Consider the following 71,504-nt stretch of genomic DNA (forward strand, 5'->3'; position numbering starts at 1 on the left):
AAAAGCAATCTGATTATTGATGCATATAGACCTTGACATTTTTGCACATGTAAACACAGGCACAGGGTTCTCTGTGGGGGTGCTGGTGGTGGGGATGATTTTCAGACATTTTTTATTAATGTTGTACAGACAGGTGACGTGTTGTTCTGTGCAGGGGAATTGTACTGGCATGATTTCCCCTTAGAACAGGGGTTCTTGGTGACCCCATTTTAAAGGCCCCAAATTCTTATAGGTTGAGAACCTATTCCTTAGTGAGAAGAGACACTGCAAATGAATACAAAGCTCCTCTGACTAATCATCTTTATCCTATGATGAGGCATTTCTATTCTTGTGGGAATGCTCTCTTCCTGTGTGAATTGTTGAAACAACAAAGAAATAGTGTGTGTGCAGAATAAGAGCTCCAACTTAAGAGGATACCTTTTTGTGTTATAAAGGTTGTATGCTAGAAATGTTTTTATAAATTATTTATGGCATGAACAAAGTTACGTGCAAAATAGCTAAAAAGGCTTATTACTGAAGATGTTTGTCGAATTCCGCCCTCCCCCTACCCCCACTCCATTTACCTACCTTACGACAGCTACCCTCAGGGGAGGGTGAAGGCTAACGTACGTCCTGTGAAACACATGAAGCCAGCCAGCTGCGTCTTCTTGAAATGCTGCTCATACTGGGCTTCACAGAACATCGTAACACACTCTGAGGAAAGTGCTGTCTGTCCTCTTCCACATACATTTTGCTTACAGGTGCCCACGATGGCTTCAGTTTGATTTGTTTTGTTAAGGTATCCCATTTTCTGAATGCAGTTCATTTTGCCTGACTCAACAAGATCATGCATGCAAACAAAAGAAAATTTTTCTTCAAAATGTCACCATTAAGCTTGCAAGATGCTTGCTGTGAGGATGAGGGTAATGGATCAGCATTGGGTTTTGGCTAGTATTCTGAACGTTCATAAAGTAATCCACCCGACTCACTCATCATCATAATAGTCATTATTATCAGTCCTTTATTGGTCAGTCACTGTACTTCTCTTTGCAGAGTGGTCAAGGAAGAGATTTCTGATGACAACGCTAAGCTGCCCTGCTTTAATGGACGAGTGGTTTCCTGGGTATGTACCTGACTCTTCCTTGGCATTAGTGTTTCTATTGCATTTGGGCTTTTCCATTAAACCCTTTCTACATTTACTGTTAATAGAGAGTTTACCGTCTTCATGTGATAAGACACCAGCGGAATAATTTCATTATGCAGCACGTCCTAGTTTTTCCTGAGCATTTCATAGTAAATGAGTTGAGATGGAAGATGTTACATAAAATCTATAGTAAATTTGAACCATTTAAGTGAAAACCTGCAGCATTCCTAATAGATCCACCATTTCACCCACATTTGTTTAGCGTCTTAGTCTAACCTTAAAGAGCTCCAAGTGTCTATCTCTGCCTTTCACACGGAGACTGAAACCCAGCCTGCATTAGAAGCTTCCAGTGAAAAGCGTGTTCTCAAAATCAAAAGACTTGGATGAAACCAATCCCAGTGAGACAGAAACGCTATACCAGTATCAGGATATTTCATTTTCATTGGCAAGAGAGTGCACAATAGCACTGAATCCATTAACCCTATTAAAAGAGTTGGTGAGTGCATGTGCCCCCCCCCCCCCCCCCCCCCCCCCGACTTTAAAGGTCTTTAACTCTTTTTAAAGTGATTTATCTTATGCATTTGATCCAGTCTTTTGTAAATAGTAGGGGGTGTGGGTGATTAACATATAGGTAAATTATAACGTTTCCATCATTTTAATTGCAAGTCTAGTTAGTAAAGCGAAGTAGTTTTAAACAGAGCTAACAGCCTCAGGCAAAACTAAGTCATTTCTTGCATGCTGACAGCTATTGAAAGGCTGATTTATTTGTTGTTGTTTTTTTTTATTTTGGTTTTATAGATTCTGAGACATTGGATATTTGTGACCTACAGCCCTGTCTGTTCTATTTCTCACGTTCACACTTGGGCTTTAGTTAGAGGGCCAAATGAAATATCTTTCCATGTGCCCAATCTTTTCATTTAATTACATATAGTTCATATGCTTCATGCCAAGAGTGCACAAATCTGTGTGACCAGGAGAAAGAAAATTTGTTATACCTTTTCTCTTTGTTATACCCATTACTTTACTAAGTCATGGGTATAATGTGTAATCCACAATTTCCTTTTATTGGCTAAGATACAGTGCTCATTTGTATTTAGAACTTAACTAGATAGATAGATAGATAGATAGTTTATTTGTCCTCAAAGAGCAAATTTGTTTCCACTGTGGGTACGCAGAAAAAAACCCCATAACCACAGTAACACCATACATATTAATATCAAAAACAATCACAGACATACAGGAGAGAAGGGGACAAAAAGAAAACGTCAGGATCGTACAACAAATGCCAGTGCATAAGATGGCATCACAATGGCTGATTACCTGTGTGTTTAACGCTCATATAGCCATAGGAACACGGCTCCTACCATAGCTGGCCTTTCTGCACATGGGCAGTCTATACCTGCGGCCAGAAGGAAGGGGGCTGAAACATTGATAAACTGGGTGGTCTGGATCATTTAAAATTTGATGTGTTGTCCGGCATGTATGTGAAATAACACAGTCCTGATGTTTGATTTCTGGTTGGCCCAGGGTAACATGGACACAAAACACTCGTGCACATTTTAAATAGCTTCAGTTTTCATATTTCATTCTACAGCAACTGAAAGGAATACTGCAGCGTTTCCAGCCTAATATCTATCCATCTATACTAAATGGTCTGCACTTATACAGCGCTTTTATCCAAAGCACTTTACACTGTGTCTCATTCACCCATTTGCACACACATTGGCACACCAATGGTAGCAGAGCTGCCATGCAAGGTGCTCACTTGCCACTAGGAGCAACTTGGGGTTCAGTGTCTTGCCCAAGGACACTTCGGCATGTAGAGTCATGTGGGCCGGGAATCGAACTGCCAACCCTACGATTAGTGGACAACCCGCTCTACCACCTGAGCCACAGCCGCCCAAACAGTAATGACTGTACTTGGGGCAAGGAAAAAACATTGCAAAAAACAAACAAAACAAAAACACCCAGAATTACTTGAAACAACTAGTTTAAGGGCAGTTGTTGAATCTATCAACACATTTTTAAAACATATGACTATGATTTCAGAAGTGTACCCACTCCACTTTAAATGTCTTGTGGCAATATGTCAGTGTTCACAAAGTGAAAGTAAATGCATGTTTAAAAAAAAAAAAAATGGTTTCCTGTTTGACATTTTTCCTGTAATCACACCCCCGTATTGTAATGCCACTGGGCACTGACCGACCTGAACTAATCACTGGTGAGAGAAAGTCACACGCAGAAAGGCATGCTATTTTATTTCTTTTCATTAAAAACTATTTACAGGTATGTGAGATTAATTCCCAGGAGCTGATCATGACATTGAAAAATCTGTTGTGTTTGTGCCTTCGACAAAACTTGGAGGCAGAAAGTCTTTAGCTGTTCTATAACACAAGCTGTGTTGTTTCTCTCGCATCTTTTTCACTCTGCATGTGTTTAAATGTGAGATGATTGAGCGCTGGACTTTATGACTGGCTCCACTTTAATAAATGCTCATTTGAAACCAGTCATGTGGAAAGTGGCTTCACACGCACCAACCTTATTTCACAGGGTTAAGAAATGTTATTTGATTGTATCCAGTACAATTTATCAGATATATTTACTTACTCATTGTGAGAAAGCACCTAAACTGAGCCTCAGGCTTCAATGCATGAATGACGTCCCAGCCAGTATGAACTGCAAAAGCTTGACCTGCTCAATAATTACAGATTACACCTCCATTACTTCCTTCATTTCACTTGTTTATCGCTGAACTTTGGTTGATGTTAAATGCATTCGAAGGCGTCTGTATACTGCTTTCTGGATTCTAAGTGGCGTGTTCAGGAAAACAAAATAAACCTGTAGAAAACTATGAAATAAAAAAAACTTTAAAAAAATAAATAAATAAGGCCACACATGCAACAGATAGGAAATGTGTTGTGTATTAAGATAAATAAATAAATTTCCTTTGTGTGTTTTCACTGCTATGGTATGTTTTTTAAAATCTCTCTTCTAGCCTACTGGCCAACATCCCACCTCTACCTGAACTTTAAAATGATACGTTTATGAGGGGCGATTCTCACTGATCTCCATATTGTGGAGTAGATTGCAGTGTTTCTGTCTAATAATCTAGCACAAATGTGTTTTGGCAGGTTGGGAATGAAATAAGCTGCCAACCCCCAGGATTTTTGAAAATATGCTAGTATTTGAACATGAAATTAGCTTAGGTTAAGAAATAATAAAAATATAATATGATTGTTTAAATTTTTTTTTTTAATTGCTCATGTATATTTAGTCTGTCTAAATAATCTTTTTATTTTTTCAGCTTGTCTCCTCAGATGTTCCTGTAGCAGAACCTGCACCACCTCCAGTGGAAGTCCGAGCTCAGCCGTCACCTCCTCCTCCCCTTCCCCCTCCTCCAGCTGAGAGGACCGGAGGCATCGGAGACTCAAGACCTCCCTCATTCCAGTAGGCATCTTCTCAACCTCTCTTAGACCCTTTTACTTGAACAGTGTTGACCCAGGGATTTGTACCTGGCACAGCATCATGATCTCAGTCAACAGTGTTATTTAAAGTTGGTGCAATGAAAGTACAATATTTACATGTATTTATTCTAACTATGCACCACTGTATGGGCCCACACAACTTGCTGGCACAACTTTGCCAAAGTTGGAACAAATACCTATAAATGCTTAATATCTAGGTATAGATGTGTGGTGATGTATGTATTTCTGTTTTTATAGCAAGCTTCACAATGAACATATAAAGTATTCATGGTAGTAAAATACCCAAGTAATAGATATGCACATACTCGCTTATGGGAATAAGACTGGCTTGGGCTGTGCCTTGGACACAACAGCAGCAGATTAGCCAAATCATGAGCAATGTAATCATGCGAATTGGTTTAAAGAAATAGTTCAACATATATCTTATTGGTGTTTTCTTCTTTAGTTTTGATTACAGCTACGATGTTACTAAATCATATGTCTCTCATTTACTTTACAGTCTGTACAGGATTTCGCAGAGTTTTTTTGTGTGACTGGTGTGGCCAAAAAAGTATGATTTTGCTGTGACTTTTTTTTTTTTTTTTTTGCGGAAAACTACTTGAATTGCAGAAACTGCAATTGCACAAAATTGTTTTGCATGCTTTGTCCGCAGTGATGTTTGTTATTAAATTAGACCTTTTAGCTGTATGTGTTCGACGCACATGAATCAAAGAGGGCTTTGACTGAAAGTGTGTCGTGATGACGTCACATGACGTGACTTGGCCAAAATCTACAGTAATTTTTAAAAATTGCAAGCTCCTAAGAATATTTTGGAGTTTGCTTGATTTTCCATTAATTTCTGCGATTGCAAAATCCTGGTAGAACTGGCTTTAAAAAAACACTTAAATTATGCAAATTTGTCTAAAAATCATTGCAGGAAAAATTTGGGAGATTTACTCAGTCTGTATTTGCTGTTTTATATTCATTCGCAAAACTTCCCGCTTTCAAACTCTGGAAGTATCCGCATTCAAAAACTTTGACGATACAAAATTGTTCAAGACATTACAGCATTCAGTGACAAGGTCAAGCTTTCTGTATTTTTCTAGATTGCAGTATGTTATATTGTCCACTAAACCACATTTGCTAATGTCTGTCACTTTACTAAATAAGTGGATTCCGTTTAAGTTGTATAGTTATGGAAAAGGTTTTGGGTGAGACAGACTTTTTAGCTATATTGGCTTCAAATGTCCAGTACAAAACTAAAGAAGAAAATGTCAAGCACAAAACATGGTCTTGGCTGAGTGTCTACATTTGGGGTAAATTAAATGTATTTATTCATTTATTTGCCAGACTATTCCTTTTAATCACCAGGTATCGCTGTTTGATCCGTGAACTTTAACTACTTGGATCTGCAAAGCACACACTAACAAGTTTGGCTAATAATTTGCAGCCTTAGGACCATCTTTGATCATTGTACAATTTCTACATGTTATTTAAACTTGCAAACTCCATGGCATGAAATGAATGCATGCGTGTGTTTACTTGGTGTTGCAGTCCGAACGCTGCAGGCAGTGTGGAGACGCTGGATGAACAGACAGAGACCGAGTCTGTCGTGTCCTTCAGGAGAGAGAGGCCTCGCCACAGAGAGAGCATGGAGCACGGTGAGAAGTCCAGTGTCTTGTCAGATATAAACTGTAGATCTGAATATGACTCAAAAACAGCTATCTCAGTCTTGTATACGTCTTACTCCTTTTTTTTTTTTTCTTTCCCCTTTCCTTTTTCCCCCTTGTCTCGTTTTTTAAATTTATTTTAAATTGGCTTTAGGGTCACGTATGAATGGCCAGTCCCGTATGGAGAGGCACTTGGCAGGTTATGAAAGTGCCACCACAGTGATGAGCAGTGAACTGGAAACTACTAGCTTCTGTGATTCAGATGATGATGACACCATGAGCAGGTTAGAAGTGTGGGGGGAACGACGATGAGCCACGCCCTGTTTTGTTTTTTTGTTTTTTTTTTAAAAGTGACACTAATGAGTCAGGGAACTGTAAAACTTTTAAATGCTGTGGTGTTTCTGATTTCTGTTCTATGTATGCCTGATGCTGAGGTTAATGTTGTGTGCAGGTTTAGTAGTTCAACAGAACAGAGCACTGCCTCGAGGCTGCTAAAGCGCCATCGCAGACGCAGGAAACAGCGTCCTCCAAGGCTGGAGAGGGTACTGCTTGCTTTTATCATCTGACACATGGATCCGAGTTTTTGCATTTCTGTTTTCTTGTTATATTTATTACTTTCTTTCAGGCATCATCTTTCAGTAGTGTGACAGACTCAACTATGTCTCTGAATATCATCACAGTCACTCTCAACATGGGTTAGTATGTTTCAGTGCATTCAGGTTCATGAGATTTCCTCTTGGCACAAATTATTATTGTAGTTATTATTCTAGTTTTACTTATACCACAGGCTGTTGTATTCTCAAATTTGATTGGTCAGAAAGTGTTGATTACATTACTATAACAGCTACTTTTTTTTCTATAACTTCAGATCTGGCTGTAGTTAAAATTGGTTATGGATTATATTATATCCATTATGGTGAATATACAGTCATGTGGAAAACAATAGGTACACCTCATGGAAATTGTTGGCTATTTTGACATGATTGGACAAGCAAACATTGTGATCCTCTTTGAAACAAACTCTACTACAAAACTTCAACTTTGTGTCATTTGATAATTTTCACAATTTAATGTAACAAATAAACAGATCAGTCACATGGAAAAAGTAAGTACACCCCTACATTCACACCTTCAATTCTATAAAATTAGAATCAGGTGTTGAACCTGTCCTATTTATACCCCTCTCATATCTAGTGTCTGGTGTTCCCTTTGCTATTGAGGTGTGGGGTGTCATCATGCCAAGATCTAAAGAGTTCTTTAAGGCCTTCAGAAAAATGGCTGTGGATGCCTATGAGTCTGGCAAGGGATTTGAAAAGATCTCCAGATTATTTGATTCATCTTCAAATGGCTGCCGATTTGTCCAGGACTGGCCGTCCCAGCAAATAAGCCCAAGAGCAGACCATCTGATGCAAAAAGAACTATCCAAGAACTCCAACATTTCATCACAGGATCTACTAGTAGGCCTTGCAGCTGGTGGTGTCAAAGTGCATGCTTCTACAATCAGAAAGAGATTGCACAAATTTGACCTGCATAGGAGGAGTGCTAGGAAAAAGCCTTTGCAAGACTGCCTATATGCTCCTTGGCAAACTGTAACGTCCAGGCCTTTGGGGGTAATGTGCTCTGGACAGATGAATTAAAGATAGTACATGCAAGAAAACTGCTAAACATCTTACACCTGAAAGAATATTGCATGGAAGAGTGGTCAAAAATGCCAGAAAGCCTGGTGGACCGTTATGCAAAATGCCTACAAGAAGTTATTTCTGTTAAATGGGGCAATACTAGCTTCTGAGACCAAGGGTGTACTCACTTTTTCCACAGAAGTATATCATGTCTGTTGATCTGTCTGAATAAATGATTGAAAAAGTTCATTTTCCTTGTAAGTTTGTTCAAGTATATCGACTTTATTAATAGGCACTGTTTCAAAGATGATCAAATGTTTGCTTGTCCAAACACGTAAAAAAAAAAAAAAAAAAAAAAAAAAAATCCAACAATTTCCATGGGGTGTACTTATTTTTTCACATGACTGTATTTTATAAAACGGTGTATATTAATGCGCTTTGACTCAGGCTGCATCACACCACCTTCCCATAGATTTCTTTTCTATAACAGCACACCCTGTTGCATTTTATTCCTTACTTATTGTTATTGTGAACATTAAAGATCTGAATGCTGATGTTCCTTAAATGTCTTGACTGTTTTTCCCAACTGCTCTGTGTTTATTTGCATGCATGTGGTTAACAGAGAAGTATAATTTCCTGGGCATCAGTATTGTGGGACAGAGTAACGAGCGAGGCGATGGAGGCATCTATATTGGCTCCATAATGAAGGGAGGAGCAGTGGCTGCTGATGGGCGAATTGAACCTGGGGACATGCTGCTTCAGGTGAGCGAGAAATTGCATGTGGGTGTGTGCAGGCAAGAAGGGGTAGGAGGGGCAGGAAATATTGGAAAAACCGGTGTAGGTGTGACTAAAAGTCTAAATTACTTAAAATTACCGACTGTTAACTAATCCATCATCAATTAATTGTTTTAAAAAATCATGGGATTGTGCAACAATGTGTGGTTTGAATTTCAGGTATACACACATAGAAAAGGGATGGGTTTCAGTATATGATGTAAAAATATGGCCTTTTTATACACTCACTGAGCACTTTATTAGGAAATCCCTGTACACCAACACATTCATGCAATTATCTAATCAGGAAATCATGTTGCAGAAGTGCAATGCATTAAAGGGTTGTAGAGGTTCATGGAGGTGGTGGTATAATGGTGTGGGGAATGTTTTCTTGGCACACTTTGACAATGCACCATGTGTCAAAGCAAAAGTCGTCTCAAATTGGTTTCATGAGCATGACAATGAGTTCAATGTTCTTCAGTGGATTTCCCAGTCACCAGATCTGACTCCAACAGAACACCTTTGGGATGTGCTAGAATGGTTTCCAACATCTTGCTATGGAGAAATGAGGCTGTTTTGAAAGCAAACAGAGGCCCTTCTTAGTATTAGTATAGTGTTCCTAATAAAGTACTTGGTGAGTGTATATTAGAAACAGGATTTACTACCCTGTAAAATATAGCTATAGATGAACAGTGGGCCTGACCATAAATTGCCTTAAATGCCTGTATTTAATGTAATTGATGATCTTATTGAGTTTAAATGTTATTATTGGTCAGCTTAGAAAGTGTTGTGTGTTAATGTTATGTGATATTATTATTATTATTATTATTATTATTATTATTAGTAGTAGTAGTAGTAGTGTAAAATTGACTCTTTCTTCACAGGTGAATGATATTAATTTTGAGAACATGAGCAATGATGATGCAGTCAGGGTACTACGGGAGATTGTGCACAAGCCAGGGTAAGGCACCTACTTTTTGTGAGTGTGTGTGAAGACAAATGAATACATGTAGCGTTACATGGCTTATGTGTTCCTAAATGTATTTCAGACCTATCACTCTGACAGTGGCTAAATGCTGGGACCCCTCACCTCAAGGCTACTTTACACTTCCACGTAGTGAGTCAATTCAAATTCAATTTCAAATGGCATTGTATTATATTAAGTGATTTTATGAGGGTCAGATTACCTTATATTGCATGTTGATTGCATTTGTTACTTAGAACATCATCTTGACAGGAAGTACATAAAGAAAGAAGAAATAATACATGATGTGAGAGGTTTCTTGTTTCCCCTCTTTTTGCCAGATGAGCCTATCCGACCTATAGACCCTGCAGCCTGGGTCAGTCATTCAGTAGCCATGACGGGAGCATACCCGCCTTACCCAGGCAGTACAATCACATCCAGCTCATCCGTCACTGAGACTGAACGTATGTTCCTTCTCATTCTCTGATATTCTAAACAATTTTTTTAATTCTAAGTTATTCTCTATGTACAGTGGTGTTTGAAAGTTTGTGAAACCTTTAGAAATTTCTATTTATCTGCATAAATATGACCTAAAACATAATCAGATATTCACACAAGTCCTAAGACCAGGAGAGCCCAATTAAACAAATGAGAGAAAAGTATTTTACTCGGTCATTTATTTATTGAGAAAAATTATCCAATATTACATATCTGTGAGTGGCAAAAGTATGTGAACCTCTAGGATTAACATTTTAATTTGTAGGTGAAATTAGTCAGGTATTTTCAGTCAGTGGGATGACAATCAAGTGTGAGTTTTATATAAAGAACAGGGATCAGTTGGAGTCTGATCTTCACAATACGTTTATGGAGGTGTATCATGGTATGAACAAAGGAGATTTTTGTGGACCTCAGAAAGAGTTGTTGAAGCTCATGAGGCTGGAAAAGGTTACAAAACCATCTGTTGAGTTTGGAATCGACCCATTGTGTACAAATGGAGGAAATTTAAGACCATTGTTACCCTCCCCAGGAGTGGTCAACCAACAAAAATCACTTCAAGTGCAAGTCGTGTAATAGTCCTCGAGGACACAGTGGAGCCAAGCAACTAAAGGCCTCTCTCACATGTTCAATGTTCATGAGTCCACCATCAGGACACTGAACAATAATGGTGTACATGGCAGGGTTGCAAAAAGAACATTGCTGCCCATCTGCAGTTTGTTAAAGACCACTGGACAAGCCAGAAGACTGTTGAAAAAATGTTTTGTGGATGGATGAAACCAAAATAAAGTAGAATTTTTGGTTTAAATGAGAAGCGGTATGTTGGGAGAAAGTAAAACACTGCATTCCAGCATATGAACCATATCCCATCTGTGAAACATGGTGGTGGTAGTGTCATGGTTTAGGGCTGTTTTGCTCTATCTGGGCCAGGACAACTTGAAATCATTGATGGAAAAATGACTTCTGAAAAATACCAGCGAATTCTAAAGAAAAATGTCAGGACATCTGTGCGTGAACTGAATCTCAAGAGAAAGTGGATGACGCAGCAAGAAAACAACCCTAACAATAACGACTGAGTCGTTCTACCAAAGAATGGTTAAAGAAGAATAAAGTTAATATTTGGAACAGCCAAGTCAAAGTCCTGATCATAATCCAATAGAAATGTTGTGGAAGGACCTGAAGCAAGCAGTTCATGTGAGGAAACTCACCAACATCCCAGAGTTTAAGTTGTTCTGTACCGAGAAATGGGTTAAAATTCCTCAAAACTGTAGGCAGGACTGATCAACAGTTACCAGAAACGTTTAGTTACACTTTTTGCTGCACAAAGGGGTCACACCAGATACTGAAAGCAAAGGTTCACATACTTTTGCCTCGCACAGATATGTAATATTGTATAATTTTCCTCAATATATAGATGACCAAGTATAATATTTTTTTCTCCTTTATTTAATTGGGTTCTTTTTTATCTACTTTTAGGTCTTCTAGGAAAATGTGATGTTGTGTTAGGTCATATTTATGCAGAAACGTTCAAGCACTGCCTTATCTCCAATACCCCCCCCCCCCCCCCCCCCCCCAAAGGGTAATTGCTTTCACACATGTGTCTCATGTTACTCTTGTTGTAATTTGTCTATAGGTTTTGATGAGTTTAACCTGTCTCTTCACTCTGATATGGCAAGTGTGGCAAAGGCTATGGCCTCTCCTGAGTCAGGACTAGAAGTGAGAGACAGAATGTGGCTAAAGATCACTATCCCTAATGCCTTCCTGGGTAAGGAATAGGTTTTGAACGAGACTTTTTAAAAAAAAAAATTAGCTAGGAATGACTGTTTTCTGTATTGGAAAACAAATACATTATTGGTTTACATATTAATAAAAATAGAGATTATTACTAGTTTACATTGGATTAGATTACTACTACTTTAGCAAATCTATTAGCTTAGTTTGGATAAGCCAGGTCAATCTAACAGGCTCAATAGATAATAATGATATGGTATGTGCAGGCTCAGATGTGGTGGAGTGGCTCTACCATCACATAGAGGGATTTCAGGACCGCAGAGAGGCTCGTAAATATGCCAGTAACCTCCTGAAAGCTGGTTTCATTAGGCATACTGTCAATAAGATCACTTTCTCGGAGCAGTGCTACTACATCTTTGGAGACTTCAGTGACTGTGAGAACTGTGAGTGTTACAATTTGGTTTCTTAAATCAGTCCTTTTATATAATATGTTTATTGTGAAATACAACACTGTTGTATTAAATCTATCATCAATATATAATTTCTCTTTCTCACTCCTCTCAGACATGGCCAACCTGTCTCTCAATGATAACGATGGTTCCAGTGGAGCTTCGGACCAAGACACACTAGCCCCTCTCCCATTACCAGGGGCAACACCATGGCCCCTGCTCCACTCTTTCCCATACCAGTACCCACACCCCTACTCAAGCCAGCCACCGCCGTACCATGAGCTTTCCAGCTACAGTTATGCCCCTGGCAGCACGGGAAGCCAGCACAGCGAGGGTGAGAAACCACTTCCTCCCTGGATCTGTATTTTCTACTCTAATGTGTGACTGTATATATGTGAGAACATTGTAACGGGCGTTCAGAAGTAAAGCCAAAATGTTTCTGAGACCCTCTAGTGGCTGGCTGCAGTACAATTGTTAACCCCTCCCATTCCCAAGTTAGGGAATTGGAAAGGACCTGAACTTATAAGTTACATAACCACACATTATTTTAGGGAATAGTGTTCTGTCATTTTTCCAAGTTCACTTAACCCTCAGTATTGCTCCTTACAATAAGTACATTCCACAACAGTTATTTGATGATAAAAGCATATGGGTGAGGTGTTTGACAGTTGAGCCTCAGGAACGAGCACGCACTTTCCAATACTCGCCTAAATCTCATGACGGTTCTGTAGCAAAGCCTTGTCTTGTTCCGAGGTAAATTGTTGTAACAGACCCTTAGCCCAGAGTTCATTGCAGTTTTTCTGTCTAAGCTAGATCGCTGTACTGATGATATAACTAGCAAACCAACATGAGTGAAAGAAGTGATTGCATAAAGAAAGACAGCTAACGCGAGCTTAATTTCATAATAAAGTTCATACAGCCAATAAATTAACACTTGAAGTAGCTTGTTATGCCAGTTATTCCTTTTTAAGTGGACTCCCCTGGCGCAGTGGGCGGTGCATAAGAGTACACTTCTCCATTCATAGTAACTTACTGCAGGGGTCAAAGTTGCATGTAAATCATGGAGACCAGGGATCCCCCCCCGTCAAAAAATAAGTTGTGTGAAGTGTAAGTGTTAACTGCTGTTTACCAGTATCTTTTCAGGTGGTACCTTACATTAGCTACTTATACTTTAATTGCTTTAAAATGATTAAACTGATCGATGTATCCAACTAGCTAGAGAATGGTAGGTCAGTCAGTCATGATTCAAAGCTTTTTTTCTTGATAATGGTCAAAACAATATCTTGGAGAAAATTATCCAATTATAATTGAATGCTTGCATATTAATTAATAAGACTGTAATCGCCATTCTGAGTTAGTCAATGTGCCATCTTAAGTTGCACATCAGGTATGCTAGAGGTGGACCCACTGTGCAAATAGTCGTATCTACTGCAGAGACTCTGTCTCTAGTTTTCACAAGGTGTCTCCTATTTCAGCCAAAAAAGGCTTCAAATTCGTACAATATACTCCCTTCAGCCAGTCAGAAGCAGATTACTGGCCACCTGTTTTAGAGAAAGGAAGATGAGATAAATTGTGCTGTGACCTTTTTTGAATTGGAGCCATAGAAAATTATTTATTAATTCACAGATTTTTGAGTGTATTTCAGCATTTTAATTCATGGCATATTCAAAGGAACAATTTGTACTATTTAAAGCCCTTTACTGCCTGACTGACAAGTGTGGATGTATGCATTTTAATGACTTCTGGTTTCTACTTCCTCCGTGTACAGGGAGTCGGAGCAGTGGATCCACTCGGAGTGAGGGTGAGAGGAGGAGGGGTAGTAAGAGTGGCAGCACTGTGGCTGGCAGCACCCGTGACGACAAATCTCCCAATGGGGGTGGAGCTGACTCACGCTCAGGCAGCGGCAGTGAATCTGAATACTCGGTGCGCAGTAGCCTAAGGAGGGACCATGGCTCAGCCACTCCAAGTGAGCACAGTCATGCTAGTCAGCGCTCACATCACCGGCCACCGCCCCCTCACCTCACTCCATACCCACCTGGCATTCCCATTCCATACAACCCTATGATGGTAATGATGGTACCCCAGCACCCACATCCACACCCAGCGTTGGGAGCTCCTCATCCGCAAACAGCTGGCACGCCACTACACCCAGGCTTGCCTCCACCCAATAATCCTGGAGGACCTCCTGGAGCTCCACCCACACGTGACCTGGCCTCTGTCCCGCCTGAGCTCACAGCCTCTAGGCAGTCTTTCCACCTGGCCATGGGAAACCCCAGCGAGTTCTTTGTGGATGTCATGTAGGGAAAGTTAACACAGGCTAAGAGTGTCCGTGTGAGGGATGGATGAGTGAACCAGTGAGTGACTGAGTGAATGAATGAAACCTCTATGTGACTTAATCATATAATAACTGTGAGCCTCATTCAGTAAGCGACTGAGATGTAACATTTGGTATTGCTGCAGGATAGCTCTTTATAGTTGGTGTCTATCCATGCCAGCAGGAACAGGGTTTCTGTATAAAGCTGGACGTCTTGCACAAATCAGATTTAGCACATCAAGTCATTTGAAAGTTAGTTCAGTCTCACCAACAAAATGCAAAAGGGTCTGGCCTCCCTAACGGCGCTGTCGTGTTTTTTTTTTTTTTTTTTTTTTTGAACGTCTCCAAACATTTCCTGACACTTTTTCCTGCAAATATTTATCAAATTATGCAGGGAGCACTATACTCTGATTAACATAGGAAAATCTCTGAGACCTCTTTATATTCCATGAAAATATTTGCCTTGGCAAAACTCATCCTGCCCAAACGCTAGTTCTTTTGATCTCTAAATACGTGTTTGGGTTTCTGTATAGCTTACCTGCAGAGGTGTGCTTTCGTTTGTTTAAATAATGCAGATTTTTCAGAGAATAACTAAGTCAACAAGCAGACAATTTAACTAGTATTTTTTTCTTTTAACAGGGAAAAAAAGTTTATAAAGGATTCTGGATGTTTTTGACAAGGCAGCTATGAAGTGGTGTTAGTAAGTTGTATTTTCTCAAATCCTTGCAACCATGAGCTTTCACAGCTGAAATGTTTAAACCTAAGGGGAAGCTTTCTAACATTATGGCAACTAGTATTGAAGGTCTGTTCTTTACAGTACACCTTTGCAGTGTGTAAAATGCATTAATAAATGACGATAAACTAATGTGAAACAGGGTTTGATTTTTAGGATTATAAACAGTTTTTTTTTTTTTTTTCTTTTTTTTTTTGCTGGTCATTTTCTCTGGTACTGTGGACTAAAGGTGACTGAAGAGTAATCATGATCAGAAATGTTTACCATCAAACACAGCTGCATGTGTTGGCAGACTAGAATTGTGGTACAGACAGTGGTACACGGAGAGGGAGAGTTGATGCCAAAAATGGTACTTATGCTGGGTAGAACAGGCAATTTTTATAATCCACATATTTCACATTTCTACTCATTTTTTTGTTTGTAGACTGACAAGCATAATCATTTTTGTATGAATGAATATATGGATATAATCAAAGCATACAGGTGCTAAATGAAGATTGAACAGAACAGTGCCACTTTTGGTGCCATGTTGTTTGTTGTCACTTTTGTGTTTCTTATTCAAAATAAATTTGTAATAGAAGAGAACATTTCTGGACTGACACTCTTTTTTTGAGGATGAATCAGTCAACAAGAGGAAATATGCTTTATGTCAAAGTCCTTGTGCTGTAAGTGGCCACTCATGATGTACTGTAGCTTATACCTTACATGCTTCAGAACTGTGGGACAAAGTCAACACGAGTTGAGACAGCTGTCTCCTTTTGCACAAAGGAGAAATGGGAGCTATTAATACTGTGGTGGTTACTTAGTGCTTTTTTAGCAGCTGTCCTGTCTAATAGTGTGTTTTGTACTGCCCTAGTGAACAGGTACATATATATTCTATACATAAGCGTATTGTATAAGTATAAATATATAAAATCCTCTTTTTTCCTCCCTGTTGTGTGTTTTTGTAAATGAGTGTTTCTTTTTTGCATTCTACTAGAGATGTTTTATACATTTTAATAGCTGTGTTACAACTAAGTATGATGCATTTAGAATTTTGTAAGTATAAATATAGTTTTCTAGTAAATGTACACCTTACACACACTGGCCATTTTATCAGTTAAAAAAAAGTCTTCTAGTATTGTCTATGATTTAAAAAAAACAAAGGGTAGGATTACTTGATCCAAGGGCCAATGGAGTAGATTTACCTATTAACGTGGCAACTGAGTGTTGTTCATGACAGCTTCTGCCCTCCTGTGTGTAAGGTTGTATAGGAGAAGATCCTGATTGTGACAGCTCTGTAGGTTGTAGAGTTAAATTTAATTGTTTCAGTAAAATAAAAACACCCAACAGAATAATACAGCTGGATGTTTGTTGATGGACATATCGTATTTACTTTTATAAATAACTATAGCTCAAATTAATGCTATATATGTTGGTTCATAGTAGTTGTGGTTAGTAAAATAATTTTTAATTTTGTATATGATCCTCCTCCATACAGTCACGGATTTTCAAATAAAACTGTCCAGTGTGGAATTATGGCTGAATCCCAGTAGCCCCCTACTGGACATTAAAGTGAAGTACATTGCGTAGGCACTGTGTAAGCGGTCACAGCCATTTGGGACTTTTGCTTTGGATAATTTCCGACAGTTTCCTAAAAAAAACAAAAAACAATCCACCAAATCGACCCCCACCCCACCCCCGGAGTAACTCCAGAACAGCATATTATTATTAAATAATATATATATTATAGAATAGCATAAGAATAACATATTATTAAGACACTACAGGCAGAAATTGTGGTTTTGGTCACATCAATAATTTTTCCGATTTTTAGTAAAATTCCATCTATAAAATGTCCACTGTTAAACTGTAGTTATTAAAATGTCAGAACTCAGCAGTAATATATTTATTTCATTGTTTATGTCCGTTCTCAACCACCATATTATCTGGCTTCAAGCTCCGCCCACTCGGCACACGTCATGCCATATATCCTTAAGCCTCCCCTCCATACAAATATCAACTTGTAAATCATGATATATATGTCGATTTATTTTACATTAACCATTTCATAAACCACATTTACTAACGTATAAATACACGTAACGTCGTTTTCCCTCAATATCTTTTTTCTGATAACCAAAATCTTCTAGATGTCTTGTATTCATAATATTTTCCATGTGCATTCCTATGCCTGATTATAAGCATGTTAGAGTGCTTTTAAAAATATACTGCAAATACAAATAATAAAAAAAAATACTATTTATAGAAAAGTACATGATTCATCTAAAAATTTGTTTTTATAAAGTAGGCAAATTACTCCTTGTTTAATTATGTTTAATTAATTAATAAATGCATTAAACAAATAACGTTTTATTGTTATTTATTTATTTATTTATTTTACTGGATTCTGGTCTGTCATTGGGCTCGCCTTAAAACAGGTCTGGGATCAGTGCCACTTCAGCGCCACGTTTAAGCTCCGCCCACTGAGATAAATCAACTTCCGGTATATCAACTCCTGCAGTGCCGGTTGATTGATCTATTCTGGTAGGAACGGACACGTTCTTATTCTCCTTTAATCGCACTACAGCTTTGTGAGATTATATATACACAGATATATAAAAGCGACTGGAGATATTTGAACAAATCGGTTCTCAAACCCTTTCAAGTTCAATTTGTCATTTGTAAGCTTGTTTCCTTCACTCATCTTCAGTCTGATATTAGTCTTGAGATTCACTTCCGCTCCCAAGAAGGTAAATAAACTCTGACAAACCACTGTGATATTTTCCAGGCTATCTAGCAACGCTTAATCATGCTGGTACGTAAAGTCACTCAAAATGCAGCGCTGTGCAACGCTGTGCTTCGCCTACCACAATCCGTGTCAGGGTGAGTCAAATATTTATTTTAAATCACTTATTAAATGCAGTCATTTATGTCCTTGTTTAAGATAGCTAGCTTGTTTTGCCGTTTACGTTAAGCACGTGACGTTGACCGTGACTTAGTTAGCTTTAGCTTTAGTGTGCTGCGGGTTAAGATTCTGAGTATGTACACATACATTTAAACAATGTAAACAAAATGACGTAATGTTAAGACACATTAATGATACTTTTGCTTTATTTAGGGCACAACGCCATGCAGGAGCTGTTGTAGCTGTACAACGTCTGCGTCCTTATGTTAGCCAAAGTGCTGAGGTAAGACCAGTTCATTATTCTGTTCAACTAAGTGATGTCCTGTTGAAGCTCTTTTAAGGTCCGAAGGTGTAATTTTTTTTTTAGCGTTAAATGTCATATTAATTGTAAATTATGGAAGACGGGACAGGAAAAGCATCTGTATTTGTTGTAATGAGGCATAGAGTCAGTCATGAATGTATTTGTCCTGTAAGAGCCGCTAGGAGGCGTGAAGAATGTGGGCCAAAGTTCACCTCCAGTTTCCATGATCTCAGGAGATGTGGAGCTGAGTGTCATACAGCCAACTCTCTTAAATGACATGTAAACGATTCAGAATGACATGATAAAGATGTTATCTGCTTTACAGTATGTTTACATGGACAACAATAATCTGATATTAACCCGATTAAGACAATTCTCTGATTAAGAAACTGGCATGTAAACAACGATTATTGATAACCTTAACCTGGCTAAAGACATACTCGAAGTAAACACAAATCAAATTAAGACGTGTGGAGTATTCGTGTTTTAGCCGCATTATGGACGTGCGTTATAGACATGTACACACCTAAATCACACTATTAACATTGTGTGGGAGTTTTCAGTGCTCGACTGTTTAATGGCAAACAATACACGGCGTGTACTTACCTGCTATATAGTAGGAGAAATATACATATTTTGGCTACTAAATAGTAGGTAAGTACGCAGTTTAGGACACAGCCCACGGCTTCAAGCTGTCGTCTATTTGCCCATGTAGCATGACAAATAATTAACTGCACTTGACGCTTTCATAAAATTAAAAATGAAACATCCAAAACTGTATACGGAGCCATAACGAAGACGAGCTGTATGTTGATACGTGAAATTCTGGAGGGGATGTCGGACGGCGTGGAGTGGGGATGTAATGACGTGTGCCGTTAATCGATCTATATTCTATAACATGTAAAACAGGAACATGAGAGGAATATTCTAAAAGCAACTCGTGTAAACACCTTAATCAATATTCTGAATAAAACAATATTGTCTTATTCAGAATAAGGTCAATAATTAGATTACTGCTGTCCATATAAACATAGAGAGACAGAAGGGAAAGGGCTTGGTGTCCTTGTCAGTGCTCTCTGGTTGACTGGGCAGCCCATGAGTGTCACATTGTCTGCAGGACTTGTCTGTTTTTAGACCGTGCGTGCTGTTTGCGGTCATGGGATTTGTAAACCTGTATGGCTTTGAATCAACGTAAATATAAATAGTAAAGTGGTGAGTAAAGTGTATCGAAGGAGGTGGAATCTGAGTACAGTCCTGTCTGAAAATACTGGAACAGCAAGAAAATCTCATTCTATTGCTTTCTCCATGTACACTGAAGACATTTGGGTTTGAGATCGAAAGATGAATATGAAACGACAGAGCTGAATTTCAGCTTTCACTTCATCATGAAGTGTTTAACAGCTTGGTACATGGCATCTTTTGTTTGAACCACCCTATTTTTTTCAAGTGATCAAAAATATTGGTGGGTGTTTCCTCCTGCCCATGTTTGTCCTGTTAAATTGATTGTTTAATGCAGACATTATCAACGTTTTGTAACTAAAGCCCCCCCAAGCCTCTCCTATCATGTGGCACTCCCCCCTCCCACCCAATCCCCCCATATTTAGGTGACCAGGTATAATGTTAATCTATTCTATATAAAATCTATCTAAATATAGTCTAATCTATAATCTGTTTTGATAGATAGATTTGTGTTTATACTTTTTGAAAAATACTTTTCATAACTTTTTTTTATGATTTTTAAAAAATAACTTATGACTTTTATAAAACTATATAAACGTACAGGTATGGAACATGAATGATCAAAAATGTTTCACTATAACTACTTTGAACAAGAGAACTAGGCTGTAATAACGGGAACTATTTTACATGTAAAACATGTTGCATTACATTTGTCTTGCTTTCTTAAAACATTCACATATGAGTGATGTAAATTGGGTCGAAGGGTACGTCTTGTTATCCATGACATTGTTAAATCAATCAGTGGGACACATGTGCTTGCTTCATTTTACATTCATGGCTATGTCAGCTGCCGAGAGATCACTGGGATGTGCTGCTCACTGTGCTCACTGAACGGAGCAGACGTAGGGAGAGGTGTGCGTGCAGCGGGAAAGCAAGACCTTGCGCTTTCAGGACAGTACTGGCAGCATTACTGGTTCCTCTCAAGGTTTCTTTCCTCATATCATCTTGGGGAGTTTTTCCTTGCCACCGTTGCCACCGGCTTGCTCAATAGGGATGAATTCACACACTTAAAATCTGTATCCTATGTTTCTGTAAAGCTGCTTTGAGACGTTGTCCATTGTTAAAAGCACTATACAAGTAAAATTGAATTGAATTTAATTGAATTTGGAAAGTTGCTAAGGTTTGTCCAAAAGGTTTGTCTCTAGATTTCTTGCGAGACACTTTTATTTTTATTTTTTATTTTTTTGTGCAAAAAGTTGGCAACACTGGTCTTCACTGACAGCTAGATAAAAGGCAGCTAAGCTCCGCCTCTCCCCAGCAAAAAGAAAATACAGAGGGAGAGAGAATGCAAGGTTTTTCATTTCTGCACATTCTATTTGAAAAGCAATAAAATACACCGAGTACCCAAATGATGCCCTGTCTGGTTTCTTTTTCTTTTCTTCTTTCTTCCTTAAAAAAAATTTGCACCCCACTTCTGATCTCTCTGCACCCCCTGTGTTGAGAACCACTAGTTTAAAGAATTAATGGCGATGAATGAATGTCTAGTCTTGGTTTGAGCCCTAGGTTTTGTCTGTGAGGACTTCATTTGTTGTTAAAAAAGGATCAACCAGATTAGACCAGAGAGCTGTCTACGGGAAAAAAGCAAGCCATTTTGAAGCTGAGAAAAGAGGGAAAGTCAATCAGAGTCATGGTACAAGCATTGGGCATAGTCAATACAACAATTTGGGATGTCCTGAAAAAGAAATAAACCACTAGTGTACTGAGCATCAGACATGGAACGGGTCAGCCAAGGAAAACAGCAGCAGTTGATGACAAATATTGTGAGAGCTGTGACGTAAAACCCAAAAACAACAGACGGTGACATCACCAGCAGCCTCCACAGGGCAGGGACCATACCACAAGATGTGTACCACTCATCAGCAGTAAGAATCAGAAAGCCAGACTGGAATTCGCAAAGAAATACAGAACTGAGCCACACAAATTCTGGAACCAATATTAACCTCTACCAAAGTGATGGAAAGGCAAAGGTTTGGAGAAAGAAAGGATTTGCCACAACATAGAAGCTTATGGGTCAAGCATGACGGAGGTAGTGTCATGGCTTGGGCGTGCATGGCTGCGTTCTGGAACATCCTCGGGGTTTGAACTTGCAGTTCTCCAAGTATAGGGCAAACGCTTTTCTCTTTCCTGCTCTTTTCTTTCTTTATTTTCCGTGCTGATTTCTGTCTCTCAATTCGTAGGCGGTGTTGGAGAAGTCCGCAGCCGCCACTGATGTCGCCACCAAGGCTGGAGGAGTGGACAAGAAGGCTGCCAGTGTGGTATGTGTCTGTTTTTTCCACACTGATTTTTTAACATACGAGTTAATTCATTTGAAAAATAAAATGTAATTTCTCTTGTTAAGGAGTCAAAATCCTTTGCTGTGAACATGTTTAAAGGGCAGATCAGTACCTCACAGGTGTTCCCCTTTCCCACAGGTAAAATACATTACTTTTCCTGCTACATTTCCATATAATGCAGTGATGCACTTATGTTTTTGGGAGATTTTTTTATTTGATTTATTACAGTGATTAAAGGGTTGTATTGCTGATATCTTTCAGTACTGAATGAGGAGCAGTCTGAGTTTCTCAGGGATCTGGTGGGACCTTGTTCGAAGTTCTTTGACGTGAGTTTTTCATTTCATGTATCACAAATCAGCAAGAGTTCATAGTATTTTGGTTTTGATTAGGTTTTTTTTAAGTGTTAAAACATTTCAGTTGTACTTTACTTTTTGCCTGTTATCATGTAGCTTTGTATATGGTACATGTAGGAGGTAAATGACCCTGCCCTGAATGATCAACTGGAGATGGTAGAGGAAAAAACCTTGGAGGGGCTGAAGGAGATGGGAGCTTTTGGCCTGCAGGTTCCTGCTGATCTGGGTGGCGTGGGCCTCAACAACACACAGGTGAGAAGAAAGATGACAAATAAGCAGTATAACCAAGGAAGCCGGAAAGAATGAGTATGTTTAGTCACGCACAAGTTTTCTTGATATCTGATTGTGATTTTAGAAGCTACCGGATAAACAGCATACTGCTGTTATTAAATTGTATTAAAGCCTTTATCAGCTTTCAAGAAAATCCTGAGCGAATATCCTGTGTCTGTGACCTCAGTATGCCAGGCTGGTGGAGATTGTGGGCATGCATGACCTGGGTGTGGGCATCACTCTTGGAGCGCACCAGTCCATCGGCTTTAAGGGCATTCTCCTCTTCGGCAACAAGCAACAGAAAGAGAAGTACCTTCCCAAGCTGGCCTCAGGTGAGAACTGGGTCTGTTGTAAATAAAGCAGCAATTATAATGTTATTTACTTGTTCATTTCCAGTAACTGTAAGCCTGTTGGGACTGTCTAAACAAATTTTCAACCCATATAAAGTTAATCAAGATGTTTCAAGGATATTTTGCACGAGACTGGAACTTTGCAGTGTGTTACGGTCTTCAGATTTTTCTGATCTTCATCTTGCATTGTGAAATGCATTGTGTATTTGCACAGTGATTTACATGTTTAGATTTTTTTTCCCTCCGAAAAATCCTTTAAAATCTAGGATGCACTCAGGAAATTGGCCGTATATAGTATTTAATTTAAACCAGTGGCTTTGATCTGTAATAGTGCAGCTTCCATATATACATTGCTATAGTTAAATCCCATGCAGGTATTTTCCATTAGGCTGAAATCAAGACCATTACACTTTCCTCTCCAGGAGATGGCGCTAACTAGGAACTTTCGTAATCGAACGTGGCTTTGATGTAGACGCATTCTTTAAATTGACAAATTGTTGGAGATGATCATATGATTACAATTTATATTACTGTGTTTATTCATCCATTTACTCATATTTCTAAGTGTTTTACATCCTGTACATTTATATTTTTGTCCTGTGTTTGCTATAATATCATGTATGCTCCACACTGTGTGATCCAGAGGCTTGGTTATTATTACAGTTTTCCTATGCTTACTGGTATTTAGTCTGTGTGATCATCTGGATTCCTTTTTTTTATACAGGTGAAACAATCGCTGCATATTGTCTGACTGAGCCATCTAGTGGTTCGGATGCTGCCTCTATCAGGTCCGTTGCTGTTCCCTCACCCTGTGGAAAGTACTTCACCCTCAGTGGAAGTAAAATTTGGATCAGGTGAGTGCTAGTACATGTGCGCTTGGTATTTAATAGAGACCACACACGTGCGTACACTCACTCACTCACTCACTCACTCACTCACTCACTCACACGCTGACTAATTGAGTTCAGAAACTCCACCACTAGAGGGCAGCTCTGTTTTTCATATTTATATGCACATCTTTTAGTAATCATTACCCATACTTAATCCAAAAAGAAAATTTCATCATCCATCTGTGACTATTCAAAATTGTCTCTTTGTATTTTCTGTGTGTATGGTTTTGTTAGTACTAAATTTTCTTTCTCTTACCCACCACAGTAATGGAGGCCTGGCTGAAATCTTTACTGTATTTGCTAAGACTCCAGTGAAAGATGAGAAAACTGGAGAAGTGAAGGACAAGATCACTGCATTCATTGTTGAAAAAAGCTTCGGAGGAGTCTCACAGTGAGTCGAGCTTGATTATTAGTATTACTGCTATTGACAAGGCAAGTCCGTGCACTGAGGTAATGCTTAATAATAGTTATTTACTAAAGGACTATCGTTGTATGGGTAAACACGAAACTGGAAAGGGTTGCCTTAATAATGGCATTGTCAAACTTTTCCAAAAGATTATTTGTTCTGCTTTAGCAGAGCTTAAGGATTGGATACTTGTCTATACTTTCCTTATTACCCTGTTGATGTACCAATATTGATGTCTCACCAATATTTGCTTTTGTCATCTTCCCCTCTTGTTTTATTTCCTGCTTTCATTTGTGCCCATGTCTTGATCCAGTGGCCCTGCCGAGAAGAAGATGGGCATCAAGGCCTCAAACACAGCAGAGGTGTACTTTGAGAACGTGCGTGTTCCGGCCGAGTGTGTACTGGGAGAAATCGGTGGAGGATTTAAGGTGGCCATGAATATCCTTAACAACGGGCGCTTTGGCATGGCTGCAGCACTCTCAGGAACCATGAAGGGTGTTCTCGCTAAAGCGGTGCGTTACTATTTGTTTGCAAAAATGCATGTGTGTTGCGTTTTGTACAACCCCAATTCCAAAAAAGTTGGGATTGCATTCTGAAACAGAATGCAATGATTTGCAAAGCTCATAAACCCATCTGTTATTCACAATAGAACATAGAAAACATATCACATGTTTAAACTGAGGAAATATAGCATTTTAAGGAAAAAATAAGGTGATTTTGAATTTGATGGCCCAACACATCTCTAAAACATTGGGACGGGGGCAACAAAAGGCTGGAAAAGCTGGAGGAACATTTTTGCAACTAATTAGGTTAATTGGCAACAGATCAGTAACATGATTGGGTATAAAAAGAGTATCTTAGAGAGGCAGAGTCTTCCAAAAGTAAAGAGGGGATGGAATCTGGATGGAAGATGTTGCTCTAAAACCTGCATATACCTTTCAGCATTGATTGTGCCTTTCCAGATGTGCAAGCTGCCCAGTCCATAGGCATTAATGTACCCCCATACTTTGTTAACAGTGTAGTATCACTGTAGTATTAAAGTCTTAATTAAAGCAAGCACAGATAAAATATTATATAGTTCTAGTGATGTGCTTTCAAATTGCCTGTATCTATGCCAAAATAGCTCCTCGCAGCTGTCCTTGAAATATTCATCTTGCAGTTAACATTTCCATTTTACAAAGTATTTTTGGAATGCCTTCCATTCTGGCCATGTTTTAATTTGCTTCCTTTTCATTTTTAGCAGGAAGAATAGCACGTTGTTTATTTGGGCCCCAAGTGTTTTGCCACATCCTCTCTCGACACCCATTTCACCCTCACTTCCTCTGTTGAGTAGGCCTATGTATGGGGAAATTCCCCAGCCTACATTTATCTTTGTGCTATTCACACTGCTATGTTGACAGTCTATCATTTGTTTTTTTTGTTTTTTATGTTAGCTAGTGTTTAATGACAGTGGCAGTGTGTGTGTTTTTGTTTCAGCCATTTATAGTGACCTTAAATATACACAAAAAAGCCTCTCATTTGAGTCTGGGCATTTAAACATACTCCTGTAGTAATTCAACAATATATCCAATTCATTGATGGACCATTCCACAGTAAATGGAGCATTTCAGACAAGTTGGAGATTATTTAGTAGTAGCAACCCTGGAGAAGAGAACAACACTTAATTGTTGAATTGTTCTCATAGAAAATAATAATAATAATGAAATACAAAGGTGCCCCAGTGAATCCAGCTATAAATGTGGATTGGAATATTAGGAAATGTTTTATTTGGCAAAAACCTATGCCTGTTTGCACAGAATATGCAAAACTCCACATCAAAGCCCCTGTCTGGAGTAACAGTCAAATGTCCAAACACACACGTTTCAGAACATTCAAACACACATTTCCGGATTAGGCTTGAAATTGGTTACTAAAACAACTTGATGCAAAATTTAGGTGATTTCCAATGACCAAATAAATCATTGACAAATGCAAGGCCTGTATAGAAAATACAAAAAGTGTACTTTTATGGAGAACCAACTTAAAAGTAACAATGAAATAAATGTATTTTTAAATCACAATTGAAGTAAAATTTAAACTATTTAACATACATGAGCTAATTTGGACTCGCCACTTTGTAACTTTAGTTAACTGAAAAATTACTGCTTAAACATCAGCTAAACCTTGGAATGAAAGTAAATATCCAAGAAACAAATGCACAGATCAGCTGGTTTTTATTTATGGAACGAAGCTCGTCACTGTGTTCATATGTCTCAGGTATGCTCAAGTGTCGTTGCGTTAACATTGTCAGCCTTATTCTCGTATTTTAAAGCAGCGTTACAATACCGCTGTTGCGCGCACACATCATTTTTTTTTTTCCACACAAAACACACGTTACCTGCTTCATGTCTCAGTGCTTCTTCTGTGTTGTGCGAATTATTGCTGCTTTCTGTGCTCAATAATGATATTGTCCCAACCACTACCCCCGTTTTAAGAATTTGAAATTATGACCATTTTATGTATATTAGCCTAATAAAAGACTGGGAGCTTTTCTATATTTTATAATATACCTGACTAATTTCTTAAGGACAGTTCATTGATGCACAATGTGGAAAATGTCAGTATTGGTGTGAAAAGTATCATAGGCGGCTATCATGAAGCTGGTTGAGAGAATGCAATGAATGCAAAGCTTTTCTCAGGGCTACTTTTGAAGAATTTTAAATCTTTGGGTTTTTTTTTTTTTTTTTTTTTTTTTTTTTTTTTTTTTTTTGGCCCTTCATATTTCCATGTCCTGTTTCATAGTTTTAATGTCTTCCCTGCTGTTCTAAAAAAACAAAAACAAACAAACAAACAAAAACAACAAATCAAGCATTTTGGCCGTAACAATAAAATAAATAAATAAATACCAACATATTCATAAAAAATAAAAAAAAAGGGAAAAAATACACTGAAGTATATTATAGCCAGCAAGAAACCCAACAGCTTTGTGCGTTTATACAATATAAGTATAAATATACAGTACTGTTTGAAGGCTCTATCCATGCAAATGTTGCTTTTGGTTACAAATTTGAATAAGTTCACCTGCTAAATATCAGTATTCGTACTTGATAAATGTCAAGTGTTCTCAGTTTTACAAGTTGCTAGAGGCACATGAGGAGAGTGGTTTTGGCTTAGACACTGTCTCTAACCACACTGACAGAAGACGGCTCTATGAGAAAGAGAGCGTATATGTGTGGACTTTTTTTGTTGTTGTTGGTTGTTTGTTTATTTAGTCATTTATTTTTTATAAATCTTGTGCCTCTTAAGGTTTAGCACAATGTCTGTGACAACTATTTGTTTCTCTCATTCTGGGGGAGTACAATGCACGTTTCAGATCGATGATCTGCTGTATGTATGCATGTATATGATTCATTTAATGTAGCTGGTGGTTTGATGCAATAATGACTCGGAGTTATTTTGAGGTGTAACAATGTGATTCACTATGGTGTAATCTTTTACTTGACACGTATGACACTCACGTGCAATTTCAAAAGAAAAAATGTACTTTCTTCTCACTACACCTGTGGAACAGCTTGGTGACACTATAATCTACAGGTCCTACAGTTCTACTGATTCAAACAGCTTAAGCACCGATTTCTATCACTCTAGCTAGTTTATATAGTGTTTGATGAATATTAGTGTAGCAAGTTTGTGTTGTCAGAGCCGTTAGCCAACTTTAGTTTCCATCAGGACCCAGACATTTTTGTACGTTTGTACTTTAAATATGATTTTAGATGAGAATTTGCACTTACCTTTTACATCTGTGCATTTCTTGTTCTCAGGTGGACCACGCTGCCAACAGAACACAGTTTGGTAACAAAATCCACAACTACGGAGTCATACAGGAGAAAATGGCCAGAATGGCCATGATGCAGTATGTTACAGAGGTGAGCTAGGCTGTTACATTACTGTTCATTAACATCAGACTTCCGTTCTTCTGGGAGCTAAGCCAGCAAAGCAACTTTATTTTTTCTGCTGTAACTTGAGTTTAGTGATTTATTCATTAATTGAGTCGATTCAGGTCTCTAATGCATGGAAAACAGCAGGGCAGGGCTTTCTTGGTAAAACCTGGAATAAAACGATCAGACATTACACAGTATTGACCTAAGAAAAATTTAACGAAGAAATCTTCATTGTGTAGTATTAAGCAAGAAAGGTTGGTGGCACGATCCACTGTGATATCTAATCAGTCCCCTCCAGGATTTTGAGATCACAGAAATGAATACAAAATCCAGCAAACTCCGCAATATTCTGCAGGCACATCATGCGCATTGTACTGACGCATTCGGCCAAAGCCCTCTTCGATTCACGCGCGTCAAACTTGAGTACAGCTGAAAGTTCTCATTTACCAACAAACATCACAGGAAAAGAGCATGCAAATTATTTTTGTGCAATTGAAGTAGCTTTCTGCAAAAAAAAACAACACATATCTCTGCAAGTTGTATTGCAAACTTTGAAAAAAGCCACAGCAAAATCAAGCATTTATGGCCGCAACAATCACAAAAAAAACCCTCTGAAATCCTGCAGGAATTAATGTGTTATTCAAGTAACAGACTACTAAAAGAAAATGTGTAGCAGAATATTCGTATACTTTGCCTCGAATAATCTCCTCATGTCGAGACAGTCAAATAGGTAGAGGAAGTTCGGTTTTTATCACGAGCAACAGTGCAAAAATACATCTTACTTGGTTATTCTGGCCTTTCCCTTCTTTTCTGGGGAAACACAATCTCTCATTTCTCTAAAATGCCTACTAACTTTGTTGTTCTCTACACCCATCTCTTGTGCACGAAGTCTATGGCCTACATGGTCAGTGGAAACATGGACAGTGGAGCAACAGATTTCCAGATCGAGGCTGCGATCAGTAAAATCTTTGCCTCTGTGAGTGTTTCGCACATTTTATGTGACCAAGAATTATACACATTGCACTTGTAAATTTAAACCAAAGCCAATATTCATTAAAGGCCTATGTTACTTTTGTTGTTAATAAAAAGGAGTAGCGAGTATTCACAAGATTTTTAATAGTTTAATTTAATTCATTTTAATTTAAACTATAAGGTTGATATAATGATGCCTATGCTTGTAATGTGCTTTCTTTGCAAAAAAAACAACCCAAAACACTCCAAAAACCTCAAGATGGTGTTATGTATGCAAACTTTGCAAAGATTTCTAATATGATAAATTGTGTTAAAGTGCTATGTCTTCCTTTCTCAGGAAGCAGCATGGACTGTGACAGATGAGTGTATTCAGATTATGGGTGGAATGGGTTATATGAAGGTGAGTTTGGTTTTTCGCTTACGGATAAAATTACAGTGAATACAACATATCTGCCCTGTCGGAGGGATGTCAGATATATTAAAAAAATATATATAAATTAGTCTTTTTCAGACTGTATTTGGTGACACAAGGGCGTAGTCAGAGCCTTTTGGCATGACTACATGTGGCTTAAAAAAAAAAAAAAAAAAAAAATTAAGGTGGCATATCTTTATCAAATGTAAATAAACCACCCTGTAGAAGGTGTTGGTGGAAAACCCCAGGAAGAGCTTGAGTTTGTACTTCCATAAGAATAAATATTTGTTCAGGGTAGCAGGATCTTACACATTTGAAATGGTTGTTACAGTCCAAATAAAAAAACCAAACAAACAAACAAACAAAAAAAGGGCAAACAAGCAATGGAATGAGGAATAATCTAGGAATGATAATGCACCTGTACATTAGAGATGAGTCTAATGAGTCAAAGGCCAATGAACAGATATCCATCACAGTTTTCTTACATGAAGTACACAATAACCATAACTCTAAGGTGAATGGCTTAGCCTTGAAATACTCCCACATGATTGCAGTGGAACAGATAAATGTCTTTGGGGTTGTGGAAAAATGTAGGTGTCTGAAATATAAAACCCCTCCAGATGAGCGTAGGGGGTTCAGACAGGCCTTAACCACTGAACTTGTTTTGCAATATTACATGTGAAACTTAAGCAGTAGTTAGCAAAATATGGGTCATGTGCACACACTGACTTTAACCAACATTGTCCTAGTTAAACACATCATTTTTATTTTAGTATTCTTATTCTTGACTGAAAGGTGTGCACAGAATGCAAGCAGAAAGAACTCCAAGTTCCCCCCGTGTGAGTTATAGAAGTGTGCAGAGCGCAGGCAGAACTGAGCAAGATGATTCAGCAAATGCATTTCTAAAATGGGGCATTTCTTGTTCCTCTTCATGTTTTGTTGTGCAAGGCTGTCTATCTCAAAACATCTTCTGTTCCTTCGATAGAAAGATAGTGAATAGCTGGTGTTTGCTGTTTGCAATAATGATAGTGGCCCTGTTAGTGGATATGTTGTTGAACTTGATATTTATTACACAAAGCGTCTTATCTATAAGGCAATACACTTAGCTCAGCCCTGCATATGATGAAATTAAATGTTTTCGCTTACAATATGATTATAGCTTATAATCCATAAACACTGTGGTTAGGGTTCTGTTATATTGCCTGATATTGTTGTTTATTATAGTACAGTGCTTTTTAAATTCTCAAATTTGAAAATATCAATTAATTTTCTATAATAGCATCTCTGATAGGTTTATGTTAATACATTTGTTCTAATACACTAACTGAGCACTTAGGAACACTACTAATACTAGGTAGGGTCTCCCTTTGTTCTCAATTCTGCGTGGCATGGATTCTACAAGCTGTTGGAAACATTCCTTTTGAGATTCTGGTTCATGTTGAAATGATTGCATCACGCAATTCCTGCAGATTTTTCAGGTGCACTTTCATCCAGTGAATCTCCTGTTCTACCACATCCAAAAGGTGATCTATTGGATTCAGGATTTTTATATAATTGCACGAATGAATAGATGTAGAGGTGTTCCTAATAAAGTGCTCAGTGAGTGTACATTACAATTTCTAATAGTTTAATAATAAACAGATTTAAAAGTGTATAATATTTTTTTGTCTCATTTGCTTAAATGGGTTCTCTTTATCTACTTTTAGGACTTGTGTGAAAATCTGATGATGTTTTAGGTCATATTTATGCAGAAATCTAGAAAATTCTGAAGGATTCACAAACTTTCAAGCACCAGTGTATGTTTGGGAAGTTGAGAGTATTGTTAACCCTTGATATAATCTATACAATATAAACCACTTAGTCAAAGTGAATTTCCCCATTTCAGTTCTTTACTTTCTGTGGGCTCTGTCCAATTTATCTAAATTGTATCTACGTTGCAATCAAACGTTTTCTCGTAGTCATAGTGTGTGTTTTGATGCAGGACGCTGGTGTCGAGAGGGTCATGCGAGACCTGCGAATCTTCCGTATCTTTGAGGGCACCAACGATATTCTGCGACTCTTTGTGGCGCTCAACGGCTTCCAGGTAATTAGGGAACAGACTTGCTGACAGGAAGATGAGCAAACCCCGGATAAACATTTCCTGTAGAAACTGCGAAACTGTGTTTGAGGTTACAGACAAGCGGTTCTTGACAGTTGCCACTGTTCATGCACAACTGTTTGCCCAAGTGCCAGGCATTTGTACAACTAAAAAAAGAATGCTGAGGCAGTTGCAAACTGTACATGCAAATTGCTATAAGTCATATCCCGTAAAGGCAATTAAGCTGAGGTGGTTGTAAACAGCAAACGTAGGTCAGTCATAAAATCAGATAAAAAATATATTCATGACTTTATTCCAAACTTGCACCCTGGTTTCTAGAATGCAGGAAATCAACTGAAGAACTTAGAAAAGGCTCTGAAAAGTCCATTCAGCAATGCCGGTTTGTTGGCTGGGGAGATCACCAAACGTGCCAAAAGGTATAACTATCTGTTTTGTTGCTTTGGGTGGTTTAAAGTGATAGAGAATTAGAACAATTGTGATCATTCATTTTCTTCTATCATGCAGGAAGGCTGGCATGGGTACAGGCCTCACGCTGCAGGGAAGTGTCCATCCAGAACTGGCCCATAGTGGTGCTCTTGTGAGACATAACTGAGACACACATCATCATTTCAGCAAAACATAGGATGTTCTAATAAATTTGTCCTTCACTGACAAGCTGCCCTTTAATCAAAGTCCCATGGGATACATATAGAAAACAAATGGTTCTTCACTGGCTGGTATTGTCTTTCAGCGATGAATGTCTTCTTTTTCCCCTGTCTTTTCTCAGGCGGTTAAAGCCATCGAGCAGTTTGGAGAGGTGATTGAAGAACTGCTTCTAAAGCATGGCAAGAGGATCATTGGTAAGAAAAATATGCTTCCAGACCCAGAGTTTGTTTCTGTTGCTCACTCTGTTGGCATATTATTACACAAATCTAATCGTCTGTTTGTATGAGGAGCAGATTTAATAAGACGATTGAAATGATCATGGAGCCCCGTAAGTAGAGGAGAAAAGAAAGACTTCAGAGATTAGTGTTCACTTTCTGTAAATTTTATTGGAAGTGATGTTGGTCTGTCTTTCAGCATCAAAAAGCAGGTACTTTATCTGCTGAATGTAGTTTATACCATGCTTGTACAAAGCCAGACCTTGCAATTTTGTGGTAATGTGCATGACTGATTCTTCTCTGGTCTTGGGCAAATATGGTAGTAAGAAAAAAAAAATTCCCTTCTGTATTGAATCACTCATCTCAGATATGCGCGTGTGATTATAGTCTTTTACCTTGCACAGTCAGCATGTGTTTTCCCATTTGTGTTCATGTCTTCGAGACTTCCTTTTCTGATACACTTCAAGTTCTTGCATTGAAACCTTTTTACAGATGAGCAGTTTGTGCTGAAAAGAGTTGCAGACTGTGCGATTGACTTGTATGCTATGGTTGTGGTGCTCTCCAGGTAGTACCCAATCTCTTTCTCTCTCTCCCACCCCTATTATTGTGCATATACACACAGCTGTGGCCCAAAATGTGTGAATAGTTGTGGTCTGCTCCTCCCCCAGGGCTTCCAGGTCTTTGAGTCAGGGTCACTCATCTGCTCAGCATGAGAAGATGCTGTGTGAAACCTGGTGCACTGAGGTTAGTTATGTGCCCCCTTCTCTACTAGCCAAGTGTGTAATACAAAAAAACAGTACATCCTAATGCAACTAGTATAACTAGTACAGTGCTGTGAAAAAGTATTTGCCCATCCTGAGTTCTTCTGTTTTTGTGTACATCTCATACTAAATAGTTTTAGATCTTCAAACGAAATACAACATAAAACAAAGGCAACCTGAGTAAACACACAATACAATTTTTATTTATTTTATTGAAGCACAAAAAAAGTTATCCAACACCTATCACCAATTTTAAAAAACTAATTGCCCCCTTAAACTTAAAATCTGCTTGTGTCGCCTTTAGCTGCAATAACTGCAACCAAATGCCTCCGATAACTGGAGATCAGTCTTTCACTTACTACTTTGACTAGGATTTACTCCTATGCTTTGGATCAGTCTTGCTGCATAATCCACTTGCGCTTGAGTTTCAACTTCGGGACTGAAAACCGATGGACAGTTCTCCATTATGATTTTCTGGTAGAGTGCAGAATTCATGTTTCCCTCAGTTATAGCAAGTTGCCCAGACCCTGAAGCTGCAAAGAATCCCCACACCATCACACTTCCACTACCATGCTTGACCATAGGTATGATGTTCTTTTTGTGGAATTCAATGTTTGGTTTACGCCGGATGTAACGGGACCCCTGTATTCCAAACAGTTCCACTTTTGACTAATCAGTCCACAGAACATTCTCCCAAAAGGTTTGAGGATCATCAAGGTGTGTTTTGGCAAAATTCAGACGAGCTTTATAGGTGAATCTCCCAAAAAATTTAATATTGTGGAAAAGTTATTTGTTTCTGTAATTTCTTTTTAAAAAGTGGAAATTTCATATATTCTATTTTCATTACACATAAAGTGAAATATTTCAAGCCTTTTTGTTGTTGTTTTAATCTTGATAATTATGGCTTACAGCTCATGGAATCAAAAATCCAATATCTCAAAATATTAGAATAAAGAATTTATAATACAGAAATGTCGACCTGAGAAGAGCTCCAATCAGCGAATTAACTCAAAACACCTGTAAAGCTTTCCTGAGCCTTTACTCCCTCAGTCTGGTTCAGTACACAGAACCACAATCATGGGGAAGATGAAAGTCAATTTTGCATTTCATTTGGAAATCAAGGTCCCAGAGTCTGGAGGAAGAGTGGAGAGGCACAGAATCCAAGCTGCATTAAGTCCAGTGTGAAGTTTCCACAGTCAGTGATGATTTGAGGTGCCATGTCATCTGCTGGTGTTGGTCCACTGTGTTTTCTCAAGTCGAGAGTCAATGCAGCGTCTACCAGGAGATTTTAGAGCACTTCATGCTTCCATCTGCTGATGAGCTTTATGGAGATGCCGATTTACTTTTCCAGCAGGACTTGGCACCTGCCCACAGTGCCACAACTACTGGTAACTGGTTTGCTGACCGTGGTATTACTGTGCTTGATTGGCCGGACGACTCGCCTGACCTGAACCCCATGGAGAATCTATGAGCAACACCAGCCCCAACAATACAGACGAGCTGAAGACTGCTATCAAAGCAACATGGGCTTCTAGAACACCTCAGCAGTGCCATAAGCTGATTGCCTCCATGCCACGCCGCATTGATGCAGTAATTCGTTCAAAAGGAGCCCTGACCAAGTAAATTAACATACTTTTCTGAAGGTCAACATTTCTGTATTATAAATTCTTTTATATTTATATATATATATATATATATATATATATATATATATATATATATATATATATATATATATATATATATAAATAAAAATATAAAATTCTAATATTTTGAGATACTGGATTTTTTTTTCCATGAGCAGTAAGCCCTAATAATTAAGTGAATATTTCACTTTATGTAATGAATCTAGAAAAGTTCCACTTTTTGAATTAAATTATGGGGGGGGGATTAAGTTCCACGATATTCACTTTTTTTTTTTTTTTCTTTTTTTTTTTTTTTTTTTTTTTTTTTTGGCTGCACCTGAAACAAATTTAGTATGATATGTACACAAAAACAGAAGTCGTCAGGATGGGGCAAATACTTTTTCACAGCACTGTACATCATTTAGAGCTGCTTTTTTCAGTGTTTCTACTCATGTTCACTTTTGAGCTCCCACATCCCTATATGGAATTGCAGGTGGCTTTGCTAACTTTTCTGCCTTTTCCTTGTTTAGGCTCATGAGAGAATCACGCAGGACATCAAGTTCTTGCGGTCAGGTACATCTAAGCAGATCTTCAAGAACCTGCGTGCCATTTCTGCAGCTGTGGTAGAGAACGGAGGGGTGGTTTCTCCTCATCCCTTGGGCTTTTAAAAATCACTTTCCTCTTTCTCTTACTGCCATCAGCCAGTCGTAATCTAACCACCTTTTAGACATAAGATTTCATATGACTTTCATATGACCGCTCATTGCTGTCAAGTTGGGTGAGTGGAGGTAATTGTACAACTGTAAGACTTGCCAGTACCAGTCAGTAAAGTTCATTGCTGATCCAATTTTTATATATATATATATATATATATATATATATATATATATATATATATATATATATATATATATATATATATATATATATATATATATATATATATATATATATATATATATACACTAATAAAAATTGGATTGGCAATGATGGCAGCAAGTAAGTTTATACGCAGGTGTATATGCAGGAAAATGTTTGTAAGTGTTTTGTTGTCTGTAATTGGTTGATATAGTACATGAGATGTTCACTGATTTGAAAACTAAATGCTAGTTGTTGGTCTTTTTAAAAAAAAAAAAAAACAAACACAACATGAACTTGGACCCACATCTGGACTCTTTCTGGTGGTGTTAATTTCTCGTTGTATCAAAGGGATTTAAACTGAAAAACACTTCCGGTGTCATTATTTGTATAGCTAGCTTTGGCCTGATTCAACATTGTTTTTCCATCATCAATACACAGTACATAATGCTTTATCTTTTGAAATCAACAGTCAGTCTGCCTTTCACTTTTTAATTTCATGTTTTAAGGGTTTCTATTATTTGGATAGTGAATGTCGCTTGAAGCATTCTTGCCATCAAAGGGTTAGAAAAATTAGCAGGAAATCATTTGGGTGTTTTTGTACTCAGTTTATCACATCCTTAATTGCTGTACTGAGGTATTGAAATGTAACTGTAACAGTGTAATATTTATTTAGTAGATTGTGGATTTCATTCCCACAATTCTGTGCATGTAGCATTTTCTGTTCCTCTTGTACACAATGGCTGCAGATCAGCATATCTGTGAAATCAGGTGTAGGCCTTAATTATACTCACTGTCTGTTTCTGTTCACCACAGAAATTGCAGAACTTGAGCAACATGTTTATTACAAAATAAGGATTATACACACATGTATACAATTGATCAGTGCCTGCAATTCATAATGCAATTACAGTAAATTAAGATTTGTTTTGACTAAACAAATGTCATGAGCTCTCTGTAGAATGATTGTACCATGTACCAGAGGCTTCTGGTTAAAAATAAATAAACTTGACAATTAAATAAACAAGAACTACGATGAGAGACTCGGTGCATTTAATGATCAGTATTTCAGTTAACATTAAAGAGTACCTTCAAAATGCCATGTCTGAGTGTTGGTGATGTGACCCCTTTTTGAATTCTCATAGCTTGGGTATTTTTAACGTTTTGAGATAAATCTCCATAGTGGTCTGCCACTCATCTTTCCCAACTGAACGCAATGATGAAATTTTAGCTACATCTGTGACTGTCTAAATGACATCTCTATTTTGACGGACTGTTAAAATTATTTTTAGAATCAAGTTTGCTCAAGGAGTCATGGCTCTTTTTCTTCATAATAGTTAGTCATAGCTGTTCGCTGTATACTGCTGTCAAGTTCAAATTGATATTTGATTTCCCATCATGTGATTATTTTTAGGAACTATTAAGTAAGTTAGTAGGAAGGGTGTGTACTTACGAGTGTGAATGTGAGTCTGGAAGCGCTGACTGGTAGTTTAAGGGGCTATGTAGAAGGGAAACCAGTGAATTCTAAAGCAACTGGGTACTCCAAGGAAATGAATTTAAATACTTATCCTTAAAAGATCCTGTAAAACATGCTTGTGCATTATTGCATGACCTACAATATACATAGGATTGTTACGCTAATGAAGGCAGATTAAACAGTCCAGAAGCATCCACCGTGTTGAAATCAGGCTTTTGAGGAATTTTTGCTTCACATAGCTGTCAGTTCATTCTTTGGTCTCCTGACCATTTCACAGTTGAGTTCATGTATAAAAAAATATATTTTTAAAAAAGCGTGAATACTGCGTAAATCCAGTCTGTAGCTGTATGTAATCCATACCCAGTCCCCATATGTACTGTCCCTAATGGTCACACAGTCGTCTGTGATGTTTCTCTTGATAACAGTGTCTCTGATGTCATTCTCCTTTCCCTGAAACAAAAACAGAAGTGTTAGTGTTGGGTTATTTTTTGATGCCGATTATCTGTTCAGGCTACACAGTATACTTACTGCTACTGAATACAAATATATTAAACACAAATATATAGGTCATTTTAAAACCCTCCTATCACCAGCCCTTACAAAAAAAAGAAAAGAAAAAAAAGTCATTATCAGATGTGGGTCTGTGGTCTTGTGATGGTGGGGTATACTGGGGCAAAAAAACAACAAAAAGTGAATGCGATGCAGATAACATGGCAGATGTCTTTGTAAGTAGGAGACTGAAAGGGTCATGGCAAAATCTATATGAAAATGAAACATTCTTGGCCTACTCCTACTTTTTGAAATAAGAACTGATCTCAACATGAAACGAAAATGTATTATGAAAATATAAATGAATACTTTGACTTCTTTTCTTGTGTGAAAGTGCCCTCGTTTTCTTTATTATCCACAAAAACTACAGTACATAGGTTGAGTCTAAATCAGGTTCTGGTTTACATAACCATACAGTATCACATTTTCATGCTAAACTCAGTATTTGCATTGCACACATCCTCTGAACGTTTTTTTTTTGTTGTTGTTGTTTTTTTAAAAAAGGCTCTGTACACTCCCATTTCCTCACGCTCTACAGTTTCCTCTTCTGGTCACCTAGTTGAAAATTTTAAGAAAAGGACGGTTCTTAAAATTTTTAACTTGAGCCAACCAGTACAACTAATCAATTTGTATCCTAAATGATAGATTGCCAACACGTCTTCTATAATACACAGGCTTCTTGGCTAGACAAAAATGTCACTGTTATAACGGAAACCTGTTTGTCTAGGCCCCAAATGTAAAGTATCTAAGGGTTAATAACGTTTTTAAAGATGTGCTTGGGCGTTTATCAGCTACATCTTGTGCTGTATTTAATAAGGTGTGTCCCCTAATTATTGAGATGATCTTTTCATGTTGAAATGTCAGATCCAGCCTTGCCCTTTTATTGTAATGCAAAAAAAAAAAATTGCGCATACTGGCACTTGTAACATACAAATGTGTGTTTTATGAGAGGAAGATGGAATATCTGAGCCATACCGTTGGCGGGGTTGATGTCCAGGGTGGGTGACACTGACTGTCCACTCCAGCAGACTCTTCAGTCTGCTGGCTAAACAGGGGAAGCGGAGATTAAGTTGCTCCAGCAGCTCCTCTTTGCGCAGTCCGTACACTATAGGAGCGATACACTGCGCCAGGCTGAAGAAAACAAACGTAATCACAGCAAAAAGTTCCTTGTTTTTATGCGAAAGCGTATTATTGTTGGACAGGACTTGCAGCACAAAGTTAATAAAGTTGGGCAGTATGTAGACTGCAAGCTGCACGCCATGAAAGGCGATGGTCCTGCAGCCGGCGCGGTTCCTCCAGTTCAGCACACCCAGGCGGCGCCCCACGCACAAAATCCGCACGTAACTGTACAGGATGAGTGTGGTGCAAATAGAGATGAGTAACATTCTATGCACCCTCCCTGATTTGAGCTGGTCCCGGTCACAGTGACCGGTCGCTTCTTTAGGGAAAACACTGAGAGGGATGATGGACGCGAGCGCCCACGTGACCACCCCAAGAATCCAGGGCCAGTGCGGGCAGCGGACGCTGCTGTACTGGAGCGGGTAGCAGATGGCCACGTAGCGATCCAGGGCCATGGCCGTGATGGTGAGGAGGATGTTAGACGCGCTCGTTGCCAGCACAGTGATGAGGGCTGCGCATGCGGACACCGGCAGCTTCGCGTTCACGTACATCTGCAGGTAGAAGATGAAGCACACGGCGAAGTACGTGGTGGCCGAGAGCAGCAGGTGGAAGACGAGCACGAAGCGGGCATGGCTGCGCAGCCGCTGCTCTCGCAGTATAGTCCAGTTAATGACGAGATTAAAGAGGAACAGAATCACAAAGTCCACCGCCGACGCACAGACGCGAACGTGGACGTACATGTGCTCCTCCGTGGTTTTGTTGGACGACGTGTTTTCCATCTGAACTATCCTGTAAAAGTTACCTAAACGCAACGGTACTGAAGTTATCGTGGTGCTGGAACAGTCACTGAGCTCTGAGCTCCGATGGCTTTTTCATCTGGGTCCATTTGCTTCCTTACGCGTGTATTCCCGTCTACACCAGCTTGGTTTATTTGAATCGTTCTCGCTTAATAAGGAAGAGATCCGATATAAACCGCTCTTCTTACTTTCTCGACTGTGAGAGCGCGCAGGCGCGCGCGCGTGTATGACTGTTTCTCTCTCGGTGTGTGTGTGTGTGTGTGTGTGTGAGAGAGAGAGAGAGAGAGAGGGGGGGGGGGGGGGGTGGAGGGGGAGACGGACTAATTTTGCGTTGCTTTCCAAACACCTCTCTTTTGCCGAACTGCGCGTTAGTGCTAGTTGATGTTTGGTAGGAGGCTGATATGTTAATAACATGTGATTTAGTGACACATATTTACAACAAAAAAATCAGTATTAAGATACAGCCTATATCGCGTGCCTTCATTTCAAGATTGTGTGTGTGTTTGTGTGTGTGTGAGATGACACTGCTCATGGCACCTGACCCATCACATGATTAAAAGGGTTCCTTAAGGCAGAGGTTCCCAAACTTTTCCAGGGCAAGGCCCCTCAAATGGCATTAACATTTGTCTGAGGCCCCCCTTTTGCAAGATGTCTTTAAAACACGTTAAAAATACAGACTTCTGGATATATCCCCCTTTTTTTGTTAATAATTACATCTTACATCTTTACATTACATTACATTTGGAATTGATTGTGTGTGTGTGTGTGTGTGTGTGTGTGTGTGTGTAGTTGTCTGAGAGTGAGAAAGAGAAAACATGCTAGTGGGAGGGATGGGTTTAGTGGCTCCGACCAAATTGTTGAGGCCCCGTGGCGGCCCCCACTTTGAAAACCACTGCCTTAAGGGTTCTTAAAATGAGCACAAAATGCAGCGGCATACGACTAAAAAAAGATTGAAATCTATAATCACAGGGTTCTTCGGATTGTCTTTCTGGGGGAACCATTAATGGTTATATGTTGATCCATGTGCCAAAGTGTTTCCCTTTCCGAGAGGATTTCAAGTCCAGACTCTAGAAATGTATGAGAACCCATCCAAAGACCATTTGAAGGTACAGCACTGTGTAAAAGTCTAAGCACCCTATTTTTTTAAATACAAATTTACATCTTAGATGTTTATTTTATACTTTTATACTATACTTTTTTTTTTTTTTTTTACTTCTGCATTATTGAGTCAGTAACGCATATTAAAGTATTCCAAACATTACTTTTATTCTTCATCTTTCATTTTTTTTTACATTTTAACAAGAAAAATTTTATAAAAAATGTTTGTTTTTTGGTCAGAAAAAAAAGTGACTTTACATAATACACCACTTTGTCAGACAAAAAAAAAAAACCCAAACATATTGAGGCTGTCAGGTTTTACCTATTAAAAAAAAAGAAGCAAGTGTGACCGAAAAACTGCTGCAGATTCTCCAAGATGCTTATAAAAACTTACCAGCCGATTTCCTTATAAATAAAATTGCACAAAGTGTACCTGAGACTACTGAAGCAAAGTACATGCTTTAAATTTCATTACTTTATTACTGTTTACTGCTGTTTACAATACAGTATCTCACAAAAGTGAGTACACCCCTCACATTTTTGTAAATATTTGATTATATGTTTTCATGTGACAACACTGAAGAAATGACACTTTGCTACAATGTAAAGTAGTGAGTGTACAGCTTGTATAACAGTGAAAATTTGCTGTCCCCTCAAAATAACTCAACATACAGTCATTAATGTCTAAACCGCTGGCAACAAAAAAAGTGAGTACACCCCTAAGTGAAAATGTCCAAATTGGGCCCAATTAGCCATTTTCCCTCCCCGGTGTCATGTGACTTGTTAGTATTACAAAAACTCAGGTGTGAATGGGGAGCAGGTGTGTTAAATTTGGTGTCATCGCTCTCACACTACTTCATACTGGTCACTGGAAGTTCAACATGGCACCTCATGGCAAAGAACTCTCTGAGGATCTGAAAAAAAGAATTGTTGCTCTACATAAAGATGGCCTAGGCTATAAGAAGATGGCGAAGACCCTGACACTGAGCTAGAGCACGGTGGCCAAGACCATACAGCGGTTTAACAGGACAGGTTCCACTCAGAACAGGCCTCGCCATGGTCGACCAAAGAAGTTGAGTGCACGTACTCAGCGTCATCTCCAGAGGTTGTCTTTGGGAAATAGACGTGAGTGCTGCCAGCATTGCTGCAGAGGTTGAAGGGGTGGGGGGTCAGCCTGTCAGTGCTCAGACCATACACTGCACACTGCATCAAATTGGTCTGCATGGCTGTCGTCCCAGAAGGAAGCCTCTTCTAAAGATGATGCAAAAGAAAGCCCCCAAACAATTTGCTGAAGACAAGCAGACTAAGGACATGGATTACTGGAACCATGTCCTGTGGTCTGATGAGACCAAGATAAACGTATTTGGTTCAGATGGTGTCAAGTGTGTGTGGCAGCAACCAGGTGAGGAGTACAAAGACAAGTGTGTCTTGCCTACAGTCAAGCATGGTGGTGGGAGTGTCATGGTCTGGGGCTGCATGAGTGCTGCCGGCACTGGGGAGCTACAGTTCATTGAGGGAATCATGAATGCCAACATGTACTGTGACATACTGAAGCAGAGCATGATCCCTTCCCTCCGGAGACTGGGCCACAGGGCAGTATTCCAGCATGATAATGACTTTTGCCTTGCTAAAGAAGCTGAGGGTGAAGGTGATGGACTGGCCAAGCATGTCTCCAGACCTAAACCCTATTGAACATCTGTGGGGCATCCTCAAACGGAAGGTGGAGGAGCACAAGGTCTCTAACATCGACCAGCTCCATGATGTCATCATGGAGGAATGGAAGAGGACTCCAGTGGCAACCTGTGAAGCTCTGGTGAACTCCATGCCCAAGAGGGTTAAGGCAGTGCTGGAGAATAATGGTGGCCACACAAAATATTGACACTTTGGGCCCAGTTTGGACATTTTCACTTAGGGGTGTACTCACTTTTGTTGCCAGTGGTTTAGACATTAATGGCTGTGTGTTGAGTTATTTTTAGGGGACAGCAAATTTTCACTGTTACACAAGCTGTACACTCACTACTTTACATTGTAGCAAAGTGTCATTTCTTCAGTTTTGTCACATGAAAAGACAATCAAATATTTACAAAAATGTGAGGGGTGTACTCACTTTTGTGAGATACTGTATATGTTTGATGTAGAAACATTTAATTTCATTATTTTTTAAGGCATTGTTGCTTTACAGCATATCTTTGCACATGCACTGTGCTGTGAAAAAGTATTTGCCCCATCCTGATTTCTTTTGTTTTTGTGTGTATCTCATACTAAATTGTTTCAGAAATTAAAACAAAATCCAAGATAAAACAAAGGCATTCTGAGTAAACATAAAATACAGTTATTTATTGAAGCAAAAAAAAAGTTATCCAATAACAACTGGGCCTGTGTGAAAATGTATTTGCCCCCGTAGTTACTAATTCCCCAAATCTATGAAACTGCATTCATAATGGGGTTCAGCTGGACTAGACACAACCAGGCCTGATTAATGCAAACCCTGTTCAATCAAATCAACACTTAAATAGAACTTTTTCAACAGCATGAAGTTAAAAGTTCCAATATTCCTCCAAGAGCACAGCAGCGACTCATCCAGGAAGTCACAAAAGAGCCAAGGACAACATCTAAGGACCTACAGGCCTCTCTTGCATCAATAAAGGTCACTGTACATGACTCCACTATCAGAAAGACACTGGGCAAAAATGGCATCCATGGAAGGGTGGTGAGGCAAAAACCACTGCTAACCCAGAAGAACATTAAGCCTCATCTGAATTTTGCCAAAACACACCTTGATGATCCTCAAACCTTTTGGGAGAATGTTCTGTGGGTTTATGAGTCGACAGTGGAACTGTTTGGAAGAAAGGGGTCCTGTTACATCCCGTTACACCAAACACCGAATTCCACAAAAAGAACATCATACCTATGGCCAAGCATGGTGGTGGCAGTGTGATGGTGTGGGGATTCTTTGCAGCTTCAGGGTCTGGGCAACTTGCAATAACTGAGGGAAACATGAATTCTGCGCTCTACCAGAAAATCCAAAAGGAGAATGTCTTCAGTCTGTAAGCTGAAACTCAAGTGCAACTGGATTACACAACAATGATCAAAAAGCCTAGGAGTAAATCCACCTCTGAATGGCTCAAAAAAAGCAAAATCAAAGTTTTGGAATGGCGTCAGAGTCCTGACTTGAACCAATTGAAATGTTATGGCAGGACCTTAAACGGGTAGTTCATGCTCAAAAACCCTCCACTGCGGCTGAACTAACACTGTTCTGCAAAGAAGAGTGGGCCAAATTTCCACCACAGCTCTGTGAAAGACTGATCTCCAGTTATCAGAAGCATTTGGTTGCGGTTATTGCTGCTAAAGGTGGCACAACCAGATTTTAAGTTTAAGGATGCAATTAGTTTTTCACATTGGTGATAGGTGTTTGATAACTTGTTTTTGCTTCAATAACAAATAAAAAATAAAAATTGTACTGTGTGTTTTCTCAGTTTGCCTTTGTGTTACGTTGTCTTTCGTTTGAAGATCTAAAACTGTTTAGTACGAGATACACATAAAAACTGAGGAAATCAGGATGGCGCAAAACCACAATTCCCACCACTGTACTTTTGGCCATACGGTCGGTCGGTCGGTTGGTCGATCTGTCTGTCTAAGTTAAGCTCTTTATTGTGTGTTACAGAAAGAGAAGAAAGGGTCTGACTCTCGTGCTGCTGATCGGTGTCGAAGGAAGCTCGAATCGTGTGAAATTTGGCTTCTCACCCACAAACGTTTTTTTATCTTAGAACTTCATAGCCCCAGCAGCAAGGTGAAATCTTGTCGCATACATGAATTAATATAAATACACAAGCGTTAGAGTTTGCATGAAGTTGTTTCAGCCCTGCAAATCTTTTTTAAACAGTGCCTTACAGCACTGTATATGAAAAGGAACAGATTTTCACCAGTGGTAATGTTGCTACATGTGAAAAGTGATGAATTTGCAAGAAACTTTCTATTTATTACAAGTTTAATGTTTTTCAAGTACTAGAAACAGTTTGATAGTCACATGACTGAATAACAGATAAGCCAGGTTAGGGAACTTGATGGTGAATATCCAGTTGGTTTTGTTGTACATTTTGATGTATCAGATGTTTCTTTAGGTAGAAGGCATTCTGGAAAAAAAAATGTTTAAATATGTAGTTTAGCCAAATTCAACAAACAAAAACAAACAAACGCTATTAAATAGTGAAAACACTGAGATGTATTGAATTGGATGGGGAGGAAGTCACTTCCCTCCAAATTCACAGAAGAAAAATGCTTAAATGATATATATAAAATATTATTTAATCATTATCATCAAAGCATTTTTGAGGGTCAAGCGCACAGTCTGGGTAAGCTGCAAAATATATATTTTTAAAAGTCCTCAGTGCTTTGCCCCTTAATAATAATAATAATAATAATAATAATAATAATAATAATAATAATAATAGTAGTAGAGTTTGAGGGGGAGGATGTAAAGAATTAGTAATTATAACCATTTTTTTTGTTTTTTAAAATGTACGAATTAGGTTAGGTCATTTTGCATTTCAATACAGTATATCATTATGTTAGCTTTACCAAGTTCTTCTTAATAATGTTTTCCAGATAACTTCATCTTCTTGTTCTCTCTCTCTCTCTCTCTCTCTCTCTCTCTCTCTCTCTCTCTCTCTCTCTCTCTCAATACTGTACAGCAGAGTATGTGCTGGTATAGATGATATAATACCGCCATCTTGTGGCTATGTGCATATTACAGTCTTTTCAGCGGCACGCATTTTTGCACATTTTTGCACATTTTTGCATTGTGCTTAAATCTACTAAAGTCTTCTAAATCTCCCAAAAGTTTTCTCTCCGAGCTTCTCATTTAGCCCACTCTTTATCATTAAGTGGCCACCTAAGCGATCAACACTACTATTACTACTTGTATGGTATTTCCTCCTTATCCAGAGAAACTTACACTTATCTCATTCATACATCTGAGCAATTAAGGGTTAAGGGCCTTGCTCATGAGCCAAACAATGGCAGCTTGGCGGTGCTGGGGTTTGAACTCACAACCTTCTGAGCGGTAGACCACCACCATAACCACTGAATTACCACTTCCCATCTATCTACTACTACTACTACAACATCTTCTACTACTAGTACTACTACTACAACATCTACTACTACTAGCCTACTAATGAGCAGTAGACCAACACTTTAACCACTGAATTACCACTGCCCATCTATCTACTATTACAACATCTTCTACTACTACTACTACTACTACTAACCTACTACTGCTACTAACCTACTACTAGTAGTACTTCTACTAGCCTACTACTACTACTACTACATCTACTAACCTACTACTACTAGTACTTCTACTAGGCTACTGCTACTACTACTACTACTACTACTACTAGCCTACTACTACTACTACTACTACTACTACTACTACTACAACTACTACTACTACTAACATACTACTAGTAGTACTTCTACTAGCCTACTACTACTACTACTACTACTATGACTACTACTTCTACTAGGCTATTGCTACTACTACTACTACTACCACTTCTACTAGACTACTACTACTACTACTACTACTACTAACCTACTACTGCTACTACCACTACTACTAACCTACTACTACTACTACCAGCCTACTACTGCTACTACTGCTACTACTACTACTACTACTACTATGACTACTACTTCTACTAGGCTACTGCTACTACTACTTCTACTACTACTAGCCTACTACTACTGCTACTACTACTACTTCTTCTACTAACCTACTACTACCAGCCTACTACTGCTACTACTACCACTTCTACTAGACTACTACTGCTACTACTACTACTTCTACTAGCCTACTACTACTACTACTACTACTACTACTACTACTTCTACTTCTTCTACTAACCTACTACTACCAGCCTACTACTGCTACTACTACCACTTCTACTAGACTACTACTACTACTACTACCAGCCTACTACTGCTACTACCACTACTACTACTACTACTACTACTACTACTATGACTACTACTTCTACTAGGCTACTGCTACTACTACTACTAGCCTACTACTACTACTACTACTTCTACTAGCCTACTACTGCTACTACTACTGCTACTACTACTGCTACTACTTCTACTAGCCTACTACTACTACTACTACTACTACTACTAATAATAATAATAATAATAATAATAATAATAATAATAATAATACACATAACAGCAAACAAAATCTTACTATGTTGTAATCGACTGTTTTCTGTGTTATGAAACTTATTTCTAATGTGCTTTATTTATATTGTAGGGAAATTGGGGTTGGTTGTGACACCATACTGTAAACAAAATACTTTTAATCTTATGTGCTTGAACATTTCTCCATCGGTCCGCATGCTGATATTTTATTTTGTCAATTTTTTGACTCGACGTGTCAAAGAAAAACCGCCAGGGCGCATCGTCTCCTTTCCTGTTTCAACTGAAACGAAACCTATAAACTGAACGCCCACTTTAAAACCACATTTAATATCCGACAGAATAATAATCCGACAATTAAGTTTTCGGTTAACGGATCGGTCCTAGGTTAATGAATGCCTTCACACTTTCTGTGGCAGGTCTATAAGGAAAAAAAACAACACCATTCCTATTATATAACTACATGTGTACTAAATACGGTGGGATAGGGGAGGGGTGAAGGAATGTTGTAAAGTTATAGTTTTTCATGTGATTTGTGGTGTGCTCATGTCTGACTCTCATCACCTCCTAGCACATATAATATTATATTGTGACAATTCACACCAGTCTGCTCACACTACAGGTACTGAATTCCTAGATGCAGGATTGAAATGATCCCGTATCAGATTGTTCTGACGTTTGATGCGTGGGAGGATCATTACCTCTGCTGCTTGTGGCGAAGCACTCGATTTTTTTTTTTTTTTTTTACAGAAAAGGTTTTTCTCTACAAAGGAAGAAGTCAAGTTTCGTTTTGAGTTAGTACAGCTACAGAAGTGAAAGCCCACAAACCAACGGAAAGGTAATAGTGTTTAAACCTTTACAATTTCTATTATCTATTCATTTGCCTGAACATGTGGATCTTTACTTTGATTATCCTCAGACTTTTAATTATTAATATTTTTTTTGTAGTAGTAGTATGAGGTTGAATAGATTTTGAGTAAAAAAAATAATGATATAAAGTATAAAGTATTTCACCACATCGCAACGCTCTCTTAAGTTTAATTTGACTCCATGACTTCATTGCTTTATTAATTTATTACCTGGAGCTTTTTAGTAGTGGGGGAAAAATAATTATGAATTCAGAAACAATTTGTTAACTTTACTGTTTCCCCCCCTTTATCTGAAACACGTTTTTTTTCAGGCAGGATAACTAGATTTCTTCAGATTTTGATGAACAAACAAAAACTTGGTTAGATGGTCATGCTATAGCAAATTCCAGTTAAGCAGGAAAAATAGGTTTGTTTAGAGTCAGGGTGTTATCCCTGAAACGGGATTATATCAAACAATGGACATAAAGGGCTACACACCCCTTTAAAATGTATGAAGAAAAAATTAAATGTCAGACTTTTTCCACCCTCAGTGTGAAATGACAACAAAAACAATCAGAAACATTTTAGGGGGGGATGGGTACCTTACAAAATCAGTACTTTTTTGAGCCAGTTTTAACTGGGGTATGTCTCTTGGGGTATGTCGCTTATCACATAGCCTCTGGGATTATTGCCCATTCTTCAGGATAAAACTGCCCCCGCTACTTCAAGGTAGATTTGTTGTGTTGGTGTACAGCAATCTTCAAATCATGCCACAGATTCTCAACTGGATTGATGTCTGGGCTTTGACTAGGCAATTCAAAGTTATTAAAATGTTTCCCTTTATGCCACTCCAGTGTAGGTTTAGCTGTATGTTTAGGGCCATTGTCCTTTTTTAAGGTACACCTCCATCCCAGTCTCAAAGATCTGGCAGTCTGAAACAGTTTTCCCTCAAGAATTACCTTGTATTTAGTGCCATCCATCTTTCTTCAATCCTGACCAGTTTTCCAGTCCCTGGCAATGAATGATGCCGCCATCATGCTTCACTGTGGGAATGCTGTTTTAGGGATGATGGGAAGTGTTGGGTTTGCACCCCACATAGTGTTTCCCATGATTTCCAAGAGAACCTTCTTCCATGAGTCTGCCACATGGTGTTTTCTTCATTTTTCTTTAAGCAATGACTTTTTTTTTCTGGCCACTCTTCCATAAAGCCCAGCACTGTATGGGAATATATGGCTTAAAGTGGTCCTAAGGACAGATTATCCCATCTCTCTCTCTCTCTCTCTCTCTCTCTCTCTCTCTATATATATATATATATATATATATATATATATATATATATATATATATATATATATATATATATATATGTATGTATGTGTGTGTGTGTGTGTGTGTGTGTGTGTGTGTGTGTGTGTGTGTGTATATATATATATATATATATATATATATATATATATATATATATATATATAGCCTTGTGACTCTTCATACTGTATAAATTCTTTGACTCTGGATACTGTACCTTGTGCTGGCACTGAGGATCGGAAAACAAATCTAATTGCTGCCTTCCTAGCAGAGGAAGTCTATTAAAAGACATCTAAGCTGAAAAGAGACTTGCCACTACAACAGCACGATGATTTACCTCATAATAGTCTACCATGAACTACTTCAAAAAAATCAAGCTGAAGCTTTTTAATGGTCCCCCCCTGACTTGAACAATAATAAGTTATTAATAAGTACCGACTTAGTAGGGCATCCACATTTTTGCACATACCACAATGTTTACACTGTTTATAAAGTACATTATAAAACAATTCAGGTGGTTAAACTTAGAAACTAAAGTGCATCTACTGCCTTAAAAAAGCAGAGTAAACTCAACTTGAAGATAATCTTTGATTCAGCTCAAAAAACAAGGGTTACAAGTTTAATTTTTAAACTTTAATTTTTTAATTTTATAAACTTGAGTTCAATATCTAAAACTTGTTATGACAAGTGGAATTAAAAAGAGGAAATAAGCTTGATGGAGCTAATATGTTTTACAGTGTGTGCATTAACATCTGCAGTAAAATGTTAAATATTAAAATAGATTGTGTTTACTTCATTTGACTTCAAAATCAACAAAATATGTAATTAGGTGAGGCATGCCCACACAATTGTACCAATGACTTTTTGGCTTGGTAAAAGCATTTATGATATGGTGTGTTAGAAGAGGAAAACACAAATTTCTGTGGCCCTTCAGGACCTAAGGTTGACAAATCTAGCCTAGATTTTTAGACTAATGAAAATTGAGCTAAATCTACACAACAAATTAAAAAGAAGAAAGAATGTGACCCAAAAATACAATCCTGTGCTGGATGGATGTAGGAGTTCACAAAAGTAAAAGAGCTGTGTCTCAATTCTAGGCAGATAGACAGCTCCAGGAAGCAATGTTCTACAAAATTTCCTCCACATTATGCAAAATGGGAATGTTTGAGGTGCTCCATCGGCATGCTCTCAGCTTTAAACTCTTTGTATTTTCACCTACAATTTAAAATGAACTACTATCTTGGTTGCAATCTAGACTTCAGTTTACACTATAAGACAAAGTCCAAAGTACATGGTGCTGTATTAAATTGCTTGTAAAAAAGTTATTATGTTTGCAGCAGTTGTCAATCCGCTATCTCTATTTTATAATGGAAATATGCGACTTTATATGTAGTCAGTGACCTCATTGCTTTGCCATTACCTTGTAGACTCCATTTAACAGTTTTAATTATATCTTAGATAAATAGTCTAGAGTTTTATTGTATGTGTTAATAATTTTTCACTTATACATAACTGGTATAGTCCCCATCTGCCTTGAGAATAATACCTCCTAAGTTCCAGCCAAGTTATTACTCAGATAAACATTTTTACTGAGATATTAGTCATAACTGAAAGATTGCAATCATTTACTGTTTTCTATTTTCAGTCATGGCAGTCCAGCAGCAGATTACCACAGTTGTGCACAGAGCACAGGGTTCAGGCACCTGGACCACAGGCATCTGTGACTGTTGCTCTGACATGAGCACTTGTAAGTCATTTTTCGATCAAGCCATGGCTATATGCAAGACTTTTACATGTTACTGTGAGCATATCTACCTCTTAGTGTTTAATCACCTATGCACGTCATAAACTCAAATGGATGTAAACAGAGGATTTGTTTGTTTGTTTGTTTGTTTGTTTGTTGTTGTTTTACCAGAAGTCAGCCTTTTGTGGTGCCTGCTGTGACTATTTCTGCCTTATTTTGTTTCAGACATAAATAAGATTACCCTAATTCTTAATACCCTACGATTTCTCTAATTGTATGGTCTAAGTGACAATAAACTTTATCTTCTTTTGCAAGAGACCCAAAACAAAAACGAAGCAAAAAGGTTAGAGTGGCACAGTGGTTAGCATGTTTGCCTCAAATGGTTGTGGGGTTCGATTCCCGCCCTGTATATAGTGATAGTGAGTCTTTTTTGATCACAAATACATATCCACAGTGAAATTCTTTTCTTTGCATACCCCAGCATGTTAGGAAGCTGGGGTCAGAGCGCAGGGTCAGCCATGATACAGCGCCCCTGGAGCAGAGAGATTTAAGGGCCTTGCTCAAGGGCCCAACATTGGCAGCTGGGCAGTGCTGGGGCCTGAACTCCCAACCTTCTGATCAGTAACCCAGAGCCTTAACTGCTAAGCCACCACTGCCCCATCTGTGTGTGGAGTTTGCATGTTCTCTCTGTGCTTTGGGGGTTTCTTCAGGGTACTCCAGTTTCCTCCCCCAGTCCAAAGACATGTATTGTAGGCTGATTAGCATTTCCAAATTGTCTGCAGTGTGTGAATGGCTGTGTGATTGTGCCCTGCGATGGGTTGGCACCCTGTCCAGGGTGTACCTCGCCAGGTGCCCCGAGTCCCCTGGGATAGATTCCGGGCTCCCCATGACCCTGTGTAGGATAAGCGGTACAGAAAATGGATGGCTGGATGGACAGAGAGAAGAACCTTTATAGCTAGATCTCTCATGGCTTGATCTCCATTCATCTAAAAAGTAAAAGCTTTAGTGAAGCTCTAAACACAGATAGAATAGACAGTTCACCTTCTGAGCCACCTGTTGATGTTCTATTTGGAGACCCCGCTGTGATGTCATGTGCATGATGCAGATACCATCTCAAAGTAGTATCCACTACTAGATTTGGTCAGGTCACATAGACAGTGATCATATTGGTACAAGAATCATTCTCCCTGGATTTAGGATGGACATCAGGTTGTACCGAAAGGAACATAAATGTTTCATAGATACACAATTTTCAATGTCTGCATCTAAACCTCCTTGCTGAAACCACATCCTGTATGAGAGTGGGTACTTTCGTCTATCGAGCAACAGCTATGTTCCAGGGAAGTAAAGCCTAACACCTGTTTCCTCCAAGACATGTGAAATCAGCCAACTACATCTTTTTTAAAAGTTAGGCCTCAACCACCAATGAGAACTTGTAGCTATAGTTTCCACAAATCTCCTTCAGCTACAGCCAACAGTTTAAAGTTTAAAGAACCAGTGATGCATCACATACAGTACTTTGTGCACAACCTCTCTTCTAGGTGCACCTTCCACGTCCTTCACCTAAATGGTTCTGACATGAGAATACTACTTTTTATAATGTTACTTTTATCGCCTGATGTCTCTACTGACACTTAGTGTATGTGTGTTGCAGGTTGTTGTGCTCTCTGGTGTTTCCCGTGTTTGCAGTGTCAGACCGCTTCTCAGTTTGGCTGGTGTTTCTGCATGCCCCTTCTGGACTGCTGTCTGACCGTGTCCTGCTGCCTTCGCAGCAAAATAAGAGAGCGCTACAACATTCATGTAAGACACAAACACAAACCTGGCATAGCAGTAATAGTGTGTCATTTTAGAAACATTGTTCATGACCGTGTGCCTCTGGTTATGTGTCATTGTTCCTGATGATTGATATTTGCATTACACAATGCACTTGCTTGTGACCACAATTAATTTCACTTTACAGAGGAGAGAATGTTTTCAGTGAACAACCCAAGGGTGTCAGTAATTAGAAATAGGGGCACTGATTAATATTAAAAATAGACTTTCATGTTAGTAATATGACAAGGTTACACAGGGACGCAGGAAGGGGTTTTATATTGAGGTTGTGGGAATTTAAAGCAGCGTACAATGTATCTATATATTATTAATTATATTTCAGCAGTTGCAGTTATAGGAATCCTGAAAGTTGGTGGTGCTGCCAAATAACTTTGGGCTTCTGCCAGCATACTGCAGTGCTATAACTAACTGCTGATGTGCCAGCTGAGCCCATTTAGAAGCTTATAATAACGTTTCAAACATTTTTATGAACATAAAAATTTACTGAACTAAAGATGCTCTCTTATCTTTCAGATACAATGTTATCAAATTCCGACACAAGTGCAAAACCTGAAGTGTAAAACCATGCTATAACCATGCTAACACGGCTTCTTTGTCTACATAAATACTCATGCGATTTACCTTTCTAATTTATTCAGATGCAGAAACTGTCATATGTTAAAATGTCAGATGTGAAAACTGTCATAGAATGCCCAGCAAAGTTGAAAGTAATGCATCTATGTTAGCCATGTAGATAAACTTTTGCCACCAGTTATATGCAGAGAACAAAGGATTACTACGTTTGTAAACGTTTGTAAATCCATCTCCGCACTTGATCACTTGTGAAGATCATAAGAACGACAAACATTATGCGTTACTCTGCACGGTTATAGGTAAAAGTTCCTATAGCTGAATATCAAAACTTTAGTTAGCACATTAGTAGAAACTTTAGCTAGTACATTAACAGAAGCTTTAGCTAGCACGTTAGCAGAGGTCTACAACTGAGCCATTTGCCACAACACAAAATGCTGCATTTGAACAGTCAATAGCAGAACAAAATATTAAATAATTTTAAAAGATAAAATAATCAAACACACTTACAAGTTCTGATTCAGAAGCACAAGATTGTCCGAGCAAAGTGGGAATCGCCCAACTTTTCAGGACTAGCCTTTGTGCGTAGCCTGCCTTGGACTCACCCATGTTCAGGAAGTGGTCCGCTGTAAAATACGATGTGCACAAGCAAACATTTGGGTTGTACTGCTCAGAAACAGCGTTATAAATAAACAGTAACCGCTGATTCCTAATTTCGTCAAACAAAGAGGTTTTGCTTTTGCACCGAAACACACAGTGACATGGCGACTAAATTCACTGAAGCCTCGCCTTCTTTCTTCGTGGCTGCCTTTTGGTGGGATTATGCTAATAGTGCACTCCGTGACGTAGAGAAATAACAGACATAAATCTGGGCTTCGAACGAGGTGTTTCGGGCAGGTCTGTAGCAGTGCTCTCTGTTGGATAGAATAAATCCCTTTGGGTGGGGGAAAATGAGTTTTGGGATTTTGCAAAGCTTATACATGCACAAACAGATACACTACACTCCCAAACAGAAGGAAAACACTAAAAATCATGTTATGACCCCTTTTAAATTGAACAATTAACAGCTAGCTAACTTGGCTTATTATTCTCAAATGTTATACATTATATGGCCAAAAGTTTGTGGACACCTAACCGTCACACAAATATGTGCTTTTTGAACATCCCATTTAACTGATATTATTATTATTATTTTATGGTGTTGGCTGTTATTAAATTTACAGAATAAAAAAGAACTATCATTGGGAATATGGGGTTTTATTCTGTCTCCTGGTTGGTGGTGGTCTGACCCTGACATATTTTTGTTTTATTTGGATAGTATGAATATATTAGAACAATCTAGTTTTATGTCCATCTGATTTTAAATGTAGATTTAAAGCTCAAGGTAAAGGTGGCTGCATAATCTTTGCTTAAAACATTAACAGAAGGTTTATTTATATGATTGATAACCTAATAACCTATCAGCTGCCAGCTTCGGTGGGGGGGTATCTGTGTGGTCAGTAAAATGTATATAGGTGCCAGGGCCACTGTAGGTCCCTCCAGGGACCACTGCACCATTAACCGACCAGACACAGACAAGAATTTTTAAGTGTTTAAAACCCAGACCCACCTTTCCTCCCTCTGGATTATATGAAAATTAGGGAAATATTTGAGATGAGAATGATTGCTTGAATGGTGGAAAATTACTAAATGTAAATACTAAATTAAATCTCTCTCTCTCTCTCTCTGTCTCTCTCTCTCTCTCTCTCTCTCTCAGGGCTCATGCTGTGATGACTGCTGTACAGTGTGTTTCTGCTACGCCTGTGCCTGGTGCCAAATGTCACGTGAAATTAAGATTCGTGCTCGAGCTGGCACTGGTACCACTATAGTCACTCAGCAGGTTAGGGGCTAGCTGATCCTTTGCTATTGGACACCCTGGACTGGGAATCCAACCCATCGCAAGGCACAATCACACACATTATGGGCATTTCGAATATAATCATTTCAGTGCATATTATTCACCTTTATTTTTGATTGAAGTTCTGATCACACAGTAACAAATGTAATTATACATATATTTTAATTATAATTATAAATATATTATTTCTGTTATATTAATCAGAATGAATGACTTTTAAATATTACTTTAGCTTTACATGTTCCTCTTGCAACATCTTTATAATACGAGAAATAAAGCATATATAGCTTGTGCTAAACGCTCTTTTTTAAATTTGTTTACTATCTATAAGTACACTCCATGAAAATTGTTGGCTTTTTTGACATATTTAGATAAGCAAACATTTGAATATCTTTTGAAACAGTGTCTATTAATAAAGTTGATATACCACAAGGAAAATGAGCTTTTTCAATCATTTATTCAACAGAAATATCAACATATTCTTCTGTGGAAAAAGTAAGCACACCCTTGGTCTCAGAAGTTAGTATTGCCCCCTTTAGCAGAAATCATTTCTTGAAGGTGTTTTGCATAATTGTCCACCTGGCTTGCTGGATTTTTTGACCACTCTTCCATGCAATATTCTTTCAGGTGCAAGATGTTTGAGGGTTACCTTGCATGTGCTGCCCGTTTCAAATCCCCCCACAACATTTCAATGGGATTCAAATCCAGGCTGTGACTAGGCCATTCCATAACCCTCCATGTCTTCTTTTTGAGCCATTCCTTGATGGATTTGCTAGTGTGCTTAGGATCATTATCCTGGTGAAAGGTCCACTTTCGGTTCAACTTCAACTTTTGGACAGATGGCCTCGCTTTATCTTCATGCACCCTTTGATATGATGCAGAATTCGTAGTTGAATCAATGAATGCAAGCTGTCCAGTCCCTGAGGAAGCAAAGCAACCCCAAACCATAACATTTCCACTACCATGCTTCACAGTTGGTATGAGGGGCTTCTCCTGAAAAGCTGTCTTTGGTCTGCACCAAAAATGTCTGCTGTTACTGTGGCCAAACATCTCTATCTTTGATTTGTCTGTCCAGAGCACATTATTCCAAAAGGCCTGGACTTTGCTTATATGCTTATTGGCAAACTGTAGTCTTGCAAAGGCTTTTTCCTGGCTCGCCTCCCATGCAGGTCAAATTGGTGCAAACTCTTTCAGATTGTACAAGCATGCACTTTGACACCAACAGTTGCAAAACTTACTAGCAGATCCTGTGATGAAATTTTGGGGTTCTTGGAGACTTCATTTAGCATCAGATGGTCTGCTCTTGGGCTGAATTTGCTGGGACGGCCAGTCCTGGAGAAATTGGCGCTATTTATAGATTATTTTCCTTACAGTAGAATAATGTATTTTAAATAATTTGGAGACCTTTTTAAATCCCTTGCCAGACTCATAGACATCCACAGCCTTTTTTCTGAAGACCTTACAGAACTATTTAGATATTGGCATGATGACACTAAACACCTCAATAACAAAGGGAACATCAGACACTAGATATGAGAGGGGTATAAATAAGACATGCATGTTCCACCTGCACTCCCTAAGCAGGTTCTAATCACTGACACCTGATTCTAATTTTATGGATTTGAAGGTGTGAAAAATGTAGGAATTATGAAGAAATGTGTAGCAAATAGGAATTACAACAGGAGTTATGAAAATATAGTTAAAGTGAAAGAATTTTGTCAGTAATTATTTTGTATTCAGTGTAGGCTTAGTGCTCATTTAAGGGCTGAGTGAAAAGATGGGTCTTTACTTTTTTTGCATTTTTTTTTTTTGTATTTTTTATTTTTTGTAAAGACTCGGTTTTTGGTCAGCAAGGAGTCCATTCCACCACCTGGTGCTAGCACAGAGAGTCATGATACAGGTCTTCCTTGTGTTTTGAAGGATGATGAGATCTTCAGGTTCTGGTTGACTAGTGTTTTTAGCTTTGTAGGTAATACACTAATGGCACTATACATCAGAGAACCAAACATTATGACTAGAGATGCACCAATACTAAATTTCTTAGCCGATAACCGATTATTCCGAGTGATTTCGGTGTAAAATTTTAGCGGTGCAGAGCTTACAGAGTTTACAAACTGCAGTTTTGTCATCATTCCACACAAGGGACATCATCTTTACACACAGCACGAAATTGATGTGTTTTCCCACCCTCTTTTGATTGACAGGATATAATCGGCCCTGAACATCGGATGCTTTTAAACTATCGGCCGATGGCCCATAGAGTTCAAAAATAGCCTTTATCGGCCGATACCGATTATTGGTGCATCTCCAATTATGACCAACTGCCTAATATGTTGTTGGTCCTCCACGTGCTGCTAAAAGAGCTTCAAGGCATGGACTCTACAAGAAAGTCCCCTGGGGTATCTGACACCAAGACATTAGCAGCAGGTCCTTTAAGTCCTGTAAATTGTTAGGTGGAGCCACTGGGGATTCGACTTTTAGTTCCAACACATCCCACAGACAAGTCACCATATTTACATTTTAATATTTATAAACAGATAATGTTTATTCAGATAAGACCTGAGCCAGGAAGCTGTTCTAGGAAGCCATTTGTCTAGAAGAATATTGTAATCAGTGATATCAAAAGCAGGACTGATCTCAAATAATACAAGCAAGGAGACACAACCCTGATCGGAGGCCAGAAGTAGATCATTTAGCACATTTATTAGTGTGGAAGAATCTTTTTCAGCAAAAAAGCACTCTAAGAGTCTCGGGTCTTGACGCCAAGAGATAGACAACAAAGCCGAGCTGGTCTGCAGAGCAATCGCTGGATTCAGCCTTAGTTCAAGCAAGTTCATCCAGGGCGTTTCCCATTTGTCATTTGGTCACACCTAGATCTTGTGCCACCACTGTTTCAAAATCCTGAGCCCTCCTCCTTGACTTCTTTTTAATGGTGGCATGGTACAGCCAGCTCTCTTTTTAAAAAAAAAAAAAAAAAAAAAAAAAAAAAAAAAAGATTACATTTCAAAATGGTTACATACATTCCCATTACAGACAGGTATTAGTATACTCAGTAACATTTACTTATACTATTAAGCATAAATTCTGGTGGATTAACTCATTTCGGTGATTATACACTTTAAAAAACACTGGGTTAAACCCAAATTGGGTTATTTTTAGCCGAACGGTTGGGGAAATATAGGACAGAGCACATTTTGGACTAAACTAACTCATCAAGTTGGGTAGTTAATTTTAACCCAGAAAATGGGTTGTTTTTCAGCCCAAAGAATGGTTTCATTTTTATAAAAATGCTGGGTTAATTTTATTTCATAAATGGGTTAATATTTACAGGGTTATTTTTACCCTTTGAATATGTAAAATATACCACATTATAAACAAATATGTCAACATGGTATACACAATCTATACACAAGAAGGTGTTAAGAAATTTATTGCTAGAGCTGCTAAAGTGGTGTTTATATATAGTTTTCTTAAGTAAGTGACTCAAATAAGTCATATATTGTGTTTAAGTCGAAAACATCAGATTTTGATCAAGGAGAGGTTTAAAACATCCAAAAAACTGAGTAACCAACTTACAATGTGGTGGGCATTACAAACAAGTAAGCCAAAGCTAACGACGATAGCAGTGTATTTAATATCAAGTAAACTGGACAGTTATCAAACATTTGTGCTTTTTCTAATGTACAGTAACGGGTTTATGGATAAATATATTTATACAAACCTTCACTCAGTCATGTGTTAATTTTTAACACATTTCCCTACAGTTATCCTAAAATGCTATTTGTTGGTATGCTAAAATTCTACTAAAATGCTCACAAAAGAAACAAACAATTGCATGAAATTCAGGTGACATGTATTAAAATCATTAAACATTTGACAATAAAACATTTGAAACTGCATTACAGAATCCCAAATTGTGTAATTGTGGAAATGTAACCTCCACTCTCCTAATGAACAAAATGGTGCTGTAGACTCAACAGGAAAATCTAGCTGACTTTCGAATATTTATTTTCAAGCCTTTAGCACCTCACCGCCAATTGTTTTGCACAACCTAATTAATTTAACCAACATTACAGAGACAGTGGAGAGCATTACAGCCTAAACCCCCAACACTGGCATAAAGTAAGCTTGACGTTGGCGTTGAATATTTGCAACTTAAGGGACCGTCTCTAAAGTTACATACATTGCTATACACGTTTCTAATAGCATTTGAAGAGAATGATTTACAGTCATAAAACCAACGGTTAAGTGTTCCTGTAGTTATCAGTTATGATGCAGACCTTTTAGATTTTTGATATTTAATAAAATAAACTATCATATGTAAAATTTGCCATGTATTTCACTACGGAATGGGCTCATACACAAAATATACCATAATTTAAAGCTCAATAGCATTTGAAGAGAATGACTTGCAATCATACAACCAACTGTAAGGTGTTCATGTAGGTGTCAGCTATAATGTACACCTTTCAGAAGTTCAATGCATGAACCAAAAAACCTACATGAACCGACATATTTGGCAATTGAGTGCAGATTATTGAAAACTGTTTAGGGAACTGTGTACAGTTTAATTCACATGAACTGCTTGCTTTGGGTCCTTCCACAACATTTCTTTCTCCATATATATTGCTTCTCACTCAAAAACAAAAAGTTCTATTTTGGTCTGAGCTATCCACAAAACTTTTCAAATAGCATTCTGGCTTGTCCACGTGGTCTTTAGCAAACTGCAGATGGGCAGTAATGTTCTTTTTGGAGAGCAGTGGCTTTCTCCTTGCAATCCTGCCATGCAAACCATTGTTGTTCAGTGTTCCCCTGAAACTCATGAACATTAACGTTAGCCAGTGTGAGAGAGGCCTTTAATTGCATAGAAGTTACTCTGGGTTCCCTTGTGACCTTGCAGGCTATTACATGTTTTGCTCTTGGAATGATCTTTGTTATTACTCCTGGGGAGGATAACAATGGTCTTGAATTTCCTCCACTTGTACACAATCTGTCTGACTGTGTCTGATTGGTGGAGTCCAAACTCTTCAGAGATGGTTTTGTAAACTTTTCCAGCCTGATCAGCTTCAACAACTCTTTTTCTGAAGTCCTCAGAAATCATCTTTTTTCATGCTATGATGCACTTCCACAAGCATGTGTTGTGAAGCTCAGACTTTGATAGATCCCTGTTCTTTAAATAAAACCCGGGCACTCACTCACATGTGATTGTCATCCCATTTGATTGAAAACACCTGACTCTAATTTCACGTTCAAATTAAACTGCTAATCCTAGAGGTTCACATACTTTTTCCACTCACATATATGCAATATTGGAACATTTTCCTCAATAAATAAGTGACCAAGTAGAATATATTTGGTTTGGGGGCTGTTTTGCTGCATCTGGCCCAGGACGACCTGCCATCGTTGATGGACCAATGAATTCTCAATTATACCAGCGAATTCTAAAGGAAAATGTCAGGACATCTGTCCATGAACTAAGTCTACTAAATGAACTAAAGAGAAAATGGGTCATGCAGCAAGACAATGACCTTAAACACACAAGTCGTTCTACCAAAGAATTGTTAAAGAAGAATAAAATTAATCCAATAGAAATGTTGTGGAAAGTCCTGAAGCAAGCAGTTCATGTGAGGAAACTTACCAACATGCCAGAGCTGAAGCTGTTCTGTACTGAGGAATGGGCTAAAATTCCTCCATGCCAATGTGCAGGACTGGAAATCAGTTACTGGAAATGTTTAGTTGAGCTTTTGTTGCACAAGGGGGTCACACCAAATGCTGAAAGCAAAGGTTCACATACTTTTGCCTCGCACAGATATAGAAAACTCTACAAACTTTCAAGCACCACTGTAGACGGACCCAGCAAAGCGACATGGAGCACTAAGAGCACGGCAAGACACGTAGGACACCATGGTCATCCACTGCATCCAGTCTCCATTCCAGCCGTCTAGACTACGTCTTGCCACTGGACTAAGTGGGGCCTGGACGAGAGAGTGAGGCTGACGTAGCACAACTCTCCCTCACTTTAATCCAACTCACACGTAAGTCATTTATGTCATCATCCGTACTCATGTCCTGCGGCGATGGGCGAGCTGCGTCGCGGCAGCTGTGGATGCACTGGCAGCTGTAGTAGCGGATCTGCACGCAGGCGGCTCAGGCCATAGGGTCGTCTTCCATTGACCTGAAGCAGAAATGGATTTCGGCAGCTGTGTGAGCGACTAAGCAGCCCTCTTTAGGATAGCGCTGCTTACCTCCGTAGCCTGAGGAAGGGGCTAGAAAAGGTGCCCTAAAAATAGCCTGCTTTAACTACCCCGACCAGCTTATCGCAGCTAGAGGGAATCCCATTCTCGTGGTCGAAACATAAAGAAAACCCGAAAGGTTTCCCTCACTCTTGGTGCGTGGAACATACGCACCTTATTGGATTGTGCAGAGACTGACAGACCAGAGAGAAGAACCGCCCTGATTGCAAGAGAGCTTGCTCACTACAATATAGAGATCGCAGCCCAGAGTGAAACCCGCTTGGCCGATGAGGGCCAATTGACTGAAGTTGGAGCTGGCTACTCCTTTTTCTGGAGTGGATGGGGCAGCGATGAACGGTGGGAATCTGGAGTTGGGTTTGCTATCAAGACGAGTCTGGTGAATAAGCTCTCCAGCTTACCAAAGGGAAGTAATGACAGGCTAATAATACTGAAGCTACCTTTACCTGGAAGAAAGTAAGCCACACTCATTAGTGTCTATGCACCAACCATGACCAACTCGGAGGAAGTCAAAGTAGTCAACGCTATGCGGTGCAGAAAAAACTGCGCGAGATGCAGGACACATGGCTGAGCCGAAAGGCTGATGATATTCAGTCTGCTGCCGACAGACACGACATGAAACATTTCTATAGTACTCTTCGTGATGTCTATGGCCCAGTAACATCAGGCATTGATACACTCTTGAGCTCTGACGGCAGCACTCTCATAACCGAGAAGGAGAAGATACTGGAGCGCTGGGCTGAACACTTTGTCGGTGTCCTAAACAGACCCTCTTCCATCAATGATGAAGATATCAACAGCCTACCCCAGGTGGAGATAAACGAGAGATTGGCTGACCTTCCATCAGTGCTGGAAACTCACAAGGCCATTGAGCTCCTGTCTAGTGGGAAAGCTCCGGGAGCAGACTCCATTCCAGCGGAAATCTACAAGTGTGGTGGGCCTAAGCTAGTGGAAAGACTAACAGAGATGTTTTGTGGGATGTAGAAGCCGAAACGTATACCCCAGGAATTCAAGGATGCATCTATCATCCACATTTACAAACGCAAAGGAAATCACCAAAGATGTTCTATGGAAAGCTACAGCAAGGCAAGAGATCTCACGGTGGTCAGTATAAGAGGTTCAAGGACACCCTTAAGGCCTCGCAGAAGAAATTTCGCATTGACCCTGGCAGTTGGGAGAGTGTCACTGTTGATAGATCTGCTTGGCGCTGTCAAATCAATACCGGTGCGGCAGCCTTCGAGCAGAAAAGGCTGGCAGACGCAGCTGAAAATGTGCTCTGCGCAAATTCAGGAATAGCAGTTATAGATCTCCCAGTCAGCAACCTGCTTATCCTTGTCCTCACTGCAACAGACTCTTCCAGGCCCGGATTGGACTGATCAGCCATCTCCGGACCCACCTCCCAATTGAATAGATGACATAAATGGTCCTCTTTGACACCGATGGACGAACATCATCTATATTCTAAATTCATACATAGATTTATGATTTATGTCGAATATCATTTTTTATGGGTTGTGGATTGTAGTAGGCTTGGTTAATAATGCAGACTGCTGTGAGTATTCTTTTAAGAGAAATAAACACATGCATGATAACCAATAAAAATAGCACAAATTAAATAGTTTTTAGTAACTTTAGAATTTTAGTAACACAAGATCACTACTATATGATTCATTTGTGCTTAGTGAATTTCAGGAAAATTATAACCTCCACCCATAACATTCTAATTACTTTTACATGCAAGATCGGTCAGTTTCTGGGTAAACTGGTTTCACAACATGGTGATCCATCTAAGAAATATGTAATTACTTTAAGACATGAAATACTTGGATGGAAGTTAGAGGAGTGATGATTGCTGGAAAGAGAGAAATAGTGAAGACGCATCTAGGTTTAAAGGAGTCATATGATGTTTTAAAAAAGTTTTTAAAAGTTCATTATTTTGTTTATTGGGTGTAATAGAATAGGTGAACATAATTTAATGTTCAGAAAACACATTACTGGAGTACCTCTATTCCCAGGCTGCCTGAAACGCCCCGATTGAATTCTGGTTTCTCCAAAGCCCCTCCTTCTGAAAATCCCAGAGTGCTCTGATTGGCCAGCTGACTCATTGCATCGTGATTGGCCAAAAACCTCAAGCGTGTGTCGGAAATGTAATGCCCCTTACCATAATCCCGAACTTCGGCAGCTCAATTTTCAAGCATGACTTGAGCAGAACGTTTCAGAGTAGCAAGTTTATATATTGTAATTCGCTTATCTTTCAGATATGATGTTATAACGGTTGAATTTGTCTTATGAAATCGACAGACAAAAAGACACAAAATATAGACAGGTAACTGTGTCACGGGAATGTGTGTTAATCTGCACTTTATAGGTCAAAATTCCCACAGCTGAATATCAAAACTACTTCAAACAATGACATTAGCTAGCCCGTTAGCAGAGGTCTACAACTGAGCCCTAGGCCATAACACAAAATTCTGCATTTGGACAGTCAATAGCAGATACTTCATAAAATAATCAAACACACTTAAAGGCTCTGATTCAGAAGCGCAAGATTGTCCACGCAAAGTGGGAAATGTCCCACTTTTTCAGGAGTAGCCTTGGTGTATAGCCTGCATTTACTCGCCCGGGTTCAGGAAGCTGTCCTCCGTAAAATACGATGCGCACAAGCAACATTTTGGGAACAGCGTTATAAATAAACAGTAACCACTGATTCCTAATTTCATCCATTTTCGGAAGGAAAAGCAAAGGGGTTTTGTGCTAGCATCGAAACACACAGCATCTCCATGACATGGCAACTAAATTCACTGAAGCCTCGCTTTATTTCTTCGTGCTGCCTTTGGGCGGGATTATGCTGATATTTCAAATTGTGATGTAGACGTGGAAAGTAATATCTGCCGTTTTAGGCAGGTCTGGACCAGTGTTCACTGTTAGATAGAATAAATCCCTTTGGGGAAGACTATGAGCTTTGTAACTTTGCAGATTGTACACATGCACAAACAGATATACTATACACTAAAGGAGAAGGAAAACATTCAAAAGCATTATATGACTCCTTTAAAATACTACACTATTAGTGTTTTAACTGCAAATTAAAAGAAATTGCTAGATATATGATTGTGTCTAGATATAAGTTTATAATATAAATTTAGCCTAACATAATAGCAGAATGTCAGTGTTTTTGTATTTGCAGAATGCCAGAGTCTGTTTTTGCATGTGCCAGGTGTAGATATGCAAAGTTACATGCCCGCCATATTACATGCAAAAATTGTGATTTCACACCCACAGAATAAAATATGTATTATAAAATGCACAGGTTTGGTTCTTGAATCTGATATGGAGAGAAAAGGCAGCTGAATTTGTTGTCTGTGAATCATCTATTCAGTCTGCATATGTTTTGAAATACCAAAATAATATATAAAGATTTCGGTTTAGCAGCACATATAAATATTATACATTTTAATTTCAACCTTTTGACAGCCACCTACCTTTCATTGACTGTTATGGGTGATTTTACCGAGTTTCCTACTGTTAGTATTTCATATTCCATCTACATTTGAGATTTTTGCTAAAATGCACACTTTTCATGGGTTGTGCAGTGTAGGTCTGTTTGACCTACTTAAGTTCTCCCACACCACTCCATTGCTACGCTCCCTCCACTGGCTTCCTGTAGCTGCCACATCAGATTTAAAACACTGATGCTCGTCTACAAAGCCAAAAATGGACCAGCACCCACTTACCTGAAAAATGACAGACCGCACTGCACCACGCTCACTCCGAAACTCTAGCAGAGCTTGACTGGTGCCACCATCTCTCGGGGTACAAGTAAGGCATGCATCAAGATGCTTCTCTGTTCTAGCTCTGAGGTGGTGGAAGCCTAAAGTACTTAAATTAGCACTTTTCATTAAAAAATACTGTTGTCTCTGTGTTTTTCTTCCTATATTACCTCCCAACAGAGTTATAAGACGTGTAAGATGGTGGCATTCTTAGTCCGTGACCTAGTAAACCAATATCGGGATGTATTTATTGATAGAGATTTCAAAGCACTTCTGTAAGTTGCACTGGATAAGGGTGTCTGTCAAATGTAAATGTAAACATAACATTGGCAGAGCTTTCTCTGACCTGCAGGACATCCACTTAAAGCGGTTTAGAGATAAAGTGAGGAAAATAATCAGATACCCCATTCATCCAAACTATAAACTATTCTCTCTTCTCTGGTCAGGAAAATGTTTTCACAATAAATGAGCAAGAACAGAGGCACTCAGGAGAAGTTACTTACCACAAGCAGTCCACATTCTTAATTAAGAATAGCTGCTATTTACTGGACATTTCCACACACTGGACCATAAGAGGACATGGCCCATATCTCATCACCATCGCACCCTTGCCTGATATCTATATATAGGCACATCATGCACATATTCACATATACTGTAGCGCAGTGTTTCTCAAACTTTTTCAGCGTGAGGACCCCCTTGTGTACAGTGCATCCATTTGTGGCCCCCTAGAGTCATCATATTTTCACCATTTAATTTTTTTGCTCTTCTGTATTAACTTTCTCAGCTAAGAGACTATGTCCTCTATTTAAAAGCTTATCCATTTTAAATAGTCTTAGGCTTTATCAGCATGTGGCTAACAGTCACTAGTATATCTCCGTCTCTGTTTGGTGTGTGTTTTAGTGTGCCGTGTATAATTGATTGCATTTATTAATAGTTTTCATTTTTATGTACATCATAGTTCAAAGTTGGGCGCACAGTGGCTTAGTGGTTAGCACGTTTGAGTCACACCTCCAGGGTCGGGGATTCGATTCCCACTGTGGCCCTGTGTGTGCGGAGTTTGCATGTTCTCCCCGTGCTGCGGTGGTTTTCCCCAGGTACTCCGGTTCCCTCCCCTAGTCCAAAGAGTTGTATGGTAGGCTGATTGGTATGTTCAAAGAGTGTGAATGGGTGTGAGAGTGTGTATGTGATTGTGCCCTACAATGGACTGGCACCCTGTCCAGGGTGTACCCCGCCTTGTGCCCGATGCTCCCCGGGATAGGCTCCAGGTTCTCCCGTGACCCTGATGAAGGATAAACGGTATAGAAGATGGATGGATGGATGGATGGATGGATGGATAGTTCAAAGGTTGACAATCTTGGCTTACGTACAGGTGTGTATAATGTTGTAGAATTTCTATGTGCGCCCCCTGGTGCCATCTGGAGTCCCCCAGTTTGAGAACCACTACTGTAGCACATGTTGCACATATTGTAAATATTGCACATAAGCATGGGTGGACAATACTTGAGTAACTGTTCTTCATTACTATACTTGAGCATTATTTTTTGTAAATGTATACTTTGAGAATTATTGTAATTTGATACTTTTACCTAGTTACCTTTCCAATAAAAAAATAAATATTTTTTTTAATTTTTGCACACAACTATTGACTTATGTGACAGTCACACTGACTTGGGTAATACAGAAATAACATAGGAGACATATGAGATATTACTTGTAAAAGATTCTAAGGATACTGCTGCTTCACAGGAGGAGCATCACAATGGGGCGTCAGTTAAAAAACCTTGAGGCAACATCCTTTTTATAGTTTTATTTCACCAATGCCAATACATAATCATTGCATAGGTGCATCAGACTGCTTTCTAAACAAATCCATAAGGAATATAAATAAACAAAGATAAATCAAATCAACAATAAATTGCATAACCAACAATTCAACCCATACAATATTTCAAACAATCCAAATTAAGTTAACTTACATTAGTACACAGCCTCAAAACCATATGAAAATTCCTAAGCAGCAAACCAAGAACAGAGAGTAAACTTCTCTACTAAAACAGCCCTTCTCCAAGGCCACTAATTGGAGTCACAACAAGCTACAGCTGTGAACAGTGGGCGTTGACCTCAGCAGTGTCGTAGGGATTTTCAGCAATACTTTTTCAATGTCTGTTGACTTGCGACTCTTAAATATAATGAGCAAAACTGAACACAAGTTGCTTGTAATACTATATTTTTCCCAGAGAGGTCTTTATATCCACAATCTTCTTTACTGCTGATACAAATGGTAAAGTATTAATTTACACTCCTAAACAATCCCCAACCCTTTTTTTCCCCCACAAGAGAATATAATCCAGTGACTGAAAGCTGCCTTGATTCTGAGCCAGTAGAGGATCTGCACTGGGCAAATCCCACACTGAACAGTGATAAGGTAAAGTAAGATAAAATGGTAAGGTTTCATTTCATTTTGTTTCAAGGTTTCATTTAATCTTTTTTTTTTTCTTGCTTTCTTCAAATAACAGGTGGATATCTAATCCTCTTCTAAAAGCTCTGATTTGCTTTATTTTGCACATGGATATTTCACAGATTTCACACTAGACTCATAAACTTTACTATCATAGATTTAGCAGCACATGTAAATATAAATTTGAATAGCAGCCTTTTGACAGTCGCCTACCTTTCAATGACTGTTATGGGTGATTTTTACTGAGTTGCCTACTATTTTAACGATCACATCTGTATATGTCTATATTTTCCCTGCAGCTTCCCTGTTCAAATCCTCATATCTCTCCCTCTTTTGCATTTTAATGTTAAAAATGGGAAATGACAAAGGAAAAGCTAAGAACTCAGAATTTGAATTTTCATATTTCAGAATATGAAACCATCTATGTTTGTTTCACAGAAACATAATAGAAGACCTGTATAATTTTTTTCATTTTCCATTTTTTTCCATTTCAAAATGGAAAGGCCCTCTGGATTTAATGGATGATAAATTAATTGTTGTAATTTCTTAAAGAATTAAGCAAAAGAGATGGGGTAGAGAAAGATCCTAAAAAGAAGGAATCATTTCTGAAATTTGTTTTCCCATCGTTAAAAATATTCAGCATTGTATCTGTGCATTTTTGGATTTCTAACGGCCACTGAACTGCCAGTTCAGACAAGCACATTGGGAGGAAATTGCATGTTACATGACTGTGTTGTGGAGTAGGGTTGGGCAATATGAGGATGTAATAAAGATATGTCTCAAACTATGTCACAATACACTTTTTTGAGATATCACTTGCATTGTAATATATTTTTCTAACTTTTTTTAATTACAGTGGCATGCTCTAATTGAAAGCAGCTAATTTGATGCTGCACTACATTGTTTTTTTTTAAATTCCTTTTTCAGTTTAAAGAAAAAATATAGTAAAAATTGCAGACCTTTTTTACAACAAGTAAGCCCCCCCACCCCCACCCCAACACTCCTGTTTTGTTGCCAGTTGGTTACGTAACCTACATATTATGACACACATCATGCATAATCAAAATGTCTTCAAGTATTATTATTATTATTATTATTATTATTATTATTATTATTATTATTATTATTATTATTATTATTATTATTTTGTTTTTGTTATATCACCCACCCCTATTGTGGAGGAATTTGGATAATTAGGCAATCTAGAAAAAATTTTCCCCCCTTTAATATCGGTATTTGTTTAGATATATTTGCATTATATTTTAATACCCAGTGTTCTAAGCAAAAATGTTGACACCTCCTGCCCTCCCATGGCGTCACTAAAATCCTCACTGTGCTGTGGCCATTATGCTTTTGGTCTTAGATCTTTGAAGGCATTAGGCACTACTGTATTACATAAAGTGCTTGGAGCATTTTTGTGTCTACTTGCTGGATCATGTCTTGCTTGGTGTTCCAGTACCTCATGGTTTTCATATTAAGCATTGGCAGTGTGTGAAAACCTCTGCTCAAGTGCTCTGAAAATGGAAGACACTTTCCCATTATTTACAGCACCTAAGTAAATGCTTTATCCTAGTGAGAATCACTGTGGATCCAGAGCCTATTGTGGCAACACTGGGTATGAGGCTGGATAGTATGGCAGGTCACCTCAGTGCACCATGCATACACACATTCACACCTAGGAGTAATTTACCTGCATGTTTTTGCAAAGGTGGGAGATAACTAGAGAACCCATGCAGATATGCAAAACTCCTCACAGACAGTAGAAATTGGCAATAATTATCATCACCTCTTTTCAGTCATGGAAGTCCAACAGCAGATTACCAAAGTGACGACAACCTACAGTTCAAGCACCTGGAGCACAGGCCTATTTGACTGCTCATCTGACATGAATACCTGTAAGTTTGCACCGATGTGGTTTTCCGTCAAGTCGGAACTCTGAACAAATTGCAAGACTTATGTTTCAGGGTGATTTCATTTTTAATATGGACATGGCTTACATGCTAGCAACCCTAGCAGTTTTATTTATGCTTAATTGCAGTGTCTTATTTTTGCAGCCCAAGAAGTCTGGATTGTTAGACCAGTTGGAAGGCCCAGTAGGTGTTGAATATTAAAAAAAGCAAAGTGGATTTTTAGCCCAAGAAGTTGCTTTGGAGTTGTCCGCTTGAATGATACTTCTATATGGCCACATGCACCAAGAATCTAATTCAAGGCCTAAACATCCTCCTAATGATGTAACTTTGATTAATGAAAAGCAAAACACTCCTTAAAAACATCCGCCATTCTATGCTTATCTTGACAGCCAGGCACAGCACATGGGGAAGTCCTTCTCATACATATTGATTAGAAACAGCACTTTGTATATGGAAATACATAAACAAGTTCATGATAATGACGTCATAACCAAGATTATTTTCAAATTAGCTGTCTTTTGCTTATTTTCCATACGTGAGCTGAGGAATTAAATTTGTAAAAGTGCATTTTAATTACCGCCAGTATGTGTGTTGCAGGTTGCTGTGGTCTGTGGTGTTTGCCGTGTTTGCAGTGTCAGACTGTTTCTGATTTTGGTTGGTGTTTCTGCATGCCCCTGCTAGACTGCTGTCTGGCCGTCTCTTGCTGCCTTCGCAGCAAAATGAGGGAGCGCTATAACATTGAAGTGAGACACACACACATACACACATACATAAACACCCACTCACAGTGTTCTGGTATTAACAGTATGAGAAGTAAAAAATTTGAATAACATAGGTAAAGCATTGTAAGTGATTCTTTGTCTTTCTCAGGGCTCTGGCATTAAAGACTTCTTCACTATGCTTTGCTGTTACCCCTGTGCCTGGTGCCAGATGTCACGTGAGATAAAGACACGTGGCTAGCAGTTTTTTGTGGAAATTGCCCTTTAGCTTTTTTAAGTTTCAAAATGTCAAATGTTCAAAACTTTAGATTAAAAAGGGCTTGTTTTTTTTGTTTGTTTGTTTGTTTGTTTGTTTTTTTTATATAAAAAGTGCATCAGCATATAGCATTTTTCCCCCCATCTTTGAATGTTGTCCTACATTTTCTTTCTCTCTCTCATACATTTTATATATTTTATATATAACTTGAATTTCTATAAAAGGAGATCAATAAAGGTCCTAGCTATGGTGAATTTTCATTCATTTGACCAAATTTTTATTTTTATTTTTTTAGCATGCTCTGCACATAGGCTACATGTGCAATGCAAAGGCAACATTAACATACAATGTCAATGGGACCTTACAGAGAAATTATTTCCCATCCAGCAAACAAGCATATTTTGTAGCATTCTTTTCCCTAGAATATATAACATGGTCAATATTTTAAGAAACTCCATATGCTGAAAAGAATAAAATTAAATTTGAAACCACACTCTCATTTGATTCATGGAAATTACCAAATGATTATTCATTACATTCAGTGCAACAGTATAAATTGTCTTTCTAAGAAAAAAACAAACAAACTAATACATAAATGAAACATTATTCATTATAAGACAGCATTTGATAACTTTTCTGAGTTGAAACCGATGTAATGTATTATCCTTGTGTCATCTCTATGACCAGTCATGTGCATATATAGAGATGTACAGATACCATTCATTTTGTATGGAAGCCAGTTTTATCGTCTTTACATCTCACAATTCTGATTTTTTTTTCTTGCAATTACAAAAACATATAATCCTATTGTCATGTAAATCACGTAATGGAGGTTAGGTAGGACAGATACAATTGCTACAACTATTTTTTTTTTGAATGAATATATGAATATAC

General features: G+C 38.5%; 5 protein-coding genes across 6 annotated transcripts in view; 4 read left to right on the forward strand and 1 right to left on the reverse strand.

Annotated features, from left to right (window-relative positions):
• The window catches only part of dvl2 (dishevelled segment polarity protein 2), a 22,555-nt gene extending 6,289 nt beyond the window's left edge, over window positions 1-16,266 (forward strand). Inside the window, exons 2-15 of the mRNA XM_017473019.3 lie at window positions 1,033-1,102; window positions 4,428-4,570; window positions 6,142-6,248; window positions 6,412-6,541; window positions 6,709-6,799; window positions 6,883-6,952; window positions 8,499-8,638; window positions 9,535-9,611; window positions 9,700-9,767; window positions 9,956-10,078; window positions 11,743-11,874; window positions 12,107-12,283; window positions 12,405-12,623; window positions 14,058-16,266. Coding sequence (XP_017328508.1) covers window positions 1,033-1,102; window positions 4,428-4,570; window positions 6,142-6,248; window positions 6,412-6,541; window positions 6,709-6,799; window positions 6,883-6,952; window positions 8,499-8,638; window positions 9,535-9,611; window positions 9,700-9,767; window positions 9,956-10,078; window positions 11,743-11,874; window positions 12,107-12,283; window positions 12,405-12,623; window positions 14,058-14,590 — 2,080 coding nt within the window. The 3' untranslated portion in view covers window positions 14,591-16,266. The remainder of the gene's footprint in view (window positions 1-1,032; window positions 1,103-4,427; window positions 4,571-6,141; window positions 6,249-6,411; window positions 6,542-6,708; window positions 6,800-6,882; window positions 6,953-8,498; window positions 8,639-9,534; window positions 9,612-9,699; window positions 9,768-9,955; window positions 10,079-11,742; window positions 11,875-12,106; window positions 12,284-12,404; window positions 12,624-14,057) is intronic.
• A 1,483-nt stretch (window positions 16,267-17,749) lies between these two features.
• Window positions 17,750-36,847, forward strand: acadvl (acyl-CoA dehydrogenase very long chain). 2 transcript variants are annotated; one of them, XM_017472293.3, is made up of 21 exons: window positions 17,750-17,862; window positions 18,107-18,201; window positions 18,437-18,506; window positions 21,941-22,018; window positions 22,102-22,174; window positions 22,298-22,362; window positions 22,507-22,641; window positions 22,847-22,991; window positions 23,734-23,863; window positions 24,165-24,290; window positions 24,619-24,817; window positions 28,106-28,210; window positions 29,115-29,201; window positions 29,535-29,597; window positions 31,591-31,692; window positions 32,026-32,123; window positions 32,212-32,284; window positions 32,474-32,546; window positions 33,060-33,132; window positions 33,236-33,311; window positions 35,484-36,847. In XM_017472293.3, exons 2-21 carry the CDS (start codon window positions 18,128-18,130, stop codon window positions 35,619-35,621), a joined length of 1,983 nt encoding a protein of 660 aa, XP_017327782.1. In that variant the 5' UTR covers window positions 17,750-17,862; window positions 18,107-18,127; the 3' UTR covers window positions 35,622-36,847. The 2 variants fall into 2 exon arrangements, with proteins under 2 accessions (XP_017327782.1, XP_017327781.1); XM_017472292.3 differs by having other exon boundaries at window positions 17,860-17,999.
• On the reverse strand, window positions 36,073-40,017 carry zgc:194312 (G-protein coupled receptor). The gene is made up of 2 exons (XM_017472294.2): window positions 38,813-40,017; window positions 36,073-37,738 (listed from the first exon to the last, which is right to left on the reverse strand). The coding sequence occupies exons 1-2, from the start codon at window positions 39,733-39,735 to the stop codon at window positions 37,678-37,680; spliced, it is 984 nt and encodes a 327-aa protein (XP_017327783.1). The 5' UTR covers window positions 39,736-40,017; the 3' UTR covers window positions 36,073-37,677.
• A 7,629-nt stretch (window positions 40,018-47,646) lies between these two features.
• On the forward strand, window positions 47,647-55,681 carry ponzr1 (plac8 onzin related protein 1). Its single transcript, XM_047156850.2, has 4 exons — window positions 47,647-47,884; window positions 50,845-50,946; window positions 52,598-52,743; window positions 55,103-55,681. The coding sequence occupies exons 2-4, from the start codon at window positions 50,847-50,849 to the stop codon at window positions 55,235-55,237; spliced, it is 381 nt and encodes a 126-aa protein (XP_047012806.1). The 5' UTR covers window positions 47,647-47,884; window positions 50,845-50,846; the 3' UTR covers window positions 55,238-55,681.
• Window positions 55,682-67,405: 11,724 nt separating this feature from the next.
• On the forward strand, window positions 67,406-71,101 carry LOC128632977 (cornifelin homolog A). The gene is made up of 4 exons (XM_053681409.1): window positions 67,406-67,692; window positions 69,522-69,620; window positions 70,233-70,378; window positions 70,506-71,101. The coding sequence occupies exons 2-4, from the start codon at window positions 69,524-69,526 to the stop codon at window positions 70,593-70,595; spliced, it is 333 nt and encodes a 110-aa protein (XP_053537384.1). The 5' UTR covers window positions 67,406-67,692; window positions 69,522-69,523; the 3' UTR covers window positions 70,596-71,101.
• Window positions 71,102-71,504: the final 403 nt, after the last annotated feature.

Source organism: Ictalurus punctatus, chromosome 7, assembly GCF_001660625.3.
Source record: "Ictalurus punctatus breed USDA103 chromosome 7, Coco_2.0, whole genome shotgun sequence".
NCBI lineage: Eukaryota > Metazoa > Chordata > Actinopteri > Siluriformes > Ictaluridae > Ictalurus > Ictalurus punctatus.

Bases quoted from the DNA above. Each gene is read 5' to 3' on its own strand.
- ponzr1 (XM_047156850.2), top strand. From the start codon at position 50,847: ATGGCAGTCCAGCAGCAGATTACCACAGTTGTGCACAGAGCACAGGGT. The intron at 50,947-52,597 runs GTAAGTCATTTT...TGTGTGTTGCAG, and splicing joins TTGCTCTGACATGAGCACTT to GTTGTTGTGCTCTCTGGTGT. The intron at 52,744-55,102 runs GTAAGACACAAA...TCTCTCTCTCAG, and splicing joins GAGAGCGCTACAACATTCAT to GGCTCATGCTGTGATGACTG.
- zgc:194312 (XM_017472294.2), bottom strand. From the start codon at position 39,735: ATGGAAAACACGTCGTCCAACAAAACCACGGAGGAGCACATGTACGTC. The intron at 37,739-38,812 runs GTATGGCTCAGA...TTTTTGTTTCAG, and splicing joins GGACATCAACCCCGCCAACG to GGAAAGGAGAATGACATCAG.
- LOC128632977 (XM_053681409.1), top strand. From the start codon at position 69,524: ATGGAAGTCCAACAGCAGATTACCAAAGTGACGACAACCTACAGTTCA. The intron at 69,621-70,232 runs GTAAGTTTGCAC...TGTGTGTTGCAG, and splicing joins CTCATCTGACATGAATACCT to GTTGCTGTGGTCTGTGGTGT. The intron at 70,379-70,505 runs GTGAGACACACA...TGTCTTTCTCAG, and splicing joins GGGAGCGCTATAACATTGAA to GGCTCTGGCATTAAAGACTT.
- acadvl (XM_017472293.3), top strand. From the start codon at position 18,128: ATGCTGGTACGTAAAGTCACTCAAAATGCAGCGCTGTGCAACGCTGTG. The intron at 18,202-18,436 runs GTGAGTCAAATA...TGCTTTATTTAG, and splicing joins CTACCACAATCCGTGTCAGG to GGCACAACGCCATGCAGGAG. The intron at 24,291-24,618 runs GTGAGTCGAGCT...GTCTTGATCCAG, and splicing joins AGCTTCGGAGGAGTCTCACA to TGGCCCTGCCGAGAAGAAGA.